This window comes from Juglans microcarpa x Juglans regia, chromosome 2D (assembly GCF_004785595.1).
Source record: "Juglans microcarpa x Juglans regia isolate MS1-56 chromosome 2D, Jm3101_v1.0, whole genome shotgun sequence".
In the NCBI taxonomy this organism is placed as follows: Eukaryota; Viridiplantae; Streptophyta; class Magnoliopsida; order Fagales; family Juglandaceae; genus Juglans; species Juglans microcarpa x Juglans regia.
Genome location: NC_054596.1, coordinates 40784974 through 40856611, shown reverse-complemented (window position 1 = coordinate 40856611; position 71638 = coordinate 40784974). Strand labels below are relative to the sequence as shown.

The 71638-nt window shown below is 35.5% G+C and overlaps 8 protein-coding genes across 11 annotated transcripts; 3 read left to right on the top strand and 5 right to left on the bottom strand.

Annotated features, from left to right (window-relative positions):
- Positions 1-2949: 2949 nt before the first annotated feature.
- LOC121250007 (cytochrome P450 94A2-like) lies at positions 2950-4730 on the bottom strand. Its single transcript, XM_041148909.1, has one exon. It carries the CDS (start codon positions 4618-4620, stop codon positions 3067-3069), a length of 1554 nt encoding a protein of 517 aa, XP_041004843.1. The 5' UTR covers positions 4621-4730; the 3' UTR covers positions 2950-3066.
- Positions 4731-10243: 5513 nt separating this feature from the next.
- LOC121249517 lies at positions 10244-11152 on the bottom strand. The gene is made up of 2 exons (XM_041148218.1): positions 10897-11152; positions 10244-10761 (listed from the first exon to the last, which is right to left on the bottom strand). Exons 1-2 carry the CDS (start codon positions 11150-11152, stop codon positions 10244-10246), a joined length of 774 nt encoding a protein of 257 aa, XP_041004152.1.
- A 12622-nt stretch (positions 11153-23774) lies between these two features.
- On the bottom strand, positions 23775-25635 carry LOC121250008 (cytochrome P450 94A2-like). Its single transcript, XM_041148910.1, has one exon. It carries the CDS (start codon positions 25558-25560, stop codon positions 24010-24012), a length of 1551 nt encoding a protein of 516 aa, XP_041004844.1. The 5' UTR covers positions 25561-25635; the 3' UTR covers positions 23775-24009.
- A 20838-nt stretch (positions 25636-46473) lies between these two features.
- On the bottom strand, positions 46474-47397 carry LOC121249516. Its single transcript, XM_041148216.1, has one exon. The coding sequence runs from the start codon at positions 47395-47397 to the stop codon at positions 46474-46476; it is 924 nt and encodes a 307-aa protein (XP_041004150.1).
- Positions 47398-48008: 611 nt separating this feature from the next.
- Positions 48009-50692, top strand: LOC121249515 (iron-sulfur cluster carrier protein-like). The gene is made up of 3 exons (XM_041148215.1): positions 48009-48095; positions 49875-50015; positions 50525-50692. The coding sequence occupies exons 1-3, from the start codon at positions 48009-48011 to the stop codon at positions 50690-50692; spliced, it is 396 nt and encodes a 131-aa protein (XP_041004149.1).
- Positions 50693-52553: 1861 nt separating this feature from the next.
- Positions 52554-56770, top strand: LOC121250527 (fructokinase-1). The gene is made up of 5 exons (XM_041149656.1): positions 52554-52985; positions 53514-53764; positions 53876-54167; positions 55476-55628; positions 56117-56770. Exons 1-5 carry the CDS (start codon positions 52623-52625, stop codon positions 56501-56503), a joined length of 1446 nt encoding a protein of 481 aa, XP_041005590.1. The 5' UTR covers positions 52554-52622; the 3' UTR covers positions 56504-56770.
- A 1145-nt stretch (positions 56771-57915) lies between these two features.
- LOC121250140 lies at positions 57916-61463 on the top strand. Of its 3 annotated transcripts, none has more exons than XM_041149088.1 (4): positions 57916-57984; positions 58177-58216; positions 58637-58723; positions 59045-61463. In XM_041149088.1, exon 4 carries the CDS (start codon positions 59068-59070, stop codon positions 61300-61302), a length of 2235 nt encoding a protein of 744 aa, XP_041005022.1. In that variant the 5' UTR covers positions 57916-57984; positions 58177-58216; positions 58637-58723; positions 59045-59067; the 3' UTR covers positions 61303-61463. The 3 variants fall into 3 exon arrangements, with proteins under 3 accessions (XP_041005022.1, XP_041005021.1, XP_041005023.1); XM_041149089.1 differs by lacking the exon at positions 57916-57984 and adding an exon at positions 58913-58957 and having other exon boundaries at positions 58022-58216; XM_041149087.1 differs by lacking the exon at positions 57916-57984 and having other exon boundaries at positions 58009-58216.
- A 994-nt stretch (positions 61464-62457) lies between these two features.
- On the bottom strand, positions 62458-70181 carry LOC121250203 (flowering locus K homology domain-like). Of its 2 annotated transcripts, none has more exons than XM_041149224.1 (7): positions 70029-70181; positions 69137-69420; positions 65302-65551; positions 64914-65062; positions 64369-64650; positions 63470-63664; positions 62458-62763 (listed from the first exon to the last, which is right to left on the bottom strand). In XM_041149224.1, the coding sequence occupies exons 2-7, from the start codon at positions 69407-69409 to the stop codon at positions 62578-62580; spliced, it is 1335 nt and encodes a 444-aa protein (XP_041005158.1). In that variant the 5' UTR covers positions 69410-69420; positions 70029-70181; the 3' UTR covers positions 62458-62577. The 2 variants fall into 2 exon arrangements, with proteins under 2 accessions (XP_041005158.1, XP_041005157.1); XM_041149223.1 differs by having other exon boundaries at positions 69137-69435; positions 70029-70177.
- Positions 70182-71638: the final 1457 nt, after the last annotated feature.

Below are 71638 nucleotides of genomic sequence, written 5' to 3'. Positions count from 1 at the left end.
CTTACCTGTCCAAATATCGCATTTTCTATAAGCAAGGTATGTCAGTTCATGCACCGACCAACCAATGATCATTGAAGTGCAATAAAAAGGATTCTCCATTATGTCAAACTTACTGCCCATCATGGTCTTCTCCTACATCCAACTCTTCCACTCTACGGGCCTTCTCCGACTCTGAATGGGCAGGATGTCTCGATGACAGTCGTTCGACAACTGGTTACTGCTTGTTTGTTTGCTCCAACATCATTTCATGTAGTCCTCACAAACAGAAAATAGTCTCAAGATCAAGTATGGAAGCCGAATATTGTGCCATTGCAAACACTACAGCTAAACTACTATGGGTTCAATCTCTTCTTCGAGAACTGGGTGTTAAATTGAGTCAACCTCCAACACTTTCTTGTGACAATATTGGTGCACTTATCTCATGGCAAATCCCCTTTTTCACTCCCTTACCAAGCACATATCCATTGACTATCATTTTGTTCGTGATCAAGTCTCCTCTAAGGCTCTTAATGTTCATTTTCTCTCCTCTAAGGATCAACTCACAAATGTTCTTACCAAGTACATATCTATTGACTATCATTTTGTTCGTGATCAAGTCTCCTCTAAGGCTCTTAATGTTCATTTTCTCTCCTCTAAGGATCAACTCACAAATGTTCTTACCAAGCACTACCATCGGTGCGTTTCTCCTTCTTTCGACACAACCTCAATGTTCATGAGCTCTCGTTGAGCTTATTGGGGCATATTAAGACAACACCTCACAAACGTGAAGCCACCAACAACTCTAATGCTGAGATTCAAAAATCAAACACCAACAACTCTAAAGATAAAGATCATCTTGTACATATATCAGTTATAGCAGATAAGGATAATAACAAATAACATCTAATGTAATTCAAATATTTCTTTGATGTAATTGTTGTAACAACTCTGTACATATCTTTTATAAATAAAATACGTTGGTCCCTCTGTGAAAGAAAGGGAAACCAGGTTTAGAAATCTATTAAAGCTTATCACTATGTCCGTCACGAAGTTCCCGTATGAAATGGTAGGATCTTGGTAGGGCGGTGGCCGCATAGGGTGAAAGAGATTGTCTTTTTGGATCTATTGTTTTGGTGAAAAAGATAAGGAAAACGCTATTATGTCGCTTGAATTTGTCTCTTTATTTTGATCGTTTATATATTTAAATTTTTTTTACTTAATGATTAAAAAAGTAATTTTTAATATATTAGTATTTTTTTTAATTTTTAAAAATATTTAAAAAATGTAAAAAATAAAAGAAGATAAAAATAAAAAAAATAACTTTACGTTAAGAGGCACGCTCAACGGTCAAAATTGGATGGCATGGTAGAACTACTCGAAAGATAATGGATAGTAGGAAAAGCATGAGGAGGGAAACTGAGGTAGAAGTTGGATCAACAGTACCATGTCTTATATAATTTGGGCAGCACTCTCTCTCTCTGTAGGGGTCACGAACTCTGGTTATCTGTGGATGAGAAATGTTGCAGCTTTCCAGGATAATTGGGTCAAGGTGAGGTTATTCAAATCCTAATGGTCAAATTGTTGTTCCATTTGTGTGTTAATTGCACAAGTTTATGGATCGACAGATCTAGATCTTAGGAATATGTTGAATTTATATAATGATACGGAATATGTTGAATTTATTTTATAATAAAAAAAAATGACATATTAGATGGAGATATATTAAAAAATGACTTATCGGTTTGTAAATTTACTTTCTTAAAATTTCGGTTGAATTTCTGTTTTAGTTAATTGATTTCTGCTTTCTTTGGTCTTGGAAATGATTTATTCCATCGTACCTTCAAATAAAAAATAAAAAAAAAAAGTTGTTATGTACAACCACAATACAAAAGACTAGATATATATGTTTCATTTTTTTAAGTAGTGAGCACTAACCAAAACAGTCACCAGAAAATTACCTTCAGGACTGGAGCTCCGAGCTCCATAACTGCCTCGTGCGAACTGTCTTTAGGACTGAGTTAACGGATTCAACAACAAAAGCAAATAGACCCAAAAACTCGACATAGCTCGAGCAAAACTGAAGATGAAAATAGAATGTTTAGTGGTGATTGCTAAACGGTCACACGTGACTTTCAATACCTTCGATCGTTCACACAAACAAGCATCTAGACAACTCTCTTTAATAATTAAATTTGGATAAATATTTTATATAGAATAATGTTAGGTAAAAGTTTCAAATAGACAATTTTTATATAAGCTCTTTGTAAAAGAATTCTATTATATACAGTCATTTTTACGTACTTCTTAAACATTCTATTGATTTGTGATTGATTAAAATAGTTATTTTATTTTTAAAAAAATATGCAGTCAATCACATTAATAAAATATATAAAAGAGTATATAAAAATAATTACACAAATTTTTTTTTTTTTTGTAAAAAAATAGATTTTATTAAATTTTTTTATATTTTTTTTAAAGTGAAATCTATATTTTTACGAAGACTTACATAAATAAGACTTATCGGTAGGAAAATTCATTTCTCTTTTATATAATGTAATTGCGAATGCTGTAAGGTAGAGTCTACCGACAACCCCCGTGATTCATGTCAGTGTTTTACCCATCACCTAGCGAAGCAGCAGAATCGAAAACCACAACGGGACAAGTTCCCGAATCCTACACCTCGTCTCATTTTTTGATAATGTCTATGCTTTTAAATTAATAGACATTCGAATGATTCAAGACTGATTCAAATGGAAAGATTATCTAATTAAGATTTCGTTTAAACATTGAACTGAATTGAATTTAATTGAATTGAGATAATAAAATATTATTTTTTAATATTATTATTATTTTAATATTTAAAAGAATTAAATCGTTTATTATATTTTATGTTAGAATTTAAAAAAATTATAATGATGTGTTGAGATAAAATGAGATGAATTGAAATGGATTTGAGATTCAAACTATCCATAAATAAATAAAAAAATTAATATAATAACAACTAAACATAGAGACATTAAATAACACGCTAAAATATTAATAGTACATACTACATAGATTATTAAGGCATGTTTGGATGCATGCATATCACTCTTTCGCATCATCCCTCTCAACAATCTTCACCGGAAGCCCACCTTTCATTTTGGAAGTCAAGTACGGTATAAACTCCGGCTCAAATCCTTCTTCCATTAACGGCACCACCTTGAACCTCCTTAGAATCCCCGCAACCAACCTCTTCATCTGCAGGAATGCCATCTCCTTCCCTAAACAAATCCTCGGTCCCGCCTGGAACACTGTGTATGTGTATGCGTCCCTCCCTACGAACCTCCAATGCTTCTCCTCCTCCTCGCTCTTCTCCAGCCATCGCTCCGGCTTAAACTCTGCCCAGTCCGAACCCCACAGCGTCTCCATCCTTCCCATGGCGTATTGATGGTACGTCACTCTCATTCCCTTCTTCACCACCGTCCCGTCCGGCAAAATGTCGTCGATGGCGGCCTCCTTCGTGTCTGCAGCGACGGGCGGGTATAGCCGCATGCTTTCGCACAAAGAAGCGTGGGTGTACACCATGTCTTTGACTTCATCATAAATAGGAGATTCGGATTTTTCTCTGATTTCCTTCAGAACCTCAGCCTCAACAAGTGGGTTCTTGGAAAGTAGCCAGAAATACCATGTCAAAGCCGACGAGGTAGTGTCACGCCCGGCAAGTATGAAGCTTATCACTATGTCAGTCACGAAATTCTCGTCCGAATGGCCGGAGCTCAAGAATCTTGACAAGAGGTCGACGGAATCGAGCGAGGCCTTCTCGCCGAGCTCGTGCTTCTTTTCTCTTATAATCTTTGTGGCAAATTCTCGGACTTCTGATACTGCGATTCTCAGACGTTTCTCGGACCCAATATTTAACAGCTTCTTGATTTTCCAGACGAGGGGGATTAACGAAATGAACCTCTCGCTGCTGATCTTGACGCCTTCCTCAAAAGCTTCTGCGAACTTGGCTTTTGGAAGAGAGGGCAACAAGTAGGCAGGGTCGAACCCAAAAGCGATTTTGCATATATTGTCGAAGGCGAACCGCTGAAGAATATCCTGGAAGTCTAGGACAGTTCCGGTTTTGGCGGCAGCCAAGGATAGGATGGGGATGAGGCGGTCAGAGAGTTCGGTGTCGACTACGGTCTCGACGAACTTACGTAGAGACTTGGTGTTGAACTCATGGCTGGAGACTTGTCTCTGAAACTTCCAGGACTCGCCGTCCACGTTGAAGATGCCGAAGCCGAGCAAGTCTTTGAGGACACGCTGGAAATTGCCTCCCTTGCCGTAGTTATGAAATTCGGTCTTGAGGATATGCTGGACGACGGCAGGGTTGGCCGTGATGACCTGGTAGCTGTTGAAGGATCGGCGGAGAACGATGGTGGCGGAGGGTGAGCTTTTCAGAATGTCAGTCACCCATTGCATACGTCGTTTTTGGTTGGCGTACACTGCAAAGAAAGAACCGATTAAGGGGTAGGATTTTGGGAGCTGGGTAGTAATGGTACTGGGGGAAGGTGGAGATTGTTTTTGGGATTTTGATCTTCTCGTGAGGAAGAAGAATGAAAGCAAGGGAACAAGAACAGTCAGAGAAACAAAGGCCATGAATTGGAGCGACTCCATGTCTGATCGATCTTTGGTAAAGTTTTCTTCGGACACCTTTTGTTGACCCTTTTTGTGTTTTCAGTTTTGGATACCACAGTATATGTTTGAAGATTAGGATAGTGGATTTTGGTGGGTATTTATAATAAGAAAAGAGAGATGTAATAGTAAATTATCTAACTGCCATGTAATTGTTGTTTTATGTAACTGTTAGATTTATTTTATAATAAAAATAAATTTATAATTTAATAAATAAAAATAAATTTATAATTTAATAAATTTAATAAATAAAAATAAATTTATAATTTAATAAATTACATAAAATTACGTTAATTTATAAGATTATTTTTATATAATTCATTTATAATTAAAATATTTCTCATTTATAATATCACAGGAGTGCGATATCTTTCAACATATTTGCACAGGTTCACCCCAATTCTTTGGCAAATTTATATAAATGCCTATTTCAAGTTTACTTCTAACCTCAATCACCCCCAATTCTTTTAAATTTGCATATGCCACATTTGTAAAGTAAAATTAAATTATTTGGACAATATCAATTGAGCGGTGCTACATGCACCCAGGATCGATCATTGTTATATATATATATATATTTTTTTTGTTTTTTAAAAGCATTTTTGTGTTTACTCTTTTTTTAAAATATTAAAAAATAAACACACAAATGCTTTAAAAAAAATATCGGTACATTTTATCAGTGTACTTTTCATTTTTTATATCAAATATTTAATAAACAGTATAAGATCTCCTCAATCTGTCTTTTTCTTTTTATTTTTAAAATCTAAAATTTAAACGAAAATGTTAAGAGATATTGTGGGATGCTTGAATATGGGCCAATTCCGAATATATGAGTTTATGGATGAAAGATTTGAAATAACCGCTTTTAACTGGCCAGCATATCTGTTTAAGCTCCTTTCAAACACGTGAATGATAATTTGTCCTGTCGCTCATTTTATTTATTTTTTTTTTTTTTCGGTAAACGGGGTTAGACTCATCGGTTACGCCATAGAAACTTCCACCTCGTGTGAACGCGGAACTATTCATTCTTTTTCCCTTGTCTAACTTTCTTGGAGGCGAAGCTTGTACGTACGTTCCGTTGAGGATCTGTTTGCATAATTAAAACGTAAATAAAATATTATCAAAATATTATTTATTATTATTATTATTATTATAAAATTTTTAAAAAATTAAATTATTCATTATATTTTATATAAAAATTTAAAAAATTTATAAAAATAAGATGAGATAAAACTATTTATATATTCAAAAGAGATCTTAGATAAGATAAATTGTTATTTTAAAATTTTTTATAATTTTTTTTAAACATTACTAAAATTTAAAATCTTTTTAATTTTAAATATTTGACATTTTTATTTAATTATTAATGACAACTTTTTCAAACTTTAAAATTAAAAATGTCGTACATGACCATCATTTATCGTGCCAATTTCTATCTTGCTCCAACCAGATATATAGATAAATATTTTTATACTCAAGATAGATTTTATATGCTTTCGTATGCAAATGCGTCTCACAACGTGTGAGGACAATTTCTTGGTTAGTCACATGATGTTACCATGTTAATGTCTCAAATCAGCAGCAAATGTCAACATTTCCTCGTCTTGGATTTTCTTCTTCATCGGTAAGGCAATGCTACTCTGCCGCCCAGCTGTCTGTTTTTTTTTTTTTTTTTTTTTTTTTTTTTTTTTTTTTTTTTTTTTTTTTTTTTTTTTGCTTTTTTCTTTTCATATTTTTTTAATACATTTTTATTTTTTAAAAAAATAAAAAAAATACATCAATACACTTAAAATCACTTACTTAATCATTAAGTAAAAAATAATAAAAATAAAAAATAAAAAATACGAACAATCAAAACAAGTAGACAAATCAAGTGAACAAAAAAACTTTTCCCTCATCTATATTAATCAAGTGGACAAATCAAGTGATTTTAGGTTTGTTAATTACTTAGTAAAACCAATCTATATTAATCTAAAACAATGACAAGGCAACTTGCATAAAAATATTAATTAGCATTTAACGCCAAAAGATAGCGATGAATATTGGGTTGATCAGGACCAAGTCTCGTATATAGAGTTTGGTCCTTGCGAAAAGAAAGTCTTGTCCCTTTTGATCTTCAGAAAGAAAATGATCATGGATTTGTTGGTGTACCCAGTTTTATGCAAATCAATCTGCCATAGGATTTTTGAAGCTGAATATGAAGAAAACCACATAAATGGATGTTTATGATTAAAACAAACACCATGATTGAATTTTTCGAGATCAATTATTCTAAAAGTAATTGAGGACAAAATTTGAAAATAGATCAATAAAGAAACCAGCACTAAGAAGAGGATTAAAGCATCCACGAACTGGGCAAAGGGGCAAAAACGATGGGGAAAAAAACAAATGTCATGTCAAGTGCGTGGTGTTAATAAACAATGGCTAATGTATAGATTTACTCATAATAACAATGTAAGTGCCAAGAATTTTATGACTTGATGACTTATAATCTGATTCTCCAAATGAAAAATTTGGATTCGAAAGCCCCCACTCCCTTTATATATATATATAAAAAAAAATAACAACGTAAGTACTAGTTAATTTGTTTATAGGGATCGAGCATGTAGTTTGAGAAGAAGAAGAACGTCAAACTAATCAAGAAATCACCCCTTTACGCTCTGATAAATTATCAGTTTACCTGTAAAGATTTATTCAACAATCTCTTTTGTACAGATCTTAGAATAACAAAGATTGATATAAAAAATACACTAACAAAACCAACAAGATTCGAAATAATACAAATATCAGAACAGGATCAAGAAATATCAAGAAACAGAATAATATCAAGAACAATAATCAAATAAATAAAATGAATAAAGAAAATAAAGAATCAACACAACCGATTTACGTGGTTCGACTCTAATGGTCTACGTCTACGACAGTAATGACCTCAAAGCTTTATTGATAATCAATATCCTTCACAGAGAAGCCTCAGAACCACACATATTTACAAAGCCCTCATCACTCAACAGAAAATCGCACAGATTTTCTCCTCAAAGTGAAACCCTAAGCAAAACCCTAGGTTCTTCTCTCTCCGTTCTCTCTCTCTCTCAAAACCTCTCCAAAACCAGAATAAAAAACACAATGAATCAGAGTTACACATATCGGGTTAGCAATGAATATATAGAATGAAACAGATGCCAACACGTGTCATGATCCTGCGGCTTGAGTTTCTTTCTTTTCTAATGTAGCTTACGAGTCACGTGCAGGTCACGTGATCAACTAGCTCAGTGGATTAATCTTCAAAGATTTCAAAATCAGCCACTTGTCCACCATTCAAATGTCACATAAGAAAGAGGATTAGAGATTAAAAACAACATATAAATAAATGTATTGACATAACATTTACAGCCTGCAAATATGAAAATCAAAATAAGGTTTCATGTATGATGCTGAACAGGTGCCACGTAAGTTCTTGAAAGAACTAAATGGTTTTTGAAGTATGATCATCAATAAATATGGGTCTGAGCTTGAAATGAGGAGTTTTTTATAACGTTGTTTGAAATCTATTAAATACGTTGGTCCTCTGTGAAGGAAAGGAAACCAGATTTAGAAATCTATTAAAGCTTATCGCTATGTCTGTCACGAATTTCTCTTCTGAATGGCCTGAGCTCAAGAACCTTGACAAGAGGTCAACAGAATCGAGCACGGTATTCTCGCTAAGCTCGTGCTTCTTTTCTCTTATTATTTTTGTGGCAATTCTCGAACTTCTGAGACTAGTCTTTCTAACGCTTCTCGGAGCCAACATCCAAAAGCTTCTTGATTTTCCAAACAATGGGGATTAATGCATTAAACCTCTCGCTGCTAATCTTGACGCATTCTTCAAAAGCATCAGCGAACTTGGCTTGTGGAAAAGAGGGCAACAAGTAGGCAGGGTTGAACCCAAAAGCGATTTTGCATATATATCGAAGGTGAACCTCTGAAGAATGTCCTGGAAATCCAGGACAGTTCCGGTTTTTGAGTTCCATTTAGAGATAAGAATGGAGTGGATCGGTTGCTTTGCTATTTTAAATTCAAGAGAGAGAGTTGAAAGAGGCTTTAAGATAACACGAGGTAGCCTGGCTGAACGAGTTGTTTGTTTAGTAATAAAAGTTGAATGATTGGCTATTAAGAATGAATGCTTTCTTGTTTTTATCAATACACGTGTAAGTCAGGTGGAATAATCAGTTAATTTTCTTTTAAAAAAGAAAACAGAGCATTTTTTTTTTAATTTCAAATTAGATAGGAATCTTTTTGCAGCTTAAATGTTAATCAATCAAGAGCATCACACTTACATTAAAAATAGATGGGGATGAGAAGAAGAGATAAAAGTTATGAATAAAATAAAGATACTCCATTAATTAGGCATGCGATTAATTAGCATTTCTTACAATACGGTGCTACCATCTTAAGTATTTTTCTCGCCCGGCAAGTAACATTCCATCGTACCTTAAAATAAAAAAAAAAAGTTATGTAAAACCACAGCACAAAAGACTAGATGTATATACTTCCTTTTTTTAAGTAGTGAGCACTAACCAAAACTGTCGTCAAGCCTCGAGCTCTATAACTGCCATTATTTTAGTTAACGAGTCAACAGATTCAACAACATGAAAAGATGGACCTAGAGATTGGATGATCTACTTAATCATTTAAGTATGGGTTACAACCCATAAACTTTAAACTTAATGCCAAAGCAACAACACTAACACCAAATCGCCTCAAGAGGAAAAATCTACTAGCTCGAGTCAAAATAAAAATCACATAATGCAAAATCGCCTCAAGGGAAAAAATTTACTAGCTTAAGCAAAACTGAAAATGAAAATAAAGTGTTTAGTAATGATCGCTAAACGGTCACCCGTGACCTTCAATATGTTCAGTTATCATATAAACATTCACACATACAAACATCCTAAACAATCCCTTTTAATAATTAAATTTGGATAAAAGTTTTACATAAAGTAATACTAGGTACAAGCTCTAAATAGATAATTTACATGCAAATCTTCTGTATTTTTTTGTACACTTTTAAAAATAAAATCTATTTTTTTTACAAGGATTTAAGTGAAACTTTTCTACTTAAAAGTTGTAAAAATCATTTCCCTTTTACATAATATAATAGAAAATATTAATGAAATCCCTTAAATTTACCGTTCAATTTTATCATTCACACATTTAATTTTTGTATTTATTTACATTTTATTTAATATTTAAAAAAATAATTATTAGTGAATTTATATATTTTTTTTAATTAAAAATGTTAAAAAAATACTTTTATGTCCCGCTACCAATGTTGTATGGTCAGAGTCTACAGACAACCGCCATGATTCATGTCAGTCTTTTACCCATCACCTAGCGAAGCAGCATAATCGAAAACCACGACGGGAAAAAAGAGCACGTGAATTTTGGACAAGTTCCCTACAGCTCGTCTCATTTTTTGATAATGTCTATGTTTTTAAATTAATCATAATACATTCGAATGATTCATATAGAAGAAGGCTGATTCAAATGGAAAGATTATCTAAAAGATTTTTTTTCTTTTTTTGAACATCATTTCATTAATCAATAGAATCAGGAATACATAAGATCATGAGATACATGGCTTTTCCTTGTCTATCAGATACATGAGATCACTCGGTCCCTCTTCCATCCAAATTACTTCATCACTCATGTGTAAAGCCCTTCTGACCAACTCATGTGCAACACTATTGCCTTCTCGGTAGACAAACTTAACATCCCAATCTGGCATTTGTTGAAGTAGAGACTTGATCTCATCCACTTGCTGTCCCAACCATGAACTTGTTGCTCCTTTCTTGCAGATATCAGTAATAACTTTAGGAGCATCCCCTTCAAACTGAACTTGCTGAATATTTAAATCACTACATATTTCCATTGCTCTCCATAATGCATTTGCTTCAGCTAGATCTACAGGTCCAATAAACATCTTAACAGCATAGACAGAAAACAGCAACTCCCCTTTAAAGTTTCTGCCTACTACTCCAATTCCCATTTTCTTCTCTGCTTGGTCTATGGCTGCATCAAAATTTACTTTTGTAAAGTCTGCTATGGGTGGCATCCATTTAACATCTCGCCTTGTGCAAATCCCTTAGAGTTTGAGGTTCAACAATAGCATCATCCGCATCTTTGAAATTTTTAAGATTGAGCAAAGCCTTCTGCACTACTTTGTTAGGACTGTCAAATTTATCTTCAAAACTGTCATATTTCTCCTCTTCCATATACCTGCTAAAATAACAGATATCTCCTCCAGTTTCTCTTGATTAAAGCATTGATGTAATTTGTCCCATAACTGAATAAAATCCCCTTCATCACAATTCCATTTCTGCAATGAACTCTCCCTCGCTGCCCATACATCACCAGCTGCATGACAGTTCCAAAGTACATGATAAATGGTCTCCTCTTCCCTACAACATATAGGACAGAACCTGTCAGGTACCACCTTCTTCTTAAAAAGATTTTCCTTTGTAGGCAATACCATGTGGAGTGCCTTCCAAAGAAACTACTTCACAGTACCTAGTATATTCATTTTCCATATCATTTCCCACCTCTGTTTGTTGTCTTTACTGCTTGAGCATTCACACTGGCTTGCTGCAATCATGTTTCTCCCAACATAATAGGCTCTTTCAACAGAAAACTTCCCATCTTTGGTATAACACCATATTACCTTATCTTCAATTTGCCTTCTGCTCAAGGGTAGACAACAGATTTGAGCAGCTTCATCTTTTTCAAAAATATCAAAAACCAATTTTTCATTCCAACAGTGCAGGTCTTCACTTATCAACTCCTTTACTTTTGCTGTTCTGCTAAGATTTTCACTGGAGAATGGACTTTAAAAGATGGTGATTGAGGTAACCACTTTTGATTCCAAATAGAAATCTTTGACCCATTGCCAACTCTCCATACCATGCCTTCCCTTATTAGTTCTCGATCTGTCATTATACTTCTCCATATATAAGAAGGAGATGAACCAATCCTTCCTTTCATAAAGTCAGCCCCTTTATAATACTTTGCTTTGAATATTTATGCCACAAGAGAATCAAGTTCCTGCTGCAATTTCCAACACTGCTTGGCCAACATTGCTTTATTGAATACCTCTATATCTCTAAAACCCATTCCACCTTGTAGTTTGTTCTCTCCCATCTTATCCCACCTCTTCCAACAAATTCCTCTTCCTACCTTCTTATTACTCCACCAGAAGTTTGAGAATAAAGCATTGATCTCCTTACATAATTTCTTTGGTAGTAGAAAGACATTCATTGTATAAGTTGGAATGGATTGCAATACAACCTTGATCATTACCTCTTTACCAGTTGTAGATAACAAAGAGTTCTTCCAACTATGAATCCTCTTCCAGATCCTCTCTTTTATCTCTTGGAAAACCTGATTATTTTACTCTTCCCACCATTGTTGGTAAGCCAAGATATCTTCCATAGCCTCCACACAACATTGAACCTGTTCTTGAAGAATTTCTGCCTTGATGGACTCTTTTGTGTTGGAACTTAAGAGTATTGAGGTTTTCTGTCTATTAAGTACTTGACCAGAAGCCCTCTCGTATTTCTACAGTGTGTCTTGAATTGCTCTCCAATCCTCCTTACTTGCTTTGCTAAAGATGACACAGTCATCTACAAAGAGCAAGTGACAAAGCTTTAATCCACCTCTTACAACAGCCACTCCACTCATCAAGCCCCTTTGTGTAGCTCTGTTAAGCAAAGAACTCAATCCTTCTTAACACAAGACACTACAACAGAAAGGCTCTTAAGGGATGAATTTTTCCATCCCAAATTATAGACATTTCGTCTCAAAATATTTTTTAAGAAGAAAAATATTCGTCCCGAGCACGTTCCAACAACACTGTCCCAAAAGATATATTGGGACTAAAATCACCATTTCGTCCCAAAAAATATCTTTTGGGATGAATTTGAAGGAAACTGTTTGAACACGTTCAAATGGAAATTTCTTTTGTCATGGTTGAAATTCATCCCAGAATATCGTTCGAACGATTACAATTTTACGTTTGAACAAGATTAATTTGTTTGAACGATTGCAAAATACGTTCGAACAAAAATAAATTCTACACACGTTCGAACGGTATAAATTTAGATTTCCGTTCAAATATTAAAGGATCAGATCAAACGGTATAAACGTTCAAACGGTCGAAGTTATGTTCGAACACTATGAAAATAAATTATATTCAAATATTATGTGATAATTCGAATGCTACGAAAATAAATTACGTTCAAACGTTATGTGATCTTTCGAATGCTATGAAAATAAATTGCGTTCGAATGTTATGTGGTCATTCGAACGATAACTATTTTATTTAAACTCAATAATAAAAAACCAAATAGACATTCGTAATATTTTAAAAAATACATTAAAAATTGTTTAATACTCACAAAATTTTTATAATAAGTGCAAACTAAATAAATAACTGTGAGACTGACATTGTTCATACATAAATAGATAATCCCAAAATCTATACGCAAAAAATCATCAGTTGCTTGGAGGCCTTTACTGTTGCATAAGCTGCTGCATTTGGACTTGTATATGTCTTCTGAACTTTTCTTGTTGTTCTTCATGTTGTTTGAGGCGCATCTTCATGTTTGCTTGTTTCGCCAATTGAGCCTCTATCTCATATTGTCTTGCAGTCAATTCTTCGATTCTGGAATTCGCATTCTCTAGCTCTATAGAAGTCATAGATGCAAACTCGAAAGAAGAGGAAGAGGGTGAAGGTTTTACACAGCGACCCAAACTCCTCAAATATCCTGAACGTTGACTCATGACTTATGTAAAAATATCAATATCACTTGTTGAGAAATTTTGATCTGACGCAGATTCAGCATGTAGGGCAACTATTTTATCCTAGACATATATAAGATAAAGAATTAATATTGTCATAAATATTGTAATATATTTAATTAAAACATGTTATAATATTTACATAATTTTCACATCAGGATGAGTCCACTCTCCATTAAGTTAGTGTGCGATGCAGCATATAATTTTGTCAGATCATAATTGGTATTTGAATTTTGTTACAATAAATATGTGTTAAGATATAAAGTCATTGTGATTCATCTAAATAATTAACTATATCTAATAAAAAAGTAGCAATAACGATTTCTTAAAGAGGCGATTGAAAGATATTGAGCCTGCATAATAATTAATCTTCAATTTTGATCTATTTATTTTTTTTATAAAACTTTGTTCCTGCAAAGAAATTAAAAATATTATGAAGGGAAATAACAAATATGACAAGTAAAATAATTAAATTTAATTATACTTGATATGATGGATCCGCAAACATGTCATAAAGTTTTTCCCATTCAGAAGGTCGGACATCCTAAAAATGATGTTGGCGTGCATCTTCCTTCTTCTCAAACTTATTATAATGCTCATGACACCTCGCCTTATATTTGCATAATGCATTACCCATAAGCTCTTCCACAGTCCTATGCTCCTCTTTCCGACCAAAATTTAATTCGAAATCATTCTTAAAAAAATAATTACAAACATATAATCATTTATAATATTCTAAATTTAAGTAGAATATAGAAATTTATTCTACTAAATCAATGTTTTAAATATTACCAAACAACGCTTCTTGATAAACTCTTTAACAATATCTTTGGGGACTTTCTTCCATGAAGTCGTTGGCAAAGGTGTATAAGTTCGTGTAAGAGCACCCACATGTGATGCAAGCTAAGCTGTTGGTTGTCCTTCGCCTTCGGTATGTTCGTCAGGAATGTTAACCTTGATCTTACCCACTTTAAGATATTTTTCCAACGTCACCCCTCTAGTGATGCCTCGATCTTGACGAGATTGTACTGTAAACTTTATAAAATATAACATTGTAATCAATCTCTATTATATGTCTATTATGGGATCTTAATTAATAACTTTTATGAGTATTAGATTTTTACCTTATTCTATAGAGTCAATCTCTAATAGTGAGTCTGAATGAGAGCTAAGAACAGGTGGAGATGGGTTGCGAACTTCCTTCCTCTTTGGTGACATAATTTTAAACTACTGATACATTCAATAAGTAAAATATTTGTCATCAAGTATAATGTTAACACATAATTGGTCAATCATAAGCTGAATCAGTTTCATTTGACAATTCACTTTCATCATCTGTAAATATTTCAAATGATTCAACAATTTCCTACTGTCGTATCAACAATTTCAGCCTCAATATCTTCTCTATTTAATGGAATCATCTCTCACCAAGTCTATCTTATGATAATGCAAATTCCTACATTTTCTGCATGGGTATCTAATATATCCATCACTATCGCATGTACCCAATGCGAACTTCAAGAATTTCTTAACACCTTCAGTATATATATTGTAATTATGACCTAATCGATCGCTAACTCTCATCCAAGTCTTATCCATGCTGACTATCTTCATTACAAACAATCACGTGTGCATCAACAAACAAGCATGTATCATATATCAATCAAGGAGTATGCCACATTTCACCGGGTAGTTGGTCATATCCCGTTCGGGATTGTAAGATCATAGTTGCCAACCTATGATCTATTATCTGTCACGTTCAACAAGATTTTGGTAGCATCTCCCTATAGTTCTCCAAATATGCATGTTTGGTTGTGTGCACGGACGATTAACACTTTGTTGCACCATCATCGAAACTGCATATTCGGAGAACAGTGGATGAATCTACCAAAATCATAATATTAGACGACAACAAATATAATTCAATAGTTTACGAGAATGATCTTACAATCCCAAACTATCCACTCTGGACAATTCAAGAGTTATCAAACAAGCATTCATCTGGATTGACAACTCTCAAATGGGTCTAAGGTTTATTTTGATGAACAAACAATGCAAGATATGATAACATATGTAAAACAATAACAACGGAATATTTATACAACAATAAAACAAAAACATAATTATTAGGTATTATTTAAAGATTTAGTAGTATTTTAATTTAAATACTTCATTTTATTAATTTAGAATTAATTATTTAAGTATTATTAAATCTTAGCTATTTGTATTTTAATTTAAATATTTAATATTAAGTATTTTTATTTTTATTTAGTTTTAAGTATTTTTAAACTATTTTTGAATAATCATTATTGACAACTATCCTTATATATTCTAATTTCTAATTGTAAATACATTGATGTATAATTTCCGTTCGAACGGTGCTAAATTATGTTCGAACATAACATACCCATTTGAACAGTAAGCCTAAACCATTCGAATGGATTGGTTCTTTCCAGATTTCAATCCTCTTCAACAACGAAAAATCCCATTAATCACGAACTCACAGCAACACAAACAACAATATCAAGCATTGTTTTCAATTTCGTACCGTATCAGCCGGTACGGCCGAAATTTTTCATATCGACTGTTGGGCCGGTACAGGTACCCTATACGTTTCGTACCGGCCCAAATACCGGCCGGGCCTCAATTTCGGCATGTACCGGCCTATATTTCGGCCTTCAATTTTTTTATTATTTTTTTATTTTTTCAAACTACAAGCTTATTTTTTGACCCCCAATTCAGACTAGACTATTTATAATTTATATATATGTATTTATATATAATTTATTCATATATTGACTATCCCGAAACGGTACCGGTACCGAAATATTTCGTTCTAGTATCTTGATCGGTACGGTATTCAAAGCATTGATATCAAGAGCATACAAATTTTCAACATTGCAAAATATCATATTCAAACCAAAATGAGAATATAAATTAAAGCATAAGTGGATTTTGGGAGATGAAAAGATAAGAAGATTAGACTATATGTCGTATAGCCAATGCGAAGGAGCTCCCCAAAAAGTAGTAAAAATAATGAATTAATCTGAGAATAATAGAGTGAGATGAAAACTCTTTTGAGTTTGGGGGCTAGATTGAGGGAGAATGGCGCTGGTTCGCGAAGGGACTTTGGTTCGTAAGAGACTAAGAGTAGCGCGCAGGAGGAGAGCGAGATTGTGAGGTTCTGTCTTGTATTTGCAAAATATTTCCTATTCAAACGGTTATTTACTAACCGTTCAAACGTAAAACTATGAAGCGGCAAAAAATTCCCTCCTAAATTTTCACGTTCAAACGTATAAATAGTATGTTCGAATGGTAATGAAGTCATTCATGCTCTGGTATCGTTTGAACTCTTATTATTAACAGTTCGAATAGTTTGGTAAATGTTTAATAATATTTTCTTTTATAATATACCTTCAAATAAAAGAACAATATTAATATATATAAACATATTAGATGATACTATAGTTTAAAAACATAGTAATATCATATTATAATATATAATCGAGCATATTATATATTATATTATAGTAAAGTATATATGAATATATAATATCATACTAATTAAATTATAGGTAACATATATATAGTATCAACATATTGTCTCATCTATAGTACTAGCATATATAGTGTCATCTAATTAGACTATAACTAAAATATAATATGTTAATATATTAGACTATAGATAACATCTATATAATATCATATATAGTGTCATCTAATTAGACTATAACTAAAATATATTATGTTAATATATTAGACTATATATAACATATATATAGTATCAACATATTGTCTCATCTATAGTATTAGCATATATAGTGTCATCTAATTAGACCTTAACTAAAATATAATATGTTAATATATTAGACTATAGATAACATATATATAGTATCATATATAGTGTCATCTAATTAGATTATAACTAAAATATAATATGTTAATATATTAGTATAGTATTTAAATTTATTGAAGTAAACTGTTCGAATGTTTAACCGTTTGAATGGTCTTGTATATATAAGTTGTCGCAGACGGTCATTTTCACGGACGCCGAACCACTCACAAAACCTAAGCACCCGTATGCTATTTTTCTAAGCATTTTACTGTTTAAATTTAGGTTTTTGATAGATTATTTGTTTAAATTAGGATAAAACAACATATATATCAATACTCACTATAGATTTGCTTAAATCTATTGTATGAAGGTTTATTTAAGTCTCTTTGTATTACTTTGTTGAAAAAATCTATGGAATCGAAGGATTCCATGGATTTCAATGGTTGAGTCGACTCAGCGTCATTGCTAAGTTCCATTCACATATCATTCGAATGCTAGGTAGGGCGTTTGAACGGCAGGAACCAAACAAGTTTCTTAATTAACTGTTCAAACGTTGCTTTAGACGTTTGAACAGTACCCTGTTCAGCCGTTGTTTTATACGTTCGAACTATACAAGCCAAACATGCTTGCATACCGTTCAAACACTATTTTAGGCGCTCAAATGGTATAATTAAATTTAGTAATATTAGTGAATCGTTATTTTTATTCCATATTGTAGTTTTATTAAATCTTACCGAGAATATATATTATATTATAATTAAATTAATGTAGAAATTTATCACATTTTGTTAAATATTTAATTTCTATTAATATTAAATAATGTGATATTATTTTTATAAAATTCTGTTGTTCACAATGTCTCACTTTATTAAATTACTATTCGTATGTAATTTAGTGATTAATTATTTATTATATTTTTATCGTTAATGTTGTATTGATAAACTCTTTAATTGTAAATTTCAGGTTGATTAAAATATCTTCTTCTAGAGCTGGACGTAGGCGACGCAATCCATCTGAGACTAGTATCAGTCCAAGCAGGGAGAGGATTGTTTCACTAGAGCGACAAGTGAAGCTTTATGACTTCCAGAGTCATGTCTAGGAGGGTCATTCCCTGCCATCAATCTTCAGCGATCGTGGTCGGGGACCTAACTTAGATGAGCGGGAGGAATCATGGGAGACTGTCTCCTATATTGACATTATTTCTGAGTTCTATAGAGAATTCGGTGGTGCCAGCCTAGATGACAAAGGAGCATACATGATCTCTATCTGAGGAGTTCCAGTTATATTTTCATGGGACAGACTCGTTGAGGATCTCGGTATTCCTAGGCTGCCAGATGCATATCCGAAGGTGGCACCTAGAGAGTCTGATCCTTCAACTGAGGCGAAGACAACTGAGGAGGAGGCACCAGTTTATACAGATGAGGTCGATACCCTTGTTGATCATGAGGTGATGGATTTGGTTGTTAGTCCAGATGCTCCCCCGTATGACGGGACGAGGAGCATCAAGCAGGCAGATCCATCTTCTTTCTTCAAGATCCTGAATTTGATAATCGCCAACAATATTGACACACGGCAACACAAGATAGAGGTTAACATTGATGGGACGAAATTTATGATACAGGTCGCTTGTGGTATTCCTATTGACCTGGTGGGGTATATATTCGATAGTTTAATTTAGTATTTTAAATCAATTAACAAAAAAGTTATTTAAAATACTAAATTAAACTAAGTGACTTATTAATGTAGATTATATAATAAACTCAATAAAAAAATATTTTATATGGTCAATGATAATAAATTAGATGAAAATTATATTTTTAATTTATATAATTACTATATAATTAACTAATTAACATTATATATTAGTTAATTTATAGAATATTAATAAGTGTTAATAACATATTTAAAATTTTATATTGTTAATTGTGATAAGTTAGATGAATATATATATAAAATATTGTTAATTTATAGAATATTAACAAGTATTAATAACATATTTAAAATTTTATATTGTTAATTGTACAATTATATATAAATAATATATATAAAATATCTTTTTATTTTTATTTTTTATTCGGTCCTGTCCAAAAAAATCCTAGACCGTGGATCGGACCGAAACTTTTCTATCCTCTAAAACGTGGACCGAGACCGATCGGTCTCAGTCTCGATCCGGTCCGGTTCAGACCAAAATAGTCGGTCCGGTCAGTACGGACCGACCGTGTATCACCTCTACTCAGGAGTCATCATTCTTTTCGCCGCATATGTCCAAATATTTGGCATACATACACAAAAAATCATATATATATAAATATTTATATATATATATTTATGCAGCAACAATATATTTTCTAAAAAATCAATATTTAACACCCATTTTCCCCTTCTTCTCATTCCCACCGCACCTCCTGAACAACACATCATATTTTATACTCTCCACTACAACACCCAGATCAGAAACTCTAGTCCACAAAATCAACTCAACAAAATGATCTTCTTATAGATCAGAAGTCTCTTTAAATTGAAAGACACATTTAATCTGAAATTGGTTTCTATATATTTCCAAAATTGAAGGCCCGAAAAAAAAAAAAATCATTGATGTAATCAATTGAGCATTCGAGACCTACAAATAAATACAAAAAAGTGATATGAATAAAATCAACTGTGGATGATGGGAGTCAAGCACAGTGGATCATAATGATACAAACCACGTCAAGCACAACCCCTTCATTAGAAATATAAAACAAAACATTGATGTAAAAATACAACCCCTAGGCCCTAAGATAGCAACCCTTCTGCTGGAAATCTAGTACAAACCCTAACCCTAACACCTCATAATTAACCCACCTAATCAGATAAATCACCAAGTGTTTTTCCTTACATTGGAGTAGTTTTTTTTTTTTTTTTTTTTTTGTGCTTGTAGAGAAAGCTTCCACAATCCAACCACCACAGAGAACGAGCAATAGAAATTGAGTTAGAGAGTGAGAGACACAGAGAGAGAGAGAGAGCTGCGAGACAGTTTTTTTCTGTTGGGTCTGTGAGAGAGATGCAAGAGACTAGAGAGAGAGAGTTGAGTCTGCAAGAGGCTTCAGATTCGAGCAAGAGAGAAGAGGGACTGAGGGAGGCAAATGGTGAACAATCCTATGCAAGAGAGAGAAAGCCGTGTTATATATCTTTGGCAAAAACGACCTCGTTTTTGTGTGTAATTCGGGTATCAGTTAATAACCGAGTGTTTTTTAAACGGTTCGAGAATTTCCTTTTTCGATTTGGAAACTAAATGGTTTGGGTAATTTCGAGTTGGGTCGGGTCGATAAACGGAATTCGACCGGTTTTTTTGTTCAGTCCTACTGCTACACAATAGTCTCTACACCGTACTCCCTCAGTTTTTTTTTTTTTAGCCAAGACCCTATCCACGTCTCTCTCCTCGAAATCTGGTCTTCATTCTCTCTCTCTCTCTCTCTCCTCTAGCTCTCTCTCGCTGAAGCCCTTCTCTCTCATCGAGCTCTCTCTCCTCCAGCTCTCTCTCACCAAGCCCTCTCTCTCTCTGATCTGCTCAAGCCCTCTATCGCCAAGCCGTCTCTCTCACCGAACCCTCTCTCTCTCTAAATTTTGTGTTGGCTTCATTTTCACTTTATTCTTTTCATGAAGTTTTCTACATGCAAAGGCACAAAAACACATAAACGAAGAGAGAATCTAGATTGGTTTGAGTGTGTTTTTATTTAACTCGCGAACCAGGTTTGTCACGTTAGGTCTGTGGTGGAGAATATATGGATTGCTGATGAGAAGAATTTTCCATTAGAATATATGAGCTTGTGGAGTTGGAGGAAAGATTTGAAATAACCGCTTTTAACTGGCCAGCACACTGATTAAGTTTCTTTAAAACAACATGGGAATGATAATTTGTTTTGTTCGTGTTCCTCTTTGAAAAGGTTTTTTTTCTGCCTTTTATGTAAAAGGGGTTAGAGTCATTGCTTACGCCAGCGCGGGAAACCTCCACATCGTGTGAACGTGGAACCATCCATGCATACTTCTTCCGTCCTTGTTTAATCCCCTGTTTCTTGAAGGCGCCTCACCGTTCGTATATAGGACCCAAAAATATATATCTAGATTAATGGTCAAGTTTCAACGACGTAAATCATGAAACCCTAATCATTTAATAATACAGATTTAATTTTAATATGTGTAAATTTTGTGCAGTTCTTTTATAAAAGGTTAATCTCTTCGGGATAAAAATAATTTTTTATGTACTTTTTTTATTGTAAGAATCTATTTTTCTTGTAAAAGATCACTGCTCATGCAAAACCTATATAGGTACAAATAATTACTCCGTAAATATTTTCTTACTTAAAGATAGATTTGATATATTTACGTTTGCAAATGCGTCACACGTACAAAGTACGATCGAGGACTATATATAATTTCTTGGTTACTCACGTGATCTTTCTCAAGGACTCATCCGCAGATGTCGATTACTTTTCTTCGTCTTGATTTTTCTATTTCATCGGCCAGTGCTGGCACCGACTTCCCATTAATTTGTTTTAAAACGACTAGACTTGATTTGTTTGCCTTTTGGCGTATTAGGGTTAATAAAAAATGGTATAATCTTATTTATTAGTCATGATGAGTACTTTAGAGGAATATATATATATATATATATATGAATAATATAATGTAATAAAGAGTAAAAAAAAGATTAGTCTCACTTGATAAGTAAGTACACACAATATCAAGAATTATATTATATATTGCATGCAGTGATCATACTTAAAACTCAATCTGTTTTTAAGACTAAGTTCAATATTAAAACTATTGAATAAATCTATGCTATTTTGAAAACTCACGAAAAATGTTGCTTATTTAACAGAAATCTATTCAAGATGTAACGCCCCAATAGAAGGTCTAAACTACATAGCCTACATTCCAAAATGACTAGTCAATTATACAACTGGAGTCCTATTGGAATATTATAAAGAGTAAGAATTTCTCATTCCTAAGTAATGTGAGATCTTATACATGACCACCTACTATTATCTTTATTATATGGGGTATCACAATCTCCCCCCTTAAATTCTCGACGTCCTCATCGGACTTGTCCGTCGTAGGTGGTATGGCCCAAGTCCCACATTTTTAGTTGGGATAGACTTTGATATCATTTGTAACGCCCCAATAAAAGGTCCAAATCACATGGCCTACACTTCAAATAATACAATTTGAGCCCTATTGGAATCTTATAAAGAGCAAGAATTTCTCATTCTTAAACAATGTGGGATCTCATACACCACCTACCTTTATTCTCATCATATAGGGTATCACACAAGATTTCCTGGTAAAAGATTATAAATTTCAGTATATTGGTTATATTCAAGTTGCTGTTAAACCTCTCATGAAGAAAGACATCAATGCTTCTATACATCTTTGTTTAAGAGATCATGCTAGATTAAAAAATTAGTGACCATAGGAAAGGCAAAGAAAGAAGAAATAGGTGCAAATAAAGTAGTGACTAGATGACTAGAGTTGAAAACGGGATCAGATAACCGGAGTGATAGTGCAGGTAAGTAAAGTAAGAAATTAAATGTTGGGACCAGATAACTGGAATCTAAATAAATAAGAACTAGATGACTGGAATCCAAGTCATAAAGTAAGTAGTAAATAGAAATATAAGAAATAAATACAGGAGAAAGAGCAAGATAAATACTGAAAATACTCATGGATTAGCAAATGAAGTTCTTCATTTCAAATGATCAATAATACATGAAAATATTGTGCAATTACAAAGAAAGAGCAAGGAAGTACGGGAAGAGAAGTATTCTTCGGTTATGGAGCTCCTAAGGATTCTCTAAAAAATCAATTTTGTCTCTCAACAAAGCCAAGCACCTATATATATATAGGCAAATGGGCAGATTACAAGTGCAATAAACAATAGTGAACAGTAAATTCTTTTTTACTGTTCATTTGACCATAGGAAAGTTAAAAAACAAGTGTTTTAATAGTACTCCAATCAGCAGGAATCTCTATCTTTATAGTAACCAGTAGCGGGAATCAATTATGTGTCTTTAACGGGTCTTCAACATTTTTTGTTTCTTGTACAAACGTCAATAGTTTCATCATATTTTAATGGGACATGTTAGACATTGAGTTGGATATGATGGTTGTTTTGGAATTGAGTTATGTGCCTGTCCAAGTTTGCTTTATGACGGATGATGGGTTGATTTTTTTGGAAAGTTTATAAAATTAAATAGTGCTTACAGGCTTGTTCTATTCCATTCTTAGGATGGTAGCGTTTTGTTACTTAGTTTATGTGATAATATGGATTATATAAGGTCAGGGTCTACAGAGTACAGACAAACTCCACGATTCATGTCAGTCTTTTACCCATCACCTAGCGAAGCGGCAGAATAAAAAACCACGACGGGAAAAAGAGCACATGAATTTTGGACAAGTTCCGTAGTACACCTCGTCTCATTTTTTGATAATGTCTACGTTTTTAAATTAGTCATAATATTACATTCGAATGATTCATTATATATAGAAGAAGAATGATTCAAATGGAAAGATTATCTAATTAAATCAAAAAAATTAATATACTAAGAATTAAACATAGGGATATTATCTTTCAAAAAAAAAAAAAAAAACATAGGGATAATAAAAAACACTAAAATATTTGTAGTACATAGATTATTAAGGCATGTTTGGATGCATGCATATCACTCTTTCGCATCATCCCTCTCAACAATCTTCACCGGAAGCCCACCTTTCATTTTGGAAGTCAAGTACGGTACAAACTCCGGCTCAAATCCTTCTTCCATTAACGGCACCACCTTGAACCTCCTTAGAATCCCCGCAACCAACCTCTTCATCTGCAGGAATGCCATCTCCTTCCCCAAACAAATCCTCGGTCCCGCCTGGAACACTGTGTATGTGTATGCGTCCCTCCCTACGAACCTCCAATGCTTATCCTCCTCTTCGCTCTTCTCCAGCCATCGCTCCGGCCTAAACTCTGCCCAGTCCGAACCCCACAGCGTCTCCATCCTTCCCATGGCGTATTGATTGTACGTCACTCTCATTCCCTTCTTCACCACCGTCCCGTCCGGCAAGATGTCGTCGATGGCGGCCTCCTTCTGGTCTGCAGAGACGGGCGGGTATAGCCGCATGCTTTCGCACAAAGAAGCGTGGGTGTACACCATGTCTTTGACTTCATCATAAATAGGAGATTCGGATTTTTCTCTGATTTCCTTCAGAACCTCAGCCTCAACACGTGGGTTCTTGGAAAGTAGCCAGAAAAACCATGTCAAAGCCGACGAGGTAGTGTCACGCCCGGCAAGTATGAAGCTTATCACTATATCCGTCACGAAGTTCTCGTCCGAATGGCCGGAGCTCAAGAATCTTGACAAGAGGTCGACGGAGTCGAGCGACTTCTCGGCGAGCTCGTGCTTCTTTTCTCTTATAATCTTTGTGGCGAATTCTCGAACTTCTGATACTGCGATTCTCAGACGTTTCTCGGACCCAATATTTAACAGCTTCTTGATTTTCCAGACGAGGGGGATTAACGAAATTAACCTCTCGGTGCTGATCTTGACGCTTTCCTCAAAAGCTTCCGCGAACTTGGCTTGTGGAAGAGAGGGCAACAAGTAGGCAGGGTCGTAACCGAAAGCGATTTTGCATATATTGTCGAAGGCGAACCGCTGAAGAATATCCTGGAAGTCGAGGACAGTTCCGGTTTTGGCGGCAGCCGAGGATAGGATGGGGATGAGGCGGTCAGAGAGTTCGGTGTCGACTTCGGTCTCGACAAACTTACGCAGAGAATTGGTGTTGAACTCATGGCTGGAGACTTGTCTCTGAAACTTCCAGGACTCGCCGTCCACGTTGAAGATGCCGAAGCCAAGAAAGTCTTTGAGGACACGGTGAAAATTGCCTCCCTTGACGTAGTTATGAAATTCGGTCTTGAGGATATGCTGGACGACGGCAGGGTTGGCCGTGATGACCTCGTCGCTGACGAAGGATCGGCGAAGAACGATGGTGGCGGAGGGTAAGCTTTTCAGAATGTCAGTCATCCATTGCATACGTCGTTTCCGGTTGGCATACACTGCAAAGAAAGAACCGATTAAAGGGTAGGATTTTGGGAGCTGGGTAGTAATGGTACTGGGGGAAGGTGGAGATTGTTTTTGGGGTTTTGATGTTCTGGTGAGGAAGAAGAATGAAAGCAAGGGAAGAAGAACAGTCAGAGAAACAAAGGCCAGGAATTGGAGCGACTCCATGGCTGATTGATCCTTGGTAAATTTTTCTTCGGACACCTTTTGTTGACCCTTTTGTGTTTTTTGTTTTGGATACCACAATCTATGTTTGAAGATAAGCACAGTTGATGGTGGTGGGTGTTTATAATATATATGGTAGGAGTGCGATATCTTTCAACATATTTGCACAGGTTCACCCCAATTCTTTGGCAAATTTATATAAATGCCTATTTCAAGTTTACTTCTAACCTCAATCACCCCCAATTCTTTTAAATTTGCATATGCCACATTTGTAAAGTAAAATTAAATTATTTGGACAATATCAATTGAGCGGTGCTACATGCACCCAGGATCGATCATTGTTATATATATATATTTTTTTGTTTTTTAAAAGCATTTTTGTGTTTACTCTTTTTTTAAAATATTAAAAAATAAACACACAAATGCTTTAAAAAAAATATCGGTACATTTTATCAGTGTACTTTTCATTTTTTATATCAAATATTTAATAAACAGTATAAGATCTCCTCAATCTGTCTTTTTCTTTTTATTTTTAAAATCTAAAATTTAAACGAAAATGTTAAGAGATATTGTGGGATGCTTGAATATGGGCCAATTCCGAATATATGAGTTTATGGATGAAAGATTTGAAATAACCGCTTTTAACTGGCCAGCATATCTGTTTAAGCTCCTTTCAAACACGTGAATGATAATTTGTCCTGTCGCTCATTTTATTTATTTTTTTTTTTTTTCGGTAAACGGGGTTAGACTCATCGGTTACGCCATAGAAACTTCCACCTCGTGTGAACGCGGAACTATTCATTCTTTTTCCCTTGTCTAACTTTCTTGGAGGCGAAGCTTGTACGTACGTTCCGTTGAGGATCTGTTTGCATAATTAAAACGTAAATAAAATATTATCAAAATATTATTTATTATTATTATTATTATTATAAAATTTTTAAAAAATTAAATTATTCATTATATTTTATATAAAAATTTAAAAAATTTATAAAAATAAGATGAGATAAAACTATTTATATATTCAAAAGAGATCTTAAAAAAAATTAAAAAATTATTAGATAGTCTTGAAATACAAACACATGGTATTCCATCTTATCATAAAATGTAAGTCAATTAAAATCGATACTCATGCAAGTAATTTTAACTATATTATTTAGTATAATAAAATGAAGATACCATGTCATTTATCAAAAATACTTAAAACTATTTGTTTTTATTTAATGAGAAATTCTATTTATCATTTCTATACACTACACACTATTTTTTTTTCTCTAACTAAATGTGTGATATATGAATAATGAGTATAAGAATTCAATTAATTTAAGAAGAATAAAACAAAAAAAAATTAAAAATTAAAGAAAAGTATGGTGTGTAGTGTGTGATGTGTATGTATGATGAATAACAAAACTCATAAATATACTCATGTTAAAATATGATTGTATAAAAGATTATACATCTAACATTATTCTTTATAAAATCATTATAATGAACTGTATATAAACAATATAATAATTTTATTATTGATGCCGAGACCAAAAAATTGAAAAAAAAAATGTGCAATTTCCGCGATGGACCCCGTGAAATTTGGGAGAAAGTAGGAGGAGAAAGACGGTTCACCGGTGGCTGCTGATTTGACCAAAAATGGTCAGTAAAACACGTATTGACAACGGCCAGTGATACCCAGTTGATCCTCGAGAGTAGATGATAGATCTTCGCATATTCAACGAATCATGTCGTGCATTTTGAGAGAAAATCTCTCCTTTTCTCTTGGCTTCGCATATTAATAATGATTTTGTAATTTATTTATTGCCCTGGGAATACTATGATTTTTGTTCACTTTGTTGATGTGTCCCCACAACTTTCCCTTTTTAATGATAAATAGATAAATAGGAATATAATTATTATGTTTATTTATTTCACAATTGGTTAACATCGTTGTGTCATTTCATAATTATTATGCTTTCGTATGCAAATGCGTATCACAACGTGTGAGGACAATTTCTTGGTTAGTCACATGATGTTACTATGTTAATGTCTCAAATCAGCAGCAAATGTCAACATTTCCTCGTCTTGGATTTTCTTCTTCATCGGTAAGGCAATGCTACTCTGCCGCCCAGCTGTCTGTTTTTTTTTTTTTTTTTTTTTTTCATATTTTTTTAATACATTTTTATTTTTAAAAATAAATATAACAATATATTTAAAATTACTTCTTTAATCATTAAATAAAAAAATAATAGTCAAAACAAATAAGACAAATTAAGTGGATAAAAAAACTTTTCCCTCATCTGAAATAACACTGACTGCCCATAAATAAACGTACGTACCACATTTTATCTTAATTTGTTTACCTTTTGACGTATTAATTAGCATTTAACGCCAAAAGATAGCGATGAATATTGGGTTGATCAGGACCAAGTCTCGTATATGGAGTTTGGTCCTTGCGAAAAGAAAGTCTTGTACCTTTTGATCTTCAGAAAGAAAATGATCATGGATTTGTTGGTGGCCTAGCTAGCTTGATTATCATGTTCACACATCACATCCAATTTCCATAAATATTGAATGCATAACAAGTTTTGATACCACTCCCACGAGAAAATTCAAAGGTCATATATATGTCACATTTCTAAACTTCATGAGCTGGGATTCTCAGCTTAGAACAAGAAAAATCCTCTTTTTCTAGAAGAGAGGATGGATTATTCTCAGAATGAGTGATCTTTACCATTTTAGAAACTTCTTCATCATGTTCAGGCGTCGAATCAACCAAATATGAAAATAGATATTTGATTCAATGATTAGACACGTAAATTTAGGTGATTCACCATATATAATACCAAAATTATGTCACCGTAACAAATAAGAGATAAGTACAACAAATATAAATAGAGAATAAGACATACAGATTTATAGAGTTTGACACTAAACTTACATCTACGGATCGTTTGAGGTACAAATTCACTATAAATAAGAATGTTTAACAGTTATTCATGATCTCTCTTAACTCATTGTACATGTGGTAAAGTTGAGATCCCCGTCTAAGAAGCTCTCTCTCCCGATCGCCTAGAAGCCTGCCCAAGAAGCTTGAAAAAGTCTCCCAAATATCTTCTCACTCCCCTATGCTATATGTGCCCTCCACTCTCCTTTTGAGTCACATCCCCAGCCCTTGTCCCACCATCCTTCCATCTCTCTCTCCCTTACTTTTTATGGGACACTTTTACCCTTTCTAATATATAATAAAAAAAAAAAAAAAATCTATACATCAACTAGTTTTTTAATCTTATACCCCACACCCTAGGTGGCAAATCAAGTTCATTAACAAGTGAACTGGTTTTGCCCTTCACCCCACACCCTAAGCCTCCCTTCACCCCCTTCACTCTCTTCTCTTTGAGACCCCCTTCACCCAAACCCGCTATGACCACGATTTTGGAACGCTATATCCAAAATTTTGAAATCTCCAAAAAGTTTAATGACAGAAAAGGAACAAGTTGCATCCTTCCAAGCTACTCAACCATGGTTGTGGTACAAAAGCAAAGAGATAACTCCTCTCTTTCTTCTCTTCATGTGGTTCTCCAACGTCTTCATCTTTATCTTATTATGAGTTTTGCTTGTTCATTGTTGTGAATTTTGTTCCTCTCTCAAATTAAAAAGTCGGAGAGGTCATCGAAAGTCAAAGAAAAGCTATTCTGGAAGAAATCTTTTGGGTTTAACTAATGTATTTAAAAAACAAACATCAGAACTTCCCACATTTTTTTCCTTTCAAAATAAATAGCAGACTTTCCACATCTTTTTGCCCCCAAATGGTCGAAATCTCTAAATCCATACTTGAAAAAGTTCCGCTCATGGAAAAATTTATGCCGATTTGGTGCTCGGAGACAACGATAATGGTTCCTTCTTAGAAGTCAACCAGAAATTGTGAAAAACAAAAAGAATTTCTACTATTCCAAATACAGGCAAATGATTTTGACAAATCAATCTGCCATAGGATTTTTGAAGCTAAATATGAAGAAAACCACATAAATGGATGTTTATGATTAAAACAAACACCATGATTGAATTTTTCGAGATCAATTATTCTAAAAGTAATTGAGGACAAAATTTGAAAATAGATCAATAAAGAAACCAGCACTAAGAAGAGGATTAAAGCATCCACGAACTGGGCAAAGGGGCAAAAACGATGGGGAAAAAAACAAATGTCATGTCAAGTGCGTGGTGTTAATAAACAATGGCTAATGTATAGATTTACTCATAATAACAATGTAAGTGCCAAGAATTTTATGACTTGATGACTTATAATCTGATTCTCCAAATGAAAAATTTGGATTCGAAAGCCCCCCACTCCCTTTATATATATATAAAAAAAATAACAACGTAAGTACTAGTTAATTTGTTTATAGGGATCGAGCATGTAGTTTGAGAAGAAGAACGTCAAACTAATAAAAAGAAATCACCCTTTTACACTCTGGTAAATTATCAGTTTGCCTGTAAAGATTTATTCAACAATCTCTTTTGTACAGATCTTAGAATAACAAAGATTGATATAAAAAATACACTAACAAAACCAACAAGATTCGAAATAATACAAATATCAGAACAGGATCAAGAAATATCAAGAAACAGAATAATATCAAGAACAATAATCAAATAAATAAAAGGAATAAAGAAAATAAAGAATCAACACAACCGATTTACGTGGTTCGACTCTAATGGTCTACGTCTACGACAGTAATGACCTCAAAGCCTCAGAACTACACATATTTACAAAGCCCTCATCACTCAACATAAAATCGCACAGATTTTCTCTTCAAAGTGAAACCCTAAGCAAAACCCTAGGTTCTTCTCTCTCCGTTCTCTCACTCTCTCGAAACCTCTCCAAAACCAGAATAAAAAATACAATGAATTAGAGTTACACATATCGAGTTAGCAATGAATATATAGAATGAAACAGATGCCAACACGTGTCATAATCCTGCGGCTTGAGTTTCTTTCTTTTCTAATGTAGCTTACGAGTCACGTGCAGGTCACGTGATCAACTAGCTCAGTGGATTAATCTTCAAAGAATTCAAAATCAGCCACTTGTCCACCATTCAAATGTCACATAAGAAAGAGGATTAGAGATTAAAAACAAGATATAAATAAATGTATTGACATAATATTTACAGCCTGCAAATATGAAAATCAAAATAAGGTTTCATGTATGATGCTGAGCAGGTGCCACATAAGTTCTTGAAAGAACTAAATGGTTTTTGTAGTATCATCATCAAGAAATATGGGTCCGAACTTGAAATGAGGAGTTTTTTTATAACGTTGTTTGAAATCTATTAAATACGTTGGTCCCTCTGTGAAGGAAAGGAAACCAGATTTAGAAATCTATTAAAGCTTATCGCTATGTCTGTCACGAATTTCTCGTCTGAATGGCCTGAGCTCAAGAACCTTGACAAGAGGTCAACAGAATCGAGCACGGTATTCTCGCTAAGCTCGTGCTTCTTTTCTCTTATTATTTTTGTGGCGAATTCTCGAACTTCTGAGACTAGTTTTTCTAACGCTTCTCGAAGCCAACATCCAAAAGCTTCTTGATTTTCCAAACAATGGGGATTAATGCATTAAACCTCTCGCTGCTAATCTTGACGCTTTCTTCAAAAGCATCAGCGAACTTGGCTTGTGGAAAAGAGGGCAACAAGTAGGCAGGGTTGAACCCAAAAGCGATTTTGCATATATATCGAAGGTGAACCTCTGAAGAATGTCCTGGAAATCCAGGACAGTTCCTGTTTTTGAGTTCCATTTAGAGATAAGAATGGAGTGGATCGGTTGCTTTGCTATTTTAAATTCAAGAGAGAGATCAGTTGAAAGAGGCTTTAAGATAACACGAGGTAGCCTGGCTGAACGAGTTGTTTGTTTGGTAATAAAAGTTGAATGATTGGCTATTAAGAATGAATGCTTTCTTGTTTTTATCAATACACGTGTAAGTCTAGGTGGAATAATCAGTTAATTTTCTTTTAAAAAAGAAAACAGAGCATTGTTTTTTTAATTTCAAATTAGATAGGAATCTTTTTGCAGCTTAAATGTTAATCAATCAAGAGCATCACACTTACATTAAAAATAGATGGGGATGAGAAGAAGAGATAAAAGTTATGAATAAAATAAAGATACTCCATTAATTAGGCATGCGATTAATTAGCATTTCTTACAATACGGTGTTACCATCTCAAGTATTTTTCTCGCCTGGCAAGTAACATTCCATCGTACCTTAAAATAAAAAAAAAGTTATGTAAAACCACAGCATAAAAGACTAGATATATATGCTTCCTTTTTTTTAAGTAGTGAGCACTAACCAAAACTATCGTCAGGCCTCGAGCTCTATAACTGTCATTATTTTAGTTAACGAGTCAACAGATTCAACAACATAAAAAGATGGACCTAGAGATTGGATGATCTACTTAATCATTTAAAGTATGGGTTGCAACCCATAAACTTTAAACTTAATGCCAAAGCAACAACACTAACGACAAATCGCCTCAAGAGGAAAAATCTACTAGCTCGAGTCAAAATGAAAATCACATAATGCAAAATCGCCTCAAGGGGAAAAATTTACTAGCTTAAGCAAAACTGAAAATGAAAATAAAGTGTTTAGTAATGATGGCTAAACGGTCATCCGTGACCTTCAGTACGCTCAGTTATCATATAAACATTCACACATACAAGCATCCTAGACAATCCCTTTTAATAATTAAATTTGGATAAAATTTTTACATAAAATAATACTAGGTACAAGCTCTAAATGGATAATTTACATGCAAATCTTCTCTATTTTTTTTTACACTTTTAAAAATAAAATCTACTTTTTTACAAGGATTTAAGTAAGACTTTTCTACTTAAAAGTTGTAAAAACGATTTCTCTTTTACATAATATAATAGAAAATATTAATGGAATCCCTTCAATTTACCACTCAATTTTATCGTTCATACATTTAATTTTTGTGTTTATTTACTTTTTATTTAATTATTAAATAAAATAATTATTAGTGAAATTCCTGTCGGGTTGGAATCCGAGTCGAAAAACTCCATTTCCAACCGGACACGAAATAGACCTGTTCCGTTTGGCCGATTACCCGACCCGACTGTAGTTTCAAAAGAAACTGGTATTCCGACCCAACTTTTTTTTTTTTAATCTATATGTATAAAATTTGATTACCATTCTAAAAATAAAAAAAAAATTGACACAATATGTTCCAATGCTCTTTTATGATTTTGTACAAGATGTTGTGATCATGCACTAATTTACAGAATCTGTTTGTCTTTGAATTTCAATGTAATTGGAATTTACATTATGACGAATGTCCTATGATTCATTGTGTTGTCAAACCAGATGGCTTTGTATTTCTTCTCGTTGTTAGACCCTAATTTTCTTATCAATTACACGACTTTTGGGAATAGTTATAGGTTGAATTGCTTTTAGAAGTAATATATTCCTATTTTGTTCATCATTTATGAGAATGTGAGTCAATTTGAAATAGTTATAAATGATTACATTCTATTTGGAAGGTGAGAAATAAAATGTTTTAAAATAATAAATAAACAAATAAATAAAAATGAAAGTTTAAACTAGCGGTAACATGGAGCGGTGCACTCTGAGAGGCAGAGTAGCACCGCTCTAATAAAAATGTTGTACTCTTATTAATTAGAGAGGAATATGAATATGAATAATATAATATTCTAATAAAGAGAAACAAAATTAGTGCTCCCACCTAATAAGAAAGTTATACGTACGTACTGCATACAACATCAAGTATTATATTGAAGTGACTTTAGGTTTGTTAATTACTTAGTAAAACCAATCTATATTAATCTAAAACAATGACAAGGCAACTTGCATAAAAATATTAATTAGCATTTAACCCCAAAAGATACCGATGAATATTGGGTTGATCGGGACCAAGTCTCGCATATATAGTTTGGTCCTTGCGAAAAGAAAGTCTTGTACCTTTTGATCTTCAGAAAGAAAATGATCATGGATTTGTTGGTGTAGCCAGTTTTAGGTGGCCTAGCTAGCTTGATTATCATGTTCACACATCACATCCAATTTCCTTAAATATTGAATGCGTAACAAGTTTTGATGCCACTCCCACGAGAAAATTCAAACTTCATGAGCTGGGATTCCCAACTTAGAGCAAGAAAAATCCTCTTTTTCTAGAAGAAAGGATGGATTATTCTCAGAATGAGAGGATTTCCAACTTAGAACAAGAAAAATCCTCTTTTTTCTAGAAGAAATGATGGATTATTCTCATAATGAAATGATGGATTATTCTCAAATGAGTGTTTTTCTCCATTTTAGAGAGTTCATCATGTTCAGGCACGTCCAATCAACCAAATATGAAACAGTTTTGCTACAAACAAACGGGGTTGGGAATCCCAGGGAATCGGCTGACGTGGATATATTAAAAAAAAAAAAAGCTTAGTTTAGGAATCTCTCTCGTCTGCTCCTTCAGACCAAGATTTCGAGGTTTACACGGAATCAAATACAGGTCTCTCCCAGTTGAGGGGGCATCCTTTGAGCTTCCTGATTTTGTTCATGAAGAATATGCCCTTGCCCCTCTGATAAGAAAAATAATCTGGTCAATCAAGCATCTGAACCCTAGTCTGCGGTAACTACAACTTAGCTCATCTCAGTAGTTGGTCAGATATGGGACTATGCAAGTCGTCCTCTTGATGTTCTCCAAGCCAAGAAATTTTTTAATTACAATGACAGAAACTTTGAGCGAGAGAAAATATTGGGTCATCTAGGTGTGGAAGGAAATGGAAAGGTACGAACTTCAGTTGATGGTGATTGTTTTTGTGTTGAAATAACAATTGCTGGCAATATCTCACCTTGGTACAGCCAAATCTAGACTATTTTAAAGCAACCCAGAAGATGTCTGCATTCGAAAGTTGTAAATTACACTTACTCATTATTCAAGAGTTTACTACGAGGTCATAACAACACGTCTAATGAATTTTGGAAGGAAAAGTCTTGAAAACCCATCCATGTTTCGTGTGGTTTCCGGACAAAATCCTCAAGAAATTCCTGGTAAAATGGAATTGCAGCTTCCCACTTCTTGTTTTTACCCTTGGTTTTATTTAAGGCAAATGGAGGAAGATGAGTTCGGCGGTTAAAAACGAAGGGAAGAAAAATATGAAACGGCCCTGTTTCATTTTCCATGGGGCACCGATTCCCCTGCAGTTCCCCCTCCCGGTTGTATATAGTATTTTTCAATATGAAAATAGATATTCCATTCAATTATAAGATACGCAGATTTATGTGATTTACTACTGAACCTACGTTTACATCTACGGTCGTTTGGATTTATGTTATTTATGTGAAATGATCGACCTACGTCTACGGTAGTTTGGAATATGGATCCACTACAAATAAGAATATTTTATAGTCACTCATTAGGGATGTGCAACCGGATCGGAATCCGAATATGAATATTCAGCCATAACTGGATCCGAATTCTTAAAACCTGGTAGTTATCCGCCTGGATTAATCCTAAAATAATCTGGGCGAATAATCGGATTCAATCCGGATATCTGAATTTTTTTCCTTTTTCAGCTATAAATCGGGATATCCAAATTGTAATCGAATTTAATCTGGATTTAGACATCCGGATTGTAACCGGATTTATTAGTACTCTTTTTCAAAAATATATATATATATATATATATTTAAATTGCCTAGATTTTTTAAAAAAAATAATTTAAACACTTTTTAAAGTTTTTTCCTTTTAAATAAAATAAAGGAAAAAATAAATAATAATGCAAAATAAATAATATTATTGTTACATCACAAATTCACAATGCAAAATATTAATTTACAAAAAATAAAATAAATAATAATACATCATAACTAATTAAACTAATACAATCTACTACTCTTCACATCTTAAAGCTGGAATTGGTGAGGATGTCATTGGATAGCCAGGAATATGGAAGCAATATGAAGCCACAAGCAAATATGGGCTCAACCCATTCTCCATGAGTAGTAGTGATGATAACTCTCAGGAGTTGAGTAGGAAAGCCAGCCAGAAGTAAAGTCCCTTAGCAAATTAACTCAATACTACCTCTCCAAAATATGGCTCAACTGGGTAAGAAAAACAAAACGACGAAATCGAATGGGTAAGAGAAGCTGCGAGGATTCGCTGATTCTAGACTTGAGAGACTTGAGAGGGAAGTGAGAGTATTCGAAAGAGTAGAATTCAGAAGAGATGAAATAGAATGAGTCAAAATTTAAAAATAAATAAAATTAAAAAAAAAAAGGTTACGGATAATTGGGTTACAAAATCGGATCCGTAACCGAATCGGGATGTATCTCACCCTCTCGGATGTAATCTGAGCGAATAACTGCCCGAATGCATCTGGGTTTCGAACCGGATAAAAAAAAAATCCAACTCGGCTCTACACCCCTATCACTCATGATCTTTCTTAACTCATTATACATATAATAAAGTTGAGATCCCTGTCTAGACGAAGGTTGAAGAAACTCTCTCTCCCGATCGCTTTGAAGCCCAAGAAGCCTAAAAAAATCCCCCAAACCTCTTCCACTCCCTTATGCTTTATGTCCCCTCCACTCTCCAGAGTCACATATCAGCCTTTGTTACTTATTCTCTCGTCTCTCCTTTACTTGCTGATGGGATGCTTTTACCCTTTCCAGCATATATAATAACAAGAAAAAATATATACATTAGCCGGTTTTTTAATCTTACACCCCACACCTACATGGTAAACCCAGTTCACTAACAAGTGAATCCGCCCTGCCCTTCACCCCACAACCTAAGCCTCCCTTCACCCCTTCACTCCTTCACCCTCTTCTCTATGAAACCCCCCTTCACCCAACCCCTCTATGACCACGATTTGGGATGCTATATCCAAAATTTTAAAATCTCCAAAAAGTTCAATAATAGAAAAGGAACAAGTTGCATCCTTCCAAGTTGCTCAACCATGGTTGTGGTATAAAAGCAGAGAGATAACTCCTATCTTTCTTCTTTTCATGTGGTTCCCCAACGTCTCTATCTTTCTCTTGTTATGAGTTTTGCTTGTTCATTACTGTGAAATTATGTTCCCTCTCAGATTAAAAAACTGGGAGGTCACCGAAGGTCGAAGAAAAGCTATTTTGGAAGAAATCTTTTGGGTTTAACCAATGCATTTCAAAAACAAACATCAGAACTTCCCATTTTTTTTTTCCTTTCAAAACAAATATCAGACTTTCCACATCTTTTTGCCACCAAATGCTCGAAATCTCCAAATCCATACTTGAAAAAGTTCCACTCATGGAAAAATTTATGCCGATTTGGTGCTCGTAGGCAATGATAATGGTTCCTTCATAGAAATCGGCTAGAAATTGTGATAAAAAGAATTTCTACTATTCCAAATACAGGTGAATGATTTTGACAAATCAGGCTCTCATAGGATTTTTTAAGCTGAATAAGGAGAAAACCGCATAAATGGATGTTTATGATTGAAGTTTTTGAGATAATTATTCTAAAAGTAATTGAAGACAAAAATTGAAAAGAGAAAAAAGAAACCGGTACTAAGAAGAAGGATAAAGCATCCACAAACTGGGCAAAGGGCAAAAATAGTGGGAAAAAAACAAATGCCATGTCAGATTTTTGGTGTTAATAAAAAACGGGTGATGAAGAGACAAGCTCTCCAACAATCACTCTCAATTTTCCAAAAAAGCATTCTATTTTTTATTACTATGTTTTAGTCTTACCATGATTCTTCTTGTACATTAATTTTAGTCTAGCTATACTTTCCATTTTAGCTAATTCTACTTTCCTTGTATAATTCTCAAACAACTATGAACACCTGTATGTACATCATGTAAGTCCTATTTAAATGTCAATATACAAGCCATACAAGGTGCGGCAATTTACATTTACGTGGTATAAAGAGCCACTCGAGGTTTTCAGACAAAATGACATCCTCTTCAACCTCATCGATTCCTTTTGTGGGCAACACGTCCTCTCTCGATTTGTTTACCACAAAAACCAATCTGCCCGAAATCTCTATCAAGTTAGCTTCTACAAACTAGCTCAAGTAGTTCCTATTCTTTGAGGACATGGACTCCTTGATTACGTTACAAATGAAGTGCCTTGTCCCCCCACTACCATTATTGATGAAAATGGTGTTTGCAATTCAAGTTCAGCAGCAGCAACATGGTTGCGTCTTGATTAGTTGATTCGATCTTCTCTTTTAGACATTCATCTTTCACAAGTGATAAATTGTGAAACGGCACGTGATGCATGGGAGACACTCAAAACTCTGTATGGTCGACATATACGAGATCGTGTTCAGCAGATGCGTGGTGAGTTGCAGGCACTCACCAAAGGCTCCTCTTCTATGGAGGAATATCTGCACAAGGGCAAAGCGTTGGCCCTTTCTCTATGTGGTGCAGGGAAACCAATGGAGGATGAAGATTTCATAATCTGTTTGCTACGGGATTTAGGACCTGAATTTGATCCTATTGTGGCTGTCATTAAAGCTAGAGACATTTTTCCAGCACTTGAAAATGTCATTAGTAAATTGAAGGACTTTGATTTTCGAGTTTCCTCAACCCATAGCACTCCAAATTTTGCACTGGCACTTAATACCACTTGTCCTCTGGTTTTAAACAACATGGTATCCCACCATCTCGTGCTCGTGGGCAGGGCCAGAATTATCGTGCTTGTGGGAGTGGCAAGTCTTACTACAAGCCTTTTGCTGGATGTAGTTAGCAGCCTTCAACTCGTGCAAATGGCAGCATTAGCCGTGGTTCTACTCGTGGTGGACGAGTATCATGCATCACTTGTTTTTGGTGTGGTTGTTCGAATCATAAGGCTGATAACTGTTGTGCTTCTTATGAAGAAGTAGATCAATATCACGCATTTCTTGCAATTCAAGCTGGTGAAACCATTGATAAAGCATGTTACCCAGATACGGGTGCAAACCAGCATATGACTTTCACTCAAACTGAGAAATAAGGTACTCTACCATACAAAGGAAATGAAATGGTTATGGTTGGTAACGGTTCTCACCTATCTATTTCTGGTATTGAAAATTCATATGTGCCTAACATCAATCTTATCATGAAGAATACTCTTATTGTTACTGTTTTCCAGAAAAAATTACTTTCGGTTTCTTAGTTTATTGCTGACAATAATTGTTGTTTCATGTTCTATCCGTGAGGCTTTATCATCAAGAATCTGAGGACGAACCAAGTACTTCTTAAAGGACTCTTGCAGGATGGACTATACCCCATGCGTTTCAAGTCTCCCATTGCAACTCCAGTTAATTTTGTAGTAAATAAAGTGTCAAGGAATCTATGGCATACTCGACTTGGGCACCCAAACACTCGGGTCCTTCAATCTTTGTTACAATTGCTTCCTACTTTGAATAAAAATGTTGTGTTTTTTGAAAGTTTCATTTTAGGCAAATCCACCAAATTACCTCTCCATGCTCGAAATTCACATGTTTCATCTTTTCTTCACACTATACATACGGATGTATGGGGCCCTGCACCTATTACCTCATCTTATGCTTCCGATACTGTCTAGTTATTGTTGATGAGTACTTGCACTATATTTGTTATTTCCTATGGCTAGAAAATCTAATGTCATTTCTATCTTCCCAAACTTTCTTAAATTAATGAAAAATTAATTTCATACTCGTGTAAAAATTGTTCCAAGTGATGGAGGTGGGGAGTTCGTAAATCAAACACTTAAAGATTATTTTCTTTCTAAAAGCATTATTCAAAGATTGTCTTGTCCTGGAATTCCCGAACAAAATGGTTTTGCAGAAAGGCGTCATCGCCACATTGTTGATACATCTCTAACCTTAATGGCCCATTCATCCTTTCCAAATAAATTTTGGCCTGCTGCGTTCCAAACTATCGCTTTCCTCATAAATCGGTTGAAAACTCCAACTCTTAATGGTAAATCTCCATAAGAGTTAGTGTTCCACTCTCCTTCTTCTTACAATTTTTGGAAAGTGTTTGGTTGTGCTTGTTACCCTTATCTTACTCCATTCGGCCGCTCCAAACTTGATCTTAAATCCATCCCATGTGTATTTGTTGGCTATTCACCCCATCACAAAGGCTATAGATCCATAGATTTGGAAACTGGCAGGGTGTATGTATCCAGACACATTGTCTTTAATGAAGAAAGTTTTCCTTTTTCTTCCTCTACCCAGGTGCATCCTGCAAGAAAATATTCATGGTTCAAGCTTCAAGCTCTACCTAAGAGCCTTTTACATGAGCCTCGAAACACCATGCCTACTAATAACAGCTTTACAAGTGCTACTTCTTCATCAACCATGGCCCCTAACTTTGATCATATAGATTTGGTTGATTCAATATTGGAACCTACAGTAGAAATTTCAGAGTTACAGTTGGTTTTAAATGCTCCTACAATCTCACACAACAATGATCCTATTCAAACTCACCCCATGGTGACTCGATCACAAGATGGCACACGAAGACCTAAAGTTTATTTCTCCACAAAACATCTTTGACCTGCATGCTTTCTTACAGATTTGAAAGCCATCCCAACTGAGCATAAGACGTATAAAATGGCTTTGAAGGACTCAAAATGGCAGCAAGCCATGCAATCGGAGTTCAATACTCTTCATTCAAATCGAACCTGGACACTTGTGCCTCCATCACCAAACATGAACCTTGTCACTAGCAAGTGGGTATTCAAAACTAAAACCCATGTTGATGGCTCTATTGAACAATATAAGGCTCGCCTAGTGGCATAAGGTTTCACTCAATTGCAGAGGCTGGATTATGAAGAAGCGTTTAGTCCGGTTGTTAAGCCAAGGACTATTCGCTTGATTCTCACTTTGGCTCTATCTCACGGGTGGTCTTGGAAACAATTGGATGTAAGTAATGCATTCTTGTATGGGAATTTGCAAAAAAACGTTTTCTTGACTCAACCTCCAGGTTTCGAGAATCCAAATCATCCCGAATATGTTTGTCGTCTCCACAAAACAATGTATGGTTTAAAACAGGCTCCCCGGGCATGGTATCTCAAGTTCAACAATTATCTATGTCAAATGGGGTTTCAAAGATTTCCCTATGATACTTCTTTGTTCTTTCGGTGTCAGGGTTCTGAAATTATTATTTTGCTCATATATGTGGATGATATAATTCTGATAGGAACATCAACTCCCTTTCTTACAAAAATCATTTCTCATTTGTCCACCATTTTTTATATGGAAGACCTTGGTGAATTACATTTTTTACTTGGAGTACAAGTTACACGGGACTCCAGTTCATTGACTCTATCTCACTCCCGATACTTGCTAACGTTATTACAAAAATTTGACTTTGAGGGAGCCAAACCAGTGACAACACCACTTGCATCTTGTGCACATCTCTCTGCACATGTAGGTGAACTCCTATCCGATCCAACAGAATATTGCAAGATGGTAGGAACATTACAATACTTGACTTTGACAAGGCCAAATATTACTTTTGCTGTAAATTTTGTGTGCCAATTTATGCAAGTGCCTCGAGCTCCTCATCTCATTACTGTTAAACGTATATTTCGGTATCTCAAGGGTACCATAAACCTGGTCTTCATCTCACAAAAACATCCATCACAGCTTTGCAAGGTTTTTGTGACGTCGACTAGGCAGGTTCTAGAGATGACAGACGTTCAACATTTGGTTTTGCAGTTTTCTTTGGAAATAATTTGTTGTCTTGGGGGGCAAAGAAGCAAGCTACTGTCACACGTTCAACTGCAGAAGCAGAATACCAAGCCTTGGCTTCAACCACAGCTGAACTAATGTGGCAAATGAATTTACTGAAGAGCGTTGGATATGAACTCTCATCTCCCACGCTATATTCCGACAATATCAGTGCAACAAGTGTGGCCAAGAATCCAGTTTTTCATCATAGAACAAAACACATTGAAATTGATGTACATTTCGTCTGGGAACAAGTCTCAGGAGAATTGATTCATCTAGAACATGTTTCTAGAAATAATCAGGTGGCCGACATCTTCACAAAGCCCCTGTGTAATCCCAAGTTTGAACCAAATCGGCGCAAGCTCTTCGTCGAACCTATCCCGCCTTGAGTTGAGGGGGAATGAAGAGACAAGCTCTCCAACAATCACTCTCAATTCTCCAAAAAATCCCTCTTTCTTTTATTACTCTGTTTTAGTACTACCATGATTCTTGTTGTACATTAATTTTAGTCTGGCTATACTTTCTATTTTAGCTGATTCTACTTTCCTTGTATAATTCTCAAACGGGCTATCAACAACTGTATGTACATCTTGTAAGTCCTATTTAAATGTCAATATACAAGCCATACAAGGTGCGGCAATTTACATTTACAGCTAATGTATAGATTTTCCCATAATAACAATGTAAGTGTCAAGAGTTTGATGGCCTTATGACATATGCTCGGTTCTCCAAATAAAAAATTTGGGTTCGAAACCTCCCACTTCCTTTATATATAAACTAATAAAAAAAAATAACAACGTAAGTACTACTTAATTTGTCTATAGGGATCGAGTATGCAGTCTTGAGAAGAAGAAGAAGAAGAATGTTAAACTGATCAAAAGAAATCACCCATTTTACAGTCTAATAAATCAGTTTGCCTACAAATATAAAAATCAAAATAAGGTTTCATGCATGATGCTGTCCAGGAGCCACATAAGTTCTTGAAAGAACTAAATGATTTTTGTAGTATGATCATCAAGAAATATGTGTCCGACCTTGAAATGAGGAGTATTTTATAACGTTGTTTGGATTTCATACGTAGGCTCTTTTGTTGGTTGTATCTATGAATACGTAAACAAGATATCAAGGGTACAAAACAATCTAGCTTGCCGTACGTATTGCAAGAGTTATCTTGAAATTGAAAAATTATTAAGGCGATAGATCATGTCGCTTTAGATACTTAAGTTATACCCACTATAAAATAAGATAAGAAATTTCATCAGGCACTATTCCTTTTGTTTTTCGGTTACTAGCAAGCAATTGGCTTTAGCTCTCAGTTTGATTACATAGAAATGAGATGAAAAATTGTAAATAGTATTGAAATAATTTGTAAATAATAATAAAATAGTTTGAATTAAAATGTTTATACTTCTGACTTCATTGCACTCAACGTAAAACCTCTAGAGACAATAAAGATCCAATCTTTGGTATTTTTTAGTTTGAAATTAAGAGCTACAAGTACATTCATTTAGGCTTCGTTTGATTCCTAAATCCATTTCAACTTATCTCAATTTATCATTACAATTTTTTCAAATTTCAATACAAAATATAATAAACAATTCAACTTTTTCAAATCTCAAAATAATAAGAATATTAAAAAATAATATTCTAACAATATTTTATCATCTCAACTTAACTCAACTCAGTTCAACATCCAAACGTAGCCTTACTCTTATGAAGGCTCTACATTTGGCTTACAATGATTAATTTATGAAGGGATTTTTAAGGTCTTTCATTGTAATTGAGTTATCAGTTCAGCTTTGCACCAGTCCGTTGTTGCAAAGGGATTAACATCCTCCAATAATAGTCTGCCACATCAGCAATTCTACACAATTCACTAAGGTTATCACACTGGATAATCAACATTTCTTCAGAAAGTCAACAACCTACGATGCCTTAACCCAATCAAACGTTTTGAGCCCTTCACAAATTTCAAATTTGTCGGCCACCGCCGTACGACACCAGTTCTATCACCCACCTTAGTTTCGTCGTTACCCGTTTTTTCGCCCACCAGTAATTTCGAATACCATCTCCGTCGCCTACCATCTATGTCGCGCCCACCATCTCCGTCTCCCACCATCTCGATGGTAGTATAGAGAAATCGCACTACTATGAATTTGTATTTCAAACTCATTAAATTTCTATTCAAGTTCTGTATATTTATACAACCCGAGAGCCTTAATTTTAGGCATTTCAAAAACTATGTAACTGAAAAGGAAATTTACAATCACAATAAAAATAATATTTACATAAATAAAAAACTGATTCTAGAATCATGGAAGGCACAAAATCTGGTGACAGCTAGGCTTAAGTTGGCACTTGGTTGGTTTCTTCAATTTCCTTGATACGCCCCCGCAAGAATGGGCTACCATTAGATAGGCCGATTTTGTTTCTCAAATGTTCTGTCCTGTCTTGAGAGTGGCTTTGTGAGTAAATCTGCGAGCTGGTCATTAGTGTGAACATGTCGAACATTAAGAAATTTTTTTTCAACCAAATCTCACACAAAGTGAATATCTATCTGGATGTGCTTCATTCTTGAATGCTGGACAAGATTAAAACTTAGCTGTGTTGCGCCCAAATTATCACACAAGAGGACAGGTGGCTGTGGTAATGTAAACTTCATTTCTTGGAGTAGAGATAGCAGCCACATGGACTCTGTTGCAGCCGTAGCTAAAGCCCTATATTCAGCTTTTGTTGATGACCGTGCAATGGCACGTTGCTTTTTGGAGCTCCATGAAATGGGTGTGTGACCAAGGAAGAGAATATAAGCTAAAGTTGATTTTCTATCATTCAAACTACCAGCCCAATCAGCATTCGAGAAACAGGTGAGTGCTGGGTTTGATGTTTTTCTTATATTGATGCCGTGAAAAATGGTGTTCTTCAAGTAGCGTAGCAATCTTTTAATGGCTGTCCAATGGGTCTGTGCGAGGCAATGCATAAATTGAGATAGTTTATTCATTGCAAAGCTTATATCAGGCCGAGTCAAGGATAGATATTGCAATGCTCCAATCACCCTTCGATATTCGGTTGAGTCAACAGATGACGAACCATCTTCCAGCTTTAGAGAAACCGAGGTAGAGAGAGGAGTGGTGACATCCTTAGCTCCATCCATACTTGTTTTAGCTAGAATGTCTCAGATATACTTATGATGGGTTAGAAACAAACCTTCTTTAGTAGGAATGACCTCAACACCTAGAAAAAAATGTAAGGACCCCAGATCTTTGATGGAGAATTTCTGTCCAAGTTGATGAATAATACTTGCAACAAATGTCGAGTTATTTCCAGTGATAATCAAATCATCAACATATACTAAGCAATAAGCAAGTATGGAACCATCGTGAAACACAAGTAGAGAGGAGTCAGATTTTGCATTGATGAAACCAATTGCTAACAGTGCTTGTTTGAGAGCAGAATACCAAGCACGAGGTGCCTGTTTTAGCCCATATATTGCCTTTGTAAGACAGCAAACATGATTGGGTCTGTCTGGACTCCGAAAACTAGGTGGTTGTTTCATATATACATTTTCAGTGAGATGCCCAAGAAGGAAGGCATTATTGATGTCCAATTGCCGTAGAGACCAACCTTGCATTACAACAAGAGTTAAGACAGTACATATGGTGACTAGTTTTACAACAGGACTAAACGTCTCTTTGTAATCCAATCCTGGTCTCTGATTGAGTGCTTCAGTAACACTCGTGGGTTCCAATGATGGTGGAAGAGGGTGCTTAGTGACTACAAAAGATTTTTTTGGCTTATAGATATCATTCATGGATCGGGTAGTCATTTTGTGAGTGCGCACTACATCATTTTTAGAACAAGTGGGTGTAGGCACTTCTAATGGAGAAATTTGGCTTAAAATCAAGGGAGGAGAAGAGAAGGTACTTACCTGGGGAGGAGGCGGTTTAGGAGATGACCTATCCGCAGACGACAACAAGACTTCGGCACCCAGTTTCGGAGATTGAGGAGATCGGAGTGGAGGCAAGATGACTTGCGGGAGAAATATCGGTATAGAGGAATTTGCGACGTCAGATGAAGGTAATTTGGGCACATAAGTGTTAGGGTTTGATTTATGCTTGTTATAAGGCTTAGTTAATGGATAACATAGGCAGCCAAATTGCTTGAGCTTGAGATCATTTGGGATTTGTTTGAACAATTTTTCAAACGGTGATTGATTGTTTAAAGTTGAAGTGGGCATTCTATTTATGAGATAAGTAGCAGTTTGAAACGCGTATGGCCAATAGGAGAGAGGCATGTGAGCATCTATGAGTAAGGTGAGACCAGTCTCAACAAGATGGCGATGTCGTCTTTCAGACATACCATTTTGTTGTGGAGTGTGAGGAGCGGTTGTGTAGTGACTAATCCCATGAACGGAAAGATAAGATTTGAGTCCAACATATTCCCCACCATTATCAGAATAAAGACTCTTTTTGGTGTTAAACTGATTTTCCACAAGATTTTGGAATTGTGGAAAGATTATTTGAACATTGGATTTATGAGTCATAGGATAGAGCCAAATGTATTTGATATAATGGTCAACAAAAATAACATAATATTTTGAACCATCAACACCAATTTCATGAGATGGACCCCAAACATCCATGTAAATCAATTCCATGGGAGTAGTACTAGTGAAACCATGAGAATTAAATGGTTGGCGATGAGCGTTATTTTGAGAACATGAAGTACAAAGAATAACTGTCCATTCTTATTGGTTGGTAAAGAAAAAGCATGAATTAAATGATGGACTATTTTTTACGATGGATGACTAAGCCTTTTGTGCTATCCATCGGCAGTAGTGCGTTCATGAACATAGGCAACAGCATGTTTGGAGTTTTGTGGTGGATGCTCTGGAAATGGGTACACTCCATCTTCACATTCGCCTTTGAGTAGTGTTGCCCCGTGATCTGATCCTTCACCAAAAAATAAGTAGGATGAAATTCAAGATAAAGATTGTTATGCTTGGTAAAGTGGTGAACAGAAATGAGATTTTTCTGAATTGTGGGAACACAAAAGGTATCACGTAAATGATAGACACGGTTAGACGATGCAAGAGATAACAAACCAATATGCGATACAGGCAAACCTGATCCACCACCAATGACCACCTCATCAGTACCATCATATTCAGAATTAATTGACAGATTAGAAAGATCAGTAGTCATATTGTGAGAAGCCGCTGAATCAACTAGCCACTTTTATTTTTTCCTTGAGAAGATGCAGCACAGTTTGCAGTGAATTCAGTGGAAGGCATTTTTGGACAATTTTTGGCCATGTGGCCCACTTGATTACACCATTGACATTTGGGCTTGTATTTCCTGTAGCCCGAATCGGAAGGCCCTTTTTATTGTGCTCATTGTTGCTGCGAGGCTTGTTGAAGGAAGTCTTAAGGCTCAGTTTATGATTTCCAGGAGCACCTCCTTGCCAATGAGAGTAATTTGCAGTGGGAATGAATGTTGCTGCCATTTGATTCTCTAACCGCCTAAGGTAACTCTCATGACCTACAAGAAGATCATGTATTTCTTCAAATTTCAAAGATGTCTCACAGGCACGAATGGGTGCCACAATTTCTCTAAATTCGGGATCCAATCCATTGAGGATGTAAAGAGTTAAATCGTCATCCAAAACAGGATGATCGATGATTGTGAGTTCGTCAGCAATCACTTTGATTGCTTGAAGAAATTCAGTAACGGTGTGATTTCCACAGTTGCTCAAGGTCAAATCCTCCTTGAGTTGCATCGCACGCGTTCTTGATTTTCCCGCGTATAATAGGGTCAGTGCTGTCCAAGCCTCATGAGATGTTTTGTATGCAGCAAGAAGGGGAGTAATGGTGGTGGAGGTGGAAGCAAGAATGGTGTGGAGAATCAGTTTGTCTTGGCGAACCCAGTGGGAGTTCGCGGCTTTGGAGGCAGCAGAGTTCGATTCATCAATAGCAGGGCATTGTTTGACACCAGTGACAAAATCAATGAGATCATAACCAGTGAGCACTGCTTCAAATTGAGCCCTCCACTGAGGAAAGGTAGAAGGGGTGAGTTTTTCATTGATGGTGGTTGCAGCATTGATGGTGATGATGGGTGAATCGGTATTAGATGCAGGGATGGCAGCCATGTCGCAGGAAACAAGAAGGAAAGATACTCGGTAAAGGTATGGCTCTTCTGATACCATATAGAGAAATTGCACTGCTATGAATTTGTATTTCAAACTCACAAAATTTCTATTCAAGTTCTGTATTTTTATACAACCCGAGAGCTTTAATTTTAGGCATTTCAAAAATTATGTAACTGAAAAGGAAATTTACAATCACAATAAAAACAATATTTACATAAATAAAAAACTGATCATAGAATCATGGAAGGCACAAAATCTGATGACAGCTAGGCTTGAGTTGGCACTTAGTTGGTTTCTTCAATTGCCTGACAGGTAGCCATATTACACCACAATCTCATAAGATCCATGCAGTCAGTCAAAATTGATCATAGCCATATTACACCACAATCTCGGAAGAATTCAAGCCACAATCTGACACCACAATCAACAAATCAGAACCACTATTAGCAGAATTCACACCAAAATATCATAGTCCATGCCACAATCTCACACCACATTCTCAGAATAATTGAAGCCATATCTTTGTTAGGGTGATGAGGAGTGCCATGGAAGAAGAGAGATAAAGGTGAGATCTTGATTTGGGGAAGAAAAATCTCGGGAGAATAGGGTAAATGAAGAAGCAGAAAAGGAAATGGGGCAATTCATATGTTGTTGAAACGGTGAACGGGAGGAAGAAGCATGCGGTGTTGTTTCAGCAGGTTTACGACTTTTATCTAGAATAATGCGAAACGGTGTAGTTTGAATTAACACTCTTAAACGCTGTGTTTTATCAGCTGGAATTGTAAGGTCTTTTATTTCTTTTATTAATTTTTCTGTTAGAGTCACACCAATAAGGTGAGAAAAGGAATCTATAATTAGGCATGTGAAATCTGAACAATTCGGTATTCTCTTTTGGGAGGTTTTGGGTTCCTCGAAAATCCAAGTTATCAAGAATGGAAGTACTGTAGCTTCCATCTTCATCATCTTCCTGTGTTACATACCATTTCAATACTCTGTCATTGTTTTACGGTTTTTACTGCAGTGAGTTCTTAATAATCTTAGAAGAATTCAAGCCACAATCTCAAACCACAATCTCAAGCCATGGTCAAAATTGATAGCCATATTACACTCCGATGAATTCAGAAATAAAGGGCCATAAATGGTAGCAGCTATAGCATAAATGGTAAAAGGGCATACCAGACGAACTCAGTACAATGTCATGTATTTCAGCTTGTGGATTACTTTTGTCTCAGTTTTGACTTGAAAATTTACTAAATCTTCTCTTCTTAATCTTATCTTCTCTACAAATTTAAGGACTACTCAAACCCAGTAAATCACTCTCGGAATCCAACAGAAAAAAATTATGCAGCAGTAACACAGTAATTTAAACCGCGAAATGAAAACTTACTTCATTCTGGTCTTTCTTAGCAACGTTGGACCAGTCTTTTGCAACAAGGCCAGTTCTCCAATAAAAAATTAACCACCACTGTCACTGAGGGTTTAGGATTACGTATAAAATCAAGCTTTACACATTTGGGTATTCGAGGTTTCCGGTACCCGAGAGGGGGGGGCTTCGAGGTTTCTGGTATCCGAGAGGGGGGCTTCGAGGTCTCTCATATAGATATATAATCTTTTTCTTTCTATCGTTTCTTTTGTATAAAAGAAAAGAGATCGAAATATGAAATGGGTCGATATTTCAGCCTTGCTGATACTTTCCACTGCTAGGAGAACAAGCTCCAACATTAGTTCCCTCAATACCTGCAAATTTCTTAAGAAAAAAAAAAAAAAAACTAGTATTTTCCATTGTCTTGCTTGGCACTTGATTATGGATATTAGTTCTTATATTACTTTTAGCATAGATATGTTATTGTGTCATTAAATGGTAATTTTTTAAATTATCATTGCGTTGATTTGCAAATACCCCCTGAAGTACCCTCCCTCTCCTCAACATGAATTGTTGATATATTTTGGTGAAAAATCGTTCTTTGGTTGTTTTTAACCTTGTTTAATGACTTGCTGGCAGGGGTATGGATTGTTTCAAGTCCTTAGGATGTGGCATTAATGAATGCTAATAGAGGAGTTGAAATGTTCTCTAAAGTCCAAGTTCCTGTATGATCATCTCTTGTTTTCTACTTCCTCTATTTTACTTTGTTGATGATCTGTCTGTCTCTGTCTCTCTCTTTCTAGCTACCAGAGACCCTTGAACCTTTAACACGTTGGATTGTTGTCTACATTGCTGATTTCCCCTTTTTCATGCATTATAATATGTTTTGATCAAGTTTGGAGGTCAAAGGCCCTGCGTCCTATTGGTTCCAATATCTCAACTTCATGTGCTTTGAATATGCTTACCATATGTTAAGTACACATGTTACCGGGTAATGGCATGAGGCATAATTGCATTATCTAAGTACTATCTGATGATTATGAAAGCAAGCAGAACGATGAAGTAAAGCCCAATAACCGTATAATTGATATGAAAATTATGATTTCTTTGACAGATTTTGGGGATTCTTAGAGAAAATGAGCTACTTTTAAGTGTCCACATTGACATTGTGGTGAACCTTGAACCTTCATTCATCTTTGGGAAAGGAGGAACTCGTAAAGCAGCTTCTGAAATGGGCCTGGAGTTTGTTGGTGAGGTATATAGTAATTAATTCAACCTCGTCATTGAGGAAAGGAAGCAAGATTTGATCTAAAATAGTTCATTACCTGATCATAAAGCTTTATAGTTTTTATAGTTGGCTTTAAAAGATCTCTTGAACCGTAGAACACTGTTACAACATTGAAACCTTGACCAGGTCAGAACTAGCCAAATATTGGCATAAAACATAGCCACAATTGTGATAGATAAATTCAACCCAATTATTAATACGAGAATTGTCTCAAAAATGATAAATAGATAGTCACAAAATATAATTCTCGCTATGGGTAATATTTTTAGGATGTTTTAATATTTTCTTCACGAATGAAGATATTTGATGGTAGGGGTGCTGCCTGCCATGCGGAGGTGGAGCAGGCGGGGGTGGGATAGCGGGGTGCGGGCTATTTGATGGAATGCACTTACTCGATGTAGTTGATGATGGCAATTGCACCTCACTATATATAATGATGTTAATCTGTTCTAATTAGTCTGCATCTAACTGTTCAGATACCATTGGAATTAGAGATTAGGAAAGGTTTTGATGAAGGTATTCCCGTAGTTGTAGCAGCGTCAAATTCTGCAGTCTCCAAAGCATATGGTAGTTTGGCCCAAAATGTTATCAACAGACTCGAAGAATTGTCTAATGGAAAACCCCCTCCTGAGATTGTCCTGTGAAATCCTGTGGTTGACGTCCGTAAGTCACTAAACCAGCTCCTTCATGATCTATTAGCAGTGAACACTTTTGGATGGTCATGTTTTTGTAATTTGCCTCTTGAATTCTAGATACTATGATTGTTTGTAATCTATGCCTCTTGAATACCAAGTGTACAAACAAACAGAAGCATAAATCGTTTGCCGGCGGTTCGACGCATTTCCCGTTTGCTATCTTCCTATGTTTTCGCTTCTCATAACCAAGGATCGTGAGAAAGAGGTAGTGAAAGTCTCCACTAGCCAGTTCAGACCACCAAGATGCAACACAAAACATTTCACTGCGACTTTCGGTCCTAGTATTACAGTCCGTTTATCGGAATATATCAAAACCGCTTCATGCGGCTTCCCTTTTGTGGGAAATGGGTGGGGGGTTAAGTTATTGGCCTCAAATCCCTCTTTTTTTTTTCTCTCATTCTTATGTTGTATTGTTGGTTTAGGATGAATGTTGGGACCTCCCACTCTGTAACTCTTGTATCTTATAACTGTTATATATATCTATAATATGCTTGTTTAGGAAAAAAAAAAAAAACAAAAGCATAAATGGCAGAAAGCCAATTTTGGTGTACATGCACATCAAGTCACAATGAGCATGTGCACATAACTGAATTATTATTAGAACTGGGAAAGTTACTTGAAGAATTTCAAACCCAGAAGTTGGATGCTTAAATGCAAATCTTGTTGATGCATGTTCGTGTACTAGGAAATTTTAGGAGCAGTCAGACAACCCCAAAGTACAGTGAAAAACACCAATTTAAGCTATCAACCATGAGCTGCTATATATGTTGATCAGCTTCTCAATCCTATGTTTTGTTCTGAAGTAAGCAAATCTGATATAAGATTTACTACGCATGCCACGGTTTTAATGGTACAATTTGGCACAAATCTTCTATTCAAGTTTGGGTTCAGATATGAACTTTTGAATCGAAAACAGTTTGCTGATGAAAGACAAAGAATGGTAGAAAAAGATGATTCTGGATTGGAAAGTACTAAAACAAAAGTAGGAAAATTGGGTCAAAGTTTGAAAGCACAAACCAAACCTTTTGATGAGAGAGAGGTGAGGTGGGGGTGGATTTATTAATATAGGCACCATTTCTAGATGTTTGGAAGAGAATTGAAGTTTTTGGGGGATCGGATATCCCAGAAACGGGAATATGAAGCTGCAAAAGAATGGGGTGATGGAGTAGAGAGCTTGCTAGAAACGAATATATATGCTTTTGCTAGCCTTACCCCTTCAATTTGGTATGCAACTTGGATTTCTTTTCGTTAGTTATTCCATCTCAAAGATTCACAGCCACCACCATCATAGAATAAAGAACATATTCTTAAATTGACGGCTGCAATGAAAGTCTATTTTAGAATATGCATTTTATGTCTTGACTCTGGACCTCCAATCGATCGTGGACAAACTTTTAGGCTCTGTTTGTATATAGAGATGGTTTCATAGCATGCCCCCAAAATTTTAAGTACATGTATAATTTATTTTTCTTTTTTGGTGGGGGTTGTTAACTAGCAGGTATTATTTATATTTAGAAAAAAGAAGGATTTATCGAATATTGTCAAACTTGGTTAAAAAATAAATTAACAAAGATTCCTCCACACTCTCTAATTTCTTTTTCTTTTATTTTTTATTTATTTATTTTTTTTTTTTTTCCCTGAGCATCCCCACATTTCCACTTGCTTTGGAGAAAGACTTCACAGCCATTCCATTTTCATCATACATTATTATTATTGCATTTATATGATATAAACCTTTCAAATCTAAAACCCATAAAGAAAATTCCAATAATATTTTAGTATTTTTTTTTTTGCAAAGTTATTTAAGGCCTCTTCAGTGATTCTCACAGACACTCACTGTTTCTTTCTTCCTTCTTAAATCTTTATTCTTCCACTCTGAATGCCTCTCCTCCACCTGATAACTCTCAAAACCCCAGTCCCTTACCATGGACCCTCCCTACTCCCAATTTCCCCTCAGAGCCCTAGGCTGGCCCACCCCATTATCCCGCCAATCCCGCGATCCGTCCTCAGTTGCAGAGGCGTCGGAATCCAAGTCTCTCCCCCGGAGCACGGCTCCGGTTCTAAGAACGGTGTCGTGCAGCAGGATTGGAAACTGAGGGGCGTCGGAGTCAAAGATATAGACGTTGCGACCTTGGGAAATCTCTGCGTAGATATTGTGCTCAGCGTTCCCAAGTTGCCCCCGAAAAACCTCCATGACCGCAAGGCTTATATGGACCGGTTATCGGCTTCACCGCCCGATAAGGTTTGGATTTCGGTTCTCTGTTGTCAAATTCTCTAACTTCTAACTTTCTATTCTTGAAGCATTTTTACACATAAAAATGAAATATTTAGAGAGGTATGTACTAAACTTGTAAATGTAAAATGTGTTCAAAATTCTAATTGATCGATTTATTTTTCGTGTCTCAGGGCATAGGATTTCTACTTGTATTTTTTTTTTTCCTTAAAATAAAATCGAAGTGGTTTTAACTGTTGTGTTTAAACTTAATTTTGTCTGGATTTGATTAAATCTTCAGCTTGTTTTGTTAAAATCGTTGAAACAGATGTGACTACGATGTTTGAATTTGAATGCGATGAATCAGGATTCACAAATATAAATCTAAAAATCTTATGGTTTTTTAAATTTGTATCGAATATTATGAATGTTTCTTGGAGCTAATATTTTGGGTGTTAATTTTCTACCGTTTGTTGGTTTTTTTTTTGGTATAAAACTAATCACTTGCCTCAGCTGCTAATGCTTTGGACGTTGAATATACGGTATTTGCGTATACAGAAATATTGGGAAGCTGGTGGTAATTGCAATATGGCAATAGCAGCAGCAAGACTGGGACTTCGTTGTGTCTCAATTGGTCATGTGGGTAATGAACTTTACGGGAATTTCCTCCTAGATGTGCTTCGCGATGAGGGAATTAGTATCGTTGGGATGAGTGAAGATACTGATGTTGTTGATGATCTCAGTGCCTCTTATGAAACACTTCTTTGCTGGGTTTTAGTGGACCCTTTGCAAAGACATGGATTTTGCAGGTAAAATATTGAACTCATATTTATATATAAACTTTCTATGCTTTTGAGAAGCTTCCTGAACATGTCCCTTGTCAACGAGTTGTATCTGAATGAACCTAATATGTTTATCAGTCGAGCTGATTTTAGCAAGGAGCCTGCATTCAGTTGGCTGAGCAGACTATCTGAGGATGTAAAGATGGCTGTCAAGAAGTCAAAGATCCTCTTCTGTAATGGTTACGGTTTTGACGAGCTTTCTCCCAAGCTGATTACCTCAGCTCTAGAGTTTGCTGTTGAGGTTGGCACATCAATTTTCTTTGATCCAGGACCACGTGGAAAGAGCCTTTGCAATGGAACACCTGAAGAACAGAGGGCACTTGGCCAGTGTTTGAGAATGAGTGATGTTCTCCTTCTGACATCTGATGAGGTTTGACTGATAACTTTGCTTGATGTTATGAGATGATCTTTTAATTTTGTTGTTGTTATTGTTGTTGTTTGTTGGGTTATTTGTCTGTCTGTGTGTTCTTTCATGTTTCAGTTTCTGTTGCCATGTACCTCTTGACTTCCAATGTCTTGTGGTAATAAATGTACTTCTTTTAAAAGCAAAAAATATGATGTTAGTCTGCCACTCTTCTCTCAAGATCATTTCTGTTTCTGGTTAAAGCCAGTATCGCTCTTGTCATCTATTCCTTGATCTTCAGTCCTTTTTGGTTGTTCTCACGCCCTTAGAGCGCCTCCAATTTGAAATGCATTGAACCTTGTGTTGTAGACATTAGTTTTCTTTATGCATGTCCAAAATGCCTTAACCCTCTTTCTGTCAGTTTGTCACTTATTATGCTAAACATTTTTGTTAGGCTAGGCAATCTGTGGGCATGGTAGATGTTGATCACATTTCATATATCAGTGGATGGCTTGATCATTATACCGTAGTTTCCGTTCTGTTTGGTTGGTCTATATCAATGAGTCAACACTCAGGTGTCTAGACATAGCTATCCCAATTGGTCAAGAACCTCGTTGATTAATCAGGATCACCCTCATGTATTTCTTTTTTGCCATTCTATCTTTTCTAGCCTTTCTGTCATTTCTAACATATCTTTCTTAGTACTTCTACCTGCGTTTTTTAATGTGATTTAATTGCAGTGGCTATTAAGTTAATTTGAGTCATGAAATTATAGAAATTAGTCCGCACAAGCTTTTGGTGATTATATTGGAACCAAATTTTGATGTAAGTGGGACTGAAAGAGTTGGCTCATTTTGATGGGTAGTGGGGGTTGGCTCAATTTCATCAGTTGTTCAGAACATACTGAGATAGTTTCCATATGGTCCTAATTTTTTTTTTTTTCCAAGTATTGGGGCAGGAGTGGTAATATCTATGGCATTTTGATATTTCTGAGAAGCTCACAATTGATTGACTTTTAATTGCATAGATGGGATAATTGTATTTTAATGAGTACTCCTTGCAATGAATACCAAAAGATTACATTGTACTGTTGATTTATTAGGATTGTAAAGTTCCACTCGCCTTAATGGAAATATTGAATCATGTTGGTGTGGAACAAGTTATGACTTAGCACAAGGAACTTTTTCTTTAGTCACTACCTCTTTGGAGTGCCTCTCGTCGTAGTAACGAACCTTCTGATTTCGATCTCTGAATTAACACGCAAAATTGTGTTTGTTTCTAGTAAACTAGATAATTGTTTCCTAATCCAGTCCCCTTGTGTCAATGATTTACCAGGCTGAAGCATTGACTGGCATAAAAAATCCAATAATAGCAGGACAGGAGTTGCTCAAGAAAGGGGTGCGCACAAAATGGGTGATTGTTAAGATGGGATCAAGGGGTTCAATTTTAATAACCATGTCAAGTATATCTTGTGCTCCTGCATTCAAGGTATTATTTACAATCCAAGCACACTCTCTTGTGATGTTTCATAAGTTTCTTTTGAACTTATTTGATGCCACTATGTTAATTACTGTTGTTGAACGTTGTGTTTGTGCTCCCTAGAACAGCCTCTAGTTTCAGTTAATAATGGGCACTCAGTTTTTTTTCTTCAGGATCAATATAAAAGTAAATATTTTTCGTTTTTCTTGCTGTCACACCATAGTGGAAGGCTTTTGTGACAAATCATGTTAAGATTGTTAAAATAATAATAATATAAAACCCCAAGAGTTGGAATTGGACATGCATTGAACACAATTGTCTGATATATTTTGTTTCAACCTATTATGTTAACTAAATAGTACAAAATAGTTTTTCCTCCAAAAATATGAAGAAGTCCAGATCCAGATCCATCCACACCATGGGGCCTATGATTCTGATCCGTCTGAATCTCTTTTCCATCTTCCTTTCTTACCTAATATCAGCTGCGATGTGATCAGGTGAACGTCATTGACACTGTTGGGTGTGGAGATAGTTTTGTGGCTGCTATTGCATTTGGTTTCATACACAATATGCCCATGGTTAGTTCATTAGCAATCGCAAATGCAGTTGGTGCTGCAACAGCAATGGGTTGTGGTGCAGGTAGGAATGTAGCAACCTTGGAGAAAGTCATAGAACTAATGAAGGTGGCTGACCTCAATGAGGATGATAAATTTTGGAAAGAAATGCTTCCTGAAAATTTGGACTCTCAAGAAATTACATTCCTCTCAAAAGTTGTCGTAAATGGAACAAACAACCAGCTGAAACACATTGCGCTACAGAAGGTGGTCTCCGAATTGCTGCCAAAGCTTAATTCTTTAAGCGCTGATGGAAAAGTGCTATCTTGAGAGATTAGGATGCACAGTAGCTTTTCAGCAATGGACATGATTGTGTTGGAACTATTTCAATCCTATCAGTTCTGTTGGGTTTGGTTGCATTCAAAATTCTACTGCCACGAGTGGGACACTAAACACAGATTGGACTCATATCGACCAAAACGGAGGAGGTACTTTTTGGCTAAAGCAAAGCATGGCTGAAGGTGTTAACATGGTTGGAGAGCCCTAATGTTTTCTTTCACCAAGGATTTTGGTGATCGTGTTGCTTTACCATTATAGCACCGAGAGCTTTACATCTGACCAGGGTTTCTGCAAGCAGCATTTTTCATGCGTTGTAAAGATCTTTCATTTTTCTTTTTTTTTTTTTTTTGCACCATTGCAGCATGAATGCTTCCAAAGCAGATGCCAGAATTTCCTTGTGTAATGTCGGTATTGTAATGCTATTTTTTCCCGAGGCTTGTTAGTTTCAAATGGTTTGGCGCACCAAATCGAGTACCAACGCGAACATAGTTTTTTTTTTATTGAAAAAAAACAAAAGAAAAAAAATTTTGAAAGAAAAAAAATGTCTTCTGTCTTGAAAAATTATTTTCGCATTCAATTCGTATTGTTTCATTAAATGAATGTCATACATGTCGGCATTGGTCCCGAGTTGGTGTGCGAACTCGGACTTTTCCTCTTTTCCCACGTCAATATAAGATCATACTTCTGAAACTACATGTCTTCTGTGACCAAACAATCCCCTTAAAGTTGGAAGGAATTCATTTAAATTATTTCTTAAATAAGAACTTGGTAACTTTGGATTGAAATTTTTCCGTTCTTTTATTATTGTATGACGAGAGCCATGGAAAATTTAGATTACTTAATTAAATATATAAGAGTAGTGTTATATAGTATTCACTGTAATGGTGTACACAATGCACACACTACAATCTACTAACTTCTTCTCTCCAGATAGATGGTTGGGATGATGTCACATAGGGTGTGCAAAGTGGCTGCTCCCAAACAGTGGCTTCTCTCAAAATTATTTCAATATATAAAATAATTTCTACAAATTTAAGAGAAGCTGTAAATTACGAAAATTCGTTTTAATTATTATTATAATGGGGTTATACAGTATATTAACCCAAAAAATAATAATAGTAATAAAGTTTTGTTATTTATCATCTCTGCACATTATATTTATTTTAATTTTTTTTAATTTTATTTGTTTTATTTTTCTTAAATTAATTGAATTTTTTTAAGCATTATTTATATACTATATATTTGATAAAAAAATTAAAAATTAAAAAATTATGTGTGATGTGCAGTAGATGATGTGTGATGAATAGAATTTTTGATAATAATGTGGGTAAAAAAAATAAAAGGAATGGTATAAAATGGTACGAAAGGGACAACAGGATGACGTAAATACCCTCGAATCTGAGCAGGCGAGCCCAAACCTTTTGCCCCTCCAAATTTCTCTGTCTTCACCTTCTCTGCCCTTCATCTTTCAGGTTTTCCCCTCTTTAACCCTAAAAAACCCCCCACCACCCTTCCCTCAAACTCTCTCTCTCTCTCTCTCTCTCTCTCTCATTCATTTTTCCCGCAGTTTTTCTTAAATGATATTAACGCTTTTTCCTTCATTTTCACTTTATTTTTCTAAATCGACTCTTTCATAATTAATGATTTATTTATTTATTTTGCAGGGTTCTCTTGAAGCTTGTTTCCGGGAAGGTTCTGTTAAACGTGAGTTCTTCATTGTGCTCTTTTTTCTCTATCTGAGCGAAAGTTTTTTCTGTCTGGGTCCCTAGAAATTTAACGAAAAGGAAATAAAATTGTATTGCTTTTGGCTTCGCAGTGAATAGAACTTTTAACTCAACCCAGTTACTAGTTACATGTACCCACTGAAAAGAAAAGTAAAACCAATGTAAATCGAACGGTTGCGTAATTTCATTAGGCTTCGCAGCGTCATGGAAACTTTGACTCTATATATCTTTTGATTTCTCGGAGAAAAAGAAACACAACTAGTGTCTAGTCCTAAATAATGACAAACATTAAGATTCTTGAATGTTATGAATTTGTTTCTAATATTAATGTGGCTTCTTTGCAAGTTCAATTTCTCTTCATGAACTTTGTGTTTACCGGTAGTATCTCTCTATTTATCAGTTTGTTCAGCTTAATTCGTACAAGATTTCTCTGCTGGAGGAAAACGCGGGTGGACAGCAAAAACGCATGTTGCGAATGTAGTTTTAGGTAAATCTCTTTCGATACAATAATTATGACCTTGTTTTTGGCTCTTTTTTTTTTATTGGCACTGGGTGTCCAGTAACAGCATCCCGAATTTTTTATTTATATATATATATATATATATATATATATATATGTTTGTGCCCTGCGTGGGAGGAAACAGAAAAGATCCATAAGTATTTATTTTCTGGACAGGTCTAATTGGAAAAACACATATTAAAGAACAAAATTCTTTTGGCTGTAAGTTGAGCTTTTGATTTCGTTAACAGGGTTGCATTAATTGTTAACTGTTAGATTTGTTATGGTGAACCATGACTTGATTCTCAGGAAAAATTGGGATTTTGTCATTGATGCTGGATCATCATTTGGCACTAGAGCATAATAACAATCTCATCATGGGCCATGGTCATAATTCAGGGTTTGAACAGACCCATGATATTGACATGGACTTAGGTGACGGCCATGACCATGGCTTGGGTTTAGGACATACCCATGGACTAGCTCTTGGGTTGACATATGAACACGGAATGGCTCCTCAACATGCAGATGTTGCAAATTGTGAAGAAGATGGTTTAGAATTGGACGGAAATAAAGATTATGTAGCTGATCAAGAACTTACTGATGCTGAAAACCATAATGATGAATTGGCTCATACAGCTCAGGATCATGCCCTTGGTTTATGTGATACTCATGGGTTGGTTGTTGTAGAAAACCATGATCTTCAGGTGAGCTTAGATCTAGCTGTGGACCAGAATCATGAGATGGGTATCGTACCTGTCTCAGATATGGCACCTGAGCTAGTTGGTACTCCTGTCCTCCAGTCCAGAGCCCTAGTTTTGGATTCTGATGTCAAACTGACTGTTGGACAAGAGTTTTCTGATGTCCATAGTTGCCGAAGAGCACTGAGGGATGCAGCCATTGCTCTTCGCTTCGAGATGCAGACAATCAAGTCTGACAAAACTCGTTTTACTGCCAAATGTGCAAGTGAGGGATGCCCTTGGCGAATTCATGCTGCAAAGCTTCCAGGTGTTCCTACCTTCACAATTAGAACCATCCATAAGCCACATACCTGTGGTGGAATTACCCATCTCGGTCATCAACAAGCCTCAGTGCAGTGGGTTGCAGAGTCTGTTGAACAGCGCCTGAGGGAAAATCCGAATTATAGACCGAAGGAGATATTAGAAGAGATACACCGGGTCCATGGGATCGCATTATCATACAAGCAAGCATGGAGGGGGAGGGAGCGAATCATGGCCTCAGTTCGCGGATCATTCGAGGAAGATTATCGTCTGCTTCCCCAGTATTGTGACCAGATAAGAATGAAAAATCCAGGAAGTATGGCGTTCGTTCATGGGAATCCTGTTGATGATAACTGTTTCCAACGCCTATTTATTTCCTTTCAAGCATCAATTTATGGGTTTTTAAATGCATGCCGGCCATTTATAGGACTTGATAGGACTCCTTTGAAAAGCAAATACCTTGGGACGTTACTTTTTGCCTCTAGTTTTGATGGAGATGGTGCTTTGTTTCCTTTGGCATTTGGGGTGGTTGATGAGGAAAATGATGATAACTGGATGTGGTTCCTTTCTGAGCTGCATAACCTGCTTGAAATTAATGCAGAGAACATGCCAAGGCTTACACTTTTGTCTGATAGGAAGAAAGCAATCGTGGATGGAGTAGAAGCAAACTTCCCAACTGCTTTCCATGGGTTTTGCATGCACCATCTTAGTGACAGTTTCCAGAAGGAGTTCAACAGTGCCATTCTCATCAATCTTCTTTGGGAGGCTGCTCATGCTCTCACTATCATTGAGTTTGAAGCCAAAATCCTTGAGATTGAAGAGATCTCACAGGATGCTGCCTATTGGATTCGACGAATCCCACCTCGCTTGTGGGCCACTGCGTATTTTGAGGGAACAAGATTTGGCCATCTGACAGCTAATATAGCTGAATATTTGACTACTTGGATAGTTGAAGCTTCTGGGCTTCCAATCATTCAAATGATGGAGTACATTCGTCGGCAGCTGATGACTTGGTTTAATGAGCGCCGTGAAGCAAGCATGCAGTGGACAACTATACTTGTTCCTTCTGCCGAACGGCGCGTGTCAGATGCCATTGAGTGTGCACATAACTACCAAGTGCTCCGAGCAAATGAAGCTGAATTTGAAGTCATATCACATGAAGGCTCACATATAGTGGACATTCGAACCCGTTGCTGTTCATGTCGTGGATGGCAACTTTGTGGGCTGCCTTGTGCTCATGCTGTGGCAGCTCTTCTTTCTTGCAGGCAGAATGTTTATCGATTTACTGAAAGTTGTTTCACAGTGGCAAATTATCGCAAGGCATATTCACAAACGATACACCCAATCCCAGATAAAACAATGTGGAAGACGTCAGAGGTATTTCAGAATGACGGGGATAAAGATGTTGAGGTGGTCATAAACCCGCCAAAATCACTCCGGCCACCTGGACGACCAAGGAAACGGCGAGTTCGTTCAGAGGATGGTGGTCGTGTGAAACGCGTTGTGCATTGCAGCCGCTGCAATCAGACTGGCCATTTTCGAACAACATGTGCAGCACCTATATAGAGAGAGATTTGTCTAGCTCTAGTTTTTAGCTGCCTTTGTTTTCAGAATTTTTTCCTTAATTATTTCATAGGATTCTCTATAGAAATATTCAGCTTAGATAGGCGACAGCTTCACATGTCCACTCCATTGTTTGTTTTAAATATTGGCTATTGCATTGTTTCTATAGAGCTCAACTCCCCTCTTTTGCTTTTAATTACGTTATAATGCTTTCCTTATTTTTCATCCATCTCACAAGTCAGACTTCATCTAGTTTAATGGCATTTGCGGAGGATTTGAGATTTGTATATATTTACTTGCATCTTCGAACTTGTGACACTGATGATGTTATTTCTAGATAATCCGTATTATGACAACGTAATCACCACCAAAATGTGCCAGCACAGACAATAAAATAGAAGGACAATGCTAGGGCATTGAGAAATGTGACCTTTGCATAGTACCGATAGTGCAAATTGTTTTTTTCTTTTTTTTTCTAAATAATTTTTAAATTCCTTTAGACATTTTGAAAAAAACAATACAAATTTATTAAAAAACACTTTCTTAACCATTAAATAAATGAATAAATAAAGAAAATATATATATATATAAAAAAAAAAAAAGCACAATCAGATGGGAGAAGCATTTTCCAAAAGAAAAAATTTATTCATCTATTTTCTCATCATCTTCTTATTATCTCATGATGTGACATTAGATAATAGATTCACAAGTGAAATATAATAAATAGTCTCTAATTATCTAATGCCACATTATGAGATGATAAGAAGATGAAAATTGAGATAATGAATAGCATTGTGCCGCATTAGTAGAAAAATTTTGGACAAAGAATGGCATTATTTTGCTTATTTACCGAGCAAGCTTCTAATATGAGTGCAAAGATGGAGAAAGTGAGTAGGTGGTTAGATGAAATCAGTAATCAATAAAGTGAAACTGCTTTTTTCGAGTCGTTTGAACAACTTTCTTCAGGAATCATTATGTTTTTAGATATGCGTTGCAAGCAAAGGCTTACTTACGCCTTCCAACATTCATCTTGAAAGAAAGAATGATGAGCTTTCTGTGCGGATTTCGCGAGTTCCTTCGCTGTCAACGAAAAAATAAAGTAGACCTGATTGGAGGACCAAAGTAGCAATAAAAGCAAGAGGGTATTGTGACCGAAGCTAAAAAGGCCAAACACATTGGTTCATGTATTAAGAAATGGAAGACAGAATGTCATCAGATTCAGGAACATATTGATGTGTCCAACGCTGAACACACACCAACAAAAACCGCACCGGTTTCTCAGTAACCATAACTATTGCCATACGCCAAACCGAAGTCAGGGCCAGTTGCAGCATGGCCTGTGTGTCCACCAGTGTTGGCCTGAGGAGATGCATATGCAGCATGCCCCGGATAAGCATTATAACCCTGGTTGGTTGATCTCCCGGTTGGATTCTGCGTAGAGGTTGCAGCTTCGGCCATGAAATTCTGCATCATTGCATATAGGAGTAAGGGGTTTTCAGGTAAAGGTAAAGCACCAGCGAGAGACAGACATGCATCACATGATGGTAACCAGAAACCTATACTCAAACAACATTGAAGTATCGGCAGTTGATATCAAAAATAGATTTCAAAACCAGCTATGTTTAGTTCAGAAGAAAAAAAAAAAAGACTCGTCAAACATTGGTCAAAACAAAAGTTTTGTGAAAAAAAGGGGTCTATCCTCCCTCATCTCCCACCACGCAGATGGGAAGGCTCTCTTCTGTTCAGGAAATAAAAAGATAGTTACGTTTTCATATTTCATAAATACATCTGAGTCTCACAAGTAAAAACTAGAACACAGCACGAAAACGCATGAAAACTGTCACTATAAAACAGACAAACTTTAACACGACGGCTAAACTACATCTAGAAAAATCATATCCATTCATACTCTAATTACCTATTATCTATTTCAACAAAACAAGTAAAACATACAACTGAAAAACAGAAAGCAAATACCACTTCAGATTTCATGCCAGTACCAAATCAAGGAAAAAATTCAAAGTACTAAAAAGTGCAGATAAGAAAATAACCATCATAAAATAAAAATAAGACTGGCAAACAAACAAAATCATACTAATTAAACTGAAAGAAACAAGAGAATAAAGGCAAGCATTGCACATGTTACAACCACAAGAATTGTAATGTATACCTGAATTAACTGTTGAGCTGTTTGTATTTGTGAAGCCGATCCATTTATTTCAACAGTCATCTCCCCAGGCACACCCCTTGTTTCCTGTATTGCAATACTTGCCCCACTTGCACGACGAATGTAGCTTATATTCGCACCAGATTTACCAATTACAGCATCTGCATATAATAGAGGAATTTGCATGTGTTGCATAACCTACACAACAGAATTAAACAGCATAATATATAAATATTCTTGTGATAGAAGAAGCCAACCCCCTGCCTCCCTGCTGCCATTCTCTTTCTGGGTTTTTAGGAGGAGAAAAATACAAATAAAAAAAATCAGTTGCAACTTGTAATTTTTGTGTGATTAAAGTTACTGAACAAACCCCCTAATTTGGAATGTTTTCATACATTATTTAACGTGACACTAAGGTGCTAGTTATAAAGCAGATTGAATAATTGACATCACACCAAACGTTCATTTTCACAGCAGCAATACGAATAAAGCAGTTTTCCTCAGCAAAAAAGAAAAGACAAAAACTATGTGGGCCACAAAAGGAGAGTTCTGGCCCAATGATGCTTTAAAGAATTATGGTCCGGACCTCTAGCGTCAATACCATCCAGCCCAATCCCTTATTTATGAGAGTCGAAGCCAAAGGAAAGCAGATGCATGTGGTGGAAATGCATGCATAACAAGTTTTACCCTTCAACCAAAAACACTTGATAGGTATAAATTTTACAGAAGACGACTCCTCAACCAAAAAGATCAAAAGTGAGATAAAATCCAAAAATCTGTCATTTCTTGTCATTTGCTCTATTATCAAAGATTTTGGATTTCAACTCGAAGGTAACAATATCATAGTGATTACCCAAGTCAGATTCTTAAAAGTAGTCAAGATCATAGCAAGCAGAAAGAACCTTCGTATCCACTGGTTGTTGTGGCTGCCCAATTGACGAACGAAGCCCCACAGAAGCATCCCTTCCATACATAGGAGGCCCCTGACGATGCTTACTGTCCAAAGGAGATATTTCAGCAGGATGGTAATAATTTTCATTATGATGTGGAGGCAGCTGCATATACTGAGTATTAGGAGCAAAACCAGGTCCAGCACCATCACTAATTGGAAAACCTTGAGTAGGTGGGCCCCAGGATTGGTGTGGAGGAACATTCTGATTCGCTCGGACATTTGGCATCTGCATCTGACCAATAGAAACAATTATACATGTCAAAATAGGTGGGCGACTAGAAAAAATCTAACAACTGCCTAAAACCAATCAAAGCTACCCACCCTAAGCCCACAATACTCTTGCAAAAAGAAAATGTAATTTGGCTGAGAAAATGGGTCAAACTCTACATCTCAACTTTTCTAGAAGCAAAAACATTTGATTCAAGCACATTTACATAACTTCCTACCAGGTCTCACATGAATTCTAATCCTATATTACTCAAGGAAGAAACTTACTTGAGTTTCAAATACCCCAACAATACTGCGGTCAACCAAGAACTTCCTGAGATGATTCAAAATCAATTCAACTGCTTTGTGCACACCAGTGGGTTCCCCTTGTATCTCAACTAAACTATCATCTTGCAGAGAAAAAGTTGGCAGGTTTTCTGCGGTAAATTATGATAAAATTCAGGACATTGAAGCAGCCTTTCTGTGATATACATTTAACAGTCAAATTATCAACATTATGACGGACTAAATTGAGTCCCTCATATCTTTGGCAGCACAGAAAAACCAACAAATGCAATTCTCACAACCCAAAGAATGCAACTACATTGTCTCAAAATCTTCAATGAAGAAAAAACATGTAACATTCTTGTATGGAAATAATATTTTGCAAGATTACCTGCACCAAGAACACGGATGGTACAATTAGAAGCATCTTGAATAGACTTTATAGTGGAGCCATGCTTCCCAATTAGGCTTCCTGCCTGAATATCTGCCACTAGAATCCTTGTAGTAATAGTGCCCATGGCACCAGATACAGCATGAGCAGGGTCAGTGTCTAAGTCGACAAGTTGTTTATGAACTCTTAATAAAGCATCCATGGCAGGAGAAAGATGGAGATCTGGCTCTTCTTTAGCAGAAACCATCACCTTACAAAAGGCAAGAGAATCACACAGTGAAGATAGCAACATTAGCAAACCATGATTCTTACGAGACAAAACATCCAGCTGTGGCTCATGAAGTTCATGGAAGACAGAAAAAGAAAAACCAAAACTTTATTCAACCTTTTAATCCATTGAAACACAAAATTAGCTTCTTACAACAACACAATTAATAATCTATGTTATAATACTGGAAAGAAGTGTTCCATCCCATCCTGATCTGTCTAATCATCCAAACAATACATCAAACTAAAAGAATTTCACTATACGTAGATGAAAAACCACCACAGTGCTAAGACTGTGAAACTGTCATTAAGGTGCCACATACAGGAGACTTGAGGAACACATGACTAAAATTGATTAATGTAGTCCACAAGGACAAGGAAAATTGGGGGTTTGCGAGAGAGCGGGGAGGGTCAGGAGAAGCTTTGACACAACAATCACCAAAAACCATACAACACCTGTGTTCCAACCTTTCTTAGCAAGAAACCACTCCGTTATCAATTTAAAGGTTTTTGACATGGTGGTGGTGAAAAACCAAGACCCCAAAACCAGAGTGGTGCATACATATTAAGACATGATAAGAATAAAATCTTGAACACAAGCATTTTAATATTTCGCATATTTTGTGTATGCATTTTACCTTTTGTCTATTTATGTTAAAACTTGTATGTTTAAATGACTTTCTTAGGACTACTAATAAGCTATTTACTTATGCCACTCTAGTGGTAAAGTGGATTGAGACATATTTCACATTCTAGATTTTAGTCAATGTTTTGACAAGCTATATTACTCTGCTTTCACTTAGTTTGGGCTAATTCAATATTATGTGGAACAAGTTTGTGACGCTTGTTAGTAATACTAGATCATAGTGATGACAATTTAAGAGTTTCCTAGAACAAAGTTTAACAGTGTCCAGCAAGACACCAGCGACCAAGTTCTGTAGTTACCAGATACAGTGAAAGCTTCACGATACCAAATTCTGCACAATGTAATCCTGATTGTTAAGACAAAAAGAATCAGCAATTGTAATGCTCAGAACAGATCCCTGCAAACTTGATCTTTGGTTCTTCTAGTTTGAAGCCACTTTGTTCACTGATTTGTTGCCTTAGATATGCGAAGAACCTGCACACATTCATTTTGGTTATTGTGACAAAAGACACTTTTTTGTCTGTTTTAGATTTAGCCTCTGTTAATTTCTTTTCACCTTTCAACTTCAGTCTTATTATCTTTTACAATTTAAAAAAAATTAAGTAACCCAATTTTCTTGGCATCTCTTTTAAATATTTGAGTGAACATATTTTATTATAAATGACAGTGTTCATCTGTTGCTAGTTACTGCGTTCAGATCAACATAAACAGTTAGTCCTTCTGTGAACATTTGATAGCAGTGGTTGTTCCAAACATCTGATAGTGATTTCATTACAAACAAGAAGCTTCATGCATCTATTTCATGGACTTCCAACAAGCAATACCAAACCAATAACAATTCTAGAGTATAACACTGCACATATTAATTAGGTTAAAGAAAAAAACCAATAAAACTGCACCCATTAATTGAGATGTTACGTATCAACATCTTCATTTAAAAATACCCCCTATTTTCAAACACACCACCAAACTTAAAACTACTGCAACCAATCTCCTAATTTGAAATTTCAGAGTGTTTCATTCATGCGCACATTTGCTATGTAAAATAATCAAAGAACCTCTGAAATAGAAAATGACCAACTTATACAGACAATGTGGAGAAGGAAAAGAAAAACCATATATATCACGTGCAGAATGCTCTTATCCATCCAGTCACTGTTTGACAATCCAAAGATCTCTCAGTCTTTGTTCATAAAGAGGAGGTTTTCAAAAGGAAATCAATGTGGTATTATAGGGTGGGACAAAACAGATGGGTATTGAACTGATTTAAGAAGACAAGAAAATGTATGAGAAAGAACTACTTTTTCATCTTTCTCTTTTCCGTGCCTCTACTTCTTTTCTCCTTTACAATTGTTTTTGTATCGTCTCTTTTCCCCTTTCGAAAACCCCAAAAAGAGTTCTCCTATGAGAATTCATTGTTTCTGCAATATCAAACTCTCCTTTTAGGTGTCTATGCAAAAAGACATGCAAATAGAGTACAGAAGCTCTTTACAATATAGAATATTGCTGCAAGTTATGGAAGCTGCGCACTTCACCACTGAAAAAAGCATGTCCGCCACAGCCAAGTTTCGTCCTGATCCCCCAGAAACAATAGGATCTTTTCCAATTCATCTTAAATGAATGATATCCCTTTAGTGCAAAATATAAGGTGTTTTGATAATTTGGCTTCCAAAAAATTTATATTGACAGGAATGTCTGAAACACCTCATATCTTAACTAATTGGATCTCTTTCTAACTATCAAAAAAAAAAAAAAAATGGCTACTCTTTTTAATAAGTAATCAAAGATTTTATTAAAAGACACAAAAGGCAAGACCCTAGCACACAGGTAGCATGTAGGGCATACTCTATATTTGAGAGAATCCTTACCCTTCCTGGAAGGGCTCTGTCCCTTGGGCTAAGATGGCAACATCTCGCAACCAGGTTAGATCTTGGGTCCATAAGAGCTTCCTGACAATTCTAGTAATTGCTCAACTTTGGCTATAGGGTTCTCTTCCATTTTGTTATGTTGGTGCTTGGGAAATGATCATTTGGGCCCATGTTCAAGTTGCTAGTTTCTTTTTTTTGCAAGAACTGTGGATGTAAAAGTGAAACACAAAAAAAAAGGTAACCTCCCCACCCCCCCAACCCAGCGCCCGCGGCTGCCCTCCTTAATGAAACTAGGAACTAAACTCATTTGATTCATCCCACTAATAGATAGGGTCATAAATGGTGAGTTTGGGTCCCAATTTCTCTTCAGAGAATTTTCCCCATTTCACATTGATCAAATGCACGTTGCACATGTCAAGCGTTTTCCATCCAAATTTATGCATGATTTACATGGTTATTTACCTATTAATAAACGTACACAAAATAAGAAATTTGAAGATAGATGAGTAGGACTACAAGGAAAGATTAGGTGATGAATGCAGTCATCCTTTTTAAGATAGAGGTGTCTCCTATTAAGAAAAAATGATGAGATAAGTGTTTAAGATTGTTTCATCACGTGTCATGGAGACCAACTAATGACACATGATGAAACATGATTTTATTTAATTCACGTTAAGAAAGGATATTTTAGTCAAGGGAGATCCAGCACATGATTATCATAGGAAAAATATACATATTAACGACCTCAACTAGTTAAAAAGTATCCATAGGTTTCCGCAACTAAACTGAAGTTAAGGCTATGTTAAATGAGTTCAGTACTCCACACATTTATATCACAAGAAACATGAGAACAAGAATGCTATTGGCAACAACTCTAACTCATTTCACAAATCAAAAGCAGGTTACATAATCAGTCAAACCATTATACGGTAAAAATATATGGGAACATCAGATGATTGATAATTTAAACACAGAAAATGAAACAAATACAAAAATGCCCAAAACATAATGATAAACCCCCAATAACTATAAATCTATAGAAAAAGTAACTCACTGCTCTTTCAAAGGTCCCAGGAGGACCATCCAGGATTTTAACCCGAGCCTTTGTCTCCTCAATGATTTTCTTAATGAATTCTCCCTTGCGACCAATAATGCCACCAACCTTCTGCACAGGAACCAACATCCTGAATACATTCTCTCCAGGCCATCCAGGCCACTTTTTTTCACCACTTCCCTTCAAATCAATCTGAGATCCTTCTTTCTGTGGAGGATCTATATTCTCGGGCGCATCAGTTGACTCGTGTTCATTTACATCTTCATTAGCCATTTCAGTGCTTCCTGGGAAAAACCAACCTATGGAAACTAATTAATATGTACATCTATAATTGAACATATTAAAGAACACCCCCCCCCCCCCCCCCCCCAAAAAAAAGAAATAAGAAAAGGACTGGCTGCTTACACCTCATCTACATTTTCATCAAACTATGAGTATATGAAGTTAACTACTCTTTTATGTAAATGACTGCCAAAAACAAAACTAGTTGTGAATGAAAAACTGATGCAGCAAATCCAAGCTTTCCCAACTGTGACTAATTTTCCAAATCTACTTAACAACTTCCAAGTATTAAAAATTTTACAATTCTGATTACATCTTAAAGCCAAAAATATGCAATTTCTCAGTCTTAATATGGCATTTCGCCGTCCTTACCCATATTTAACATGTAAATCAAAAGTTAACCAAATTCAATCATCACACAAAACCTCAAAGCTACACAGCGAGTTCCAGACACTGAACCATTTGGATACACAAATACGCATACGCACTCCTATTAACGTATTTATATGAAACCCTAGGGGGGAAAACTCATTGAGGAAAAAGGAACAGAATAAACAGCGTACAATAAACGAAGTTTATCTGTAGTATATTAGAGATTGAATCTACTTACAGAGAGATCAGTTTTTGAAATCTTCCGCACAGAGAGAGCTGGGGAGACACCGATTAGAGCGTAGCGTCTAGGTTAGGAGAGAGAGACAGAGAGGGAGATAGAGAGAGAGTAGTAAGGTTTTTTTATTTTTATTTTTATTTTTATTTTTATTTGAAAATCGTGTTTGGTTACTCGAGATGATATGAAAGTTAAACAGTAAAATAAATATTATTATAATAAATTTTTTTATTTTTTTAAATAAATAATTTATATAACCAAACGAAATTAACCCATCGGACATTTTATCATCAGGAATTTGGCACCTTTAATAATTTTTGAATGGGGAGCATCCAAGACTGATCACGCGTGATTGATCGAGGGGATATCCGGGAATAAGATCTCATGCAAATTGCCATTGATAAATATGATTTTACACTTAATACAATGCAATCTTCAAATAAAAATATTTCATCTGCAAAGGGATATTACGAAGATAAATGTGTTGTTACGTTAAATTATAAAATTCTTTTATTACAAAATAGATATAAGGTATGAGAACAAATTATATAAATTTATTTTAATCCTTCTATTTAAAAATGGCATTCTACACTTTTCCAAAGAATTAATTGATCAATTTTCTTTTATATATTTTAACTGTTAAAATGAAATGAGAGAGCATGGTTCCATTTTTAATAGTTGGATAATAAAATTATGTGCAACACCCTTAATATTTTATTAGTGTAAAAGTATATTTTTTCAATAATTTATTTATTTTTAATGCGAGAAAGACAGATAAAGTGTAATAATCTCAATATATGTGTTTGAAATCTAAGTCTTGGAGTGAGTGACATGTAGACACATATTGTGAGTCACACATCCTCAAACAATAAAAAGGTAATACTTTGCACGCTCTCTAGTTAAGATCCAATCTTTATTTATTATTTATTTTAATTATCAGAATTATGGTGTGAAGTATTGTTGAGAAATATTTTGAAATGTTTTGTAAACTAGAAAATATGTAAAATAACAAGAACAAATTAGAAAGAGAGAACCCGGTGTTAAAGCACATTGTGATGGACGCTTTCTTTAGAGTAGATTCCGTCGCCTCCAATTTTAAATATGTACTAGGCTTCTTGACAACATACTCCCAAAATACAACAACGTCAGTTTCCATTAATCTCCTCATCGGTGCACACAAAAAAGAGACTCTCGAACTCGATATAAAATAGTCAAAATCCAAAGAAATAAAGACAAAATGAATGAGGAAGTATTTCTCTAATGTTTGTAGAGAATTTAGCATCAATGAATTTGTGGGTGAGATTTCTTATTTATAGAGAATGAAATGGTACTTGTGAAAAATTACAACTAGAATGAAATGACACTTGTGAAAAATTACAATTCATTTAAATAAAATGGTACTTGTGAAAAGTCACATCACATAAATGAAATGGTATTTATGAAAAATCACAACTTATATAAATGAAATGATATTTGTGAAAAGTCACAACTAAAATGAAGAAACACTTTTGAGAAGTCACAACTTCTCAAATATTAGAGAATACATTGAAAATGTTTATAATTCACCAAAGTTGTTTGGTTGGGAAGTGATTAAGGCTCATATCTCCAAGCGG

Bases quoted from the DNA above. Each gene is read 5' to 3' on its own strand.
- LOC121250140 (XM_041149088.1), top strand. From the start codon at position 59,068: ATGCTGGATCATCATTTGGCACTAGAGCATAATAACAATCTCATCATG.
- LOC121249517 (XM_041148218.1), bottom strand. From the start codon at position 11,152: ATGGTATTGCCTACAAAGGAAAATCTTTTTAAGAAGAAGGTGGTACCT. The intron at 10,762-10,896 runs GTATATGGAAGA...TCAAACTCTAAG, and splicing joins GATATCTGTTATTTTAGCAG to GGATTTGCACAAGGCGAGAT.
- LOC121250203 (XM_041149224.1), bottom strand. From the start codon at position 69,409: ATGGCTAATGAAGATGTAAATGAACACGAGTCAACTGATGCGCCCGAG. The intron at 65,552-69,136 runs GTGAGTTACTTT...GCCTTTTGTAAG, and splicing joins CTGGGACCTTTGAAAGAGCA to GTGATGGTTTCTGCTAAAGA. The intron at 65,063-65,301 runs GTAATCTTGCAA...AATTTACCGCAG, and splicing joins CATCCGTGTTCTTGGTGCAG to AAAACCTGCCAACTTTTTCT.
- LOC121250527 (XM_041149656.1), top strand. From the start codon at position 52,623: ATGCCTCTCCTCCACCTGATAACTCTCAAAACCCCAGTCCCTTACCAT. The intron at 52,986-53,513 runs GTTTGGATTTCG...TTGCGTATACAG, and splicing joins CGGCTTCACCGCCCGATAAG to AAATATTGGGAAGCTGGTGG. The intron at 53,765-53,875 runs GTAAAATATTGA...TATGTTTATCAG, and splicing joins CAAAGACATGGATTTTGCAG to TCGAGCTGATTTTAGCAAGG.
- LOC121249516 (XM_041148216.1), bottom strand. From the start codon at position 47,397: ATGGCTGCCATCCCTGCATCTAATACCGATTCACCCATCATCACCATC.
- LOC121250008 (XM_041148910.1), bottom strand. From the start codon at position 25,560: ATGGAGTCGCTCCAATTCCTGGCCTTTGTTTCTCTGACTGTTCTTCTT.
- LOC121249515 (XM_041148215.1), top strand. From the start codon at position 48,009: ATGAAGAAGCAGAAAAGGAAATGGGGCAATTCATATGTTGTTGAAACG. The intron at 48,096-49,874 runs GTTTACGACTTT...TTTCTTTGACAG, and splicing joins ATGCGGTGTTGTTTCAGCAG to ATTTTGGGGATTCTTAGAGA. The intron at 50,016-50,524 runs GTATATAGTAAT...CTAACTGTTCAG, and splicing joins GCCTGGAGTTTGTTGGTGAG to ATACCATTGGAATTAGAGAT.
- LOC121250007 (XM_041148909.1), bottom strand. From the start codon at position 4,620: ATGGAGTCGCTCCAATTCATGGCCTTTGTTTCTCTGACTGTTCTTGTT.